At 37.0% G+C, this 72089-nt stretch overlaps 2 protein-coding genes across 2 annotated transcripts; both read left to right on the forward strand.

Annotated features, from left to right (window-relative positions):
* The first annotated feature begins 25620 nt into the window (after positions 1–25620).
* On the forward strand, positions 25621–39159 carry LOC121135373 (vomeronasal type-2 receptor 116-like). Its single transcript, XM_040734071.1, has 6 exons — positions 25621–25817; positions 27829–28120; positions 28414–29226; positions 30533–30760; positions 34868–34991; positions 38270–39159. The coding sequence occupies exons 1-6, from the start codon at positions 25621–25623 to the stop codon at positions 39157–39159; spliced, it is 2544 nt and encodes an 847-aa protein (XP_040590005.1).
* Positions 39160–56745: 17586 nt separating this feature from the next.
* LOC121135374 (vomeronasal type-2 receptor 116-like) lies at positions 56746–70295 on the forward strand. The gene is made up of 6 exons (XM_040734073.1): positions 56746–56942; positions 58954–59245; positions 59540–60352; positions 61669–61896; positions 66004–66127; positions 69406–70295. The coding sequence occupies exons 1-6, from the start codon at positions 56746–56748 to the stop codon at positions 70293–70295; spliced, it is 2544 nt and encodes an 847-aa protein (XP_040590007.1).
* Positions 70296–72089: the final 1794 nt, after the last annotated feature.

A 72089-nucleotide genomic window follows, 5' to 3' on the forward strand; every position in this document is an offset into this window, starting at 1 on the left:
GCAAATTTTCTGTTGAAGTGAGAGGTGTGGATCCGAGAGGGTCCAGTAAATTGTTTCTGGTCATTGGGACATGACATTTAGGAATGGGGTACAGGATAAGATGTCTGAAGTGGTTCACAAGATGAGGAGAGTAGAGAGTTGCACCAGGATCTGCTCATTTTGTCTCCTTGGAATGAGGGCACAAACTGGCAAGGTCATCCCAGAAATTCTGTTATAGTATTAGGGATGAAACTTGGGGTTTGAATGTGGAGGAATAGAGGGGAAAGTAAACATCTTTGTTTAGCTTATCTTTCTCCCTGGCTTGAGTGCCCTGTTTCATAACAAGGAATGCCTGCTGAGACTGATGGAATGTGATAAAAATAAAGAGGAGGAGAGAAAAGTAAGGAGGGAAATATCTTTTGGATCCAAATGAGACACAAGAGGGGACAGGAGGCTACAGGAGTTTCACAGAGCTGGAGGTGAGTCCATGGAATTGGGTCTCTAGAAACTAGAGAGTTAGGGAATTTCAGTCAGCTTACATCGCATCCTGGCAAGAATGGCTAGGTTCATTTTAGCACATGCATTTCAAGTAGGAAATTGTACTGATGAGTGTGGGCATAAGAATCTCCTTAGATGATATGGACTACCTAGAATATGGAACAAATAAAAGGTAATACTTTTGTGTGGAGGTTAATAGACATTATTATTAACTGAAATGAGGCACACAGTGTTGGTGATCTTCTCTAGATTTTGTTGAACATTTAATAGTCAACATGTAACATGTGCATAAACTCTGATTCTGCGATGAACTGTCCTTGTTGGGTAAACACATGATTATATAATGACAAGGCAGGATAAATCACTCAGGTAAAATAGGAAAATTGTCTTTAGAGATTGCATTCAAGATTTCCAGTGTTTTAGCTTGTGCATGGAACACAGTATTAACGGTTTCTTTCTCACAATTATGTATTTCTTCAAATGTATACCAAATAATGGATTAAGTATTGCATTTTCATTCATATATAATACTATCTTTTTGTGGCTTCTACTACCCCATCGTGCTCATTTGTGGGTCAGAATGTTATTGATTACTTTCCAAGGAGCCACTCATTATGTCAAATTGTGTAATCTATGTGAGAGAAAATGAGGTATTCGTCTAATATACATTTTTACCATTGGTCACATAATTCCCATGTTCAAACATGTTAGAATTGTTCAACCCACATAACATCCTCTCTTGCTGTCTCCATGCACACACACACATGCACACACACACACCATTTATATTTGCAACACAACAAGGATTTTCTGTGTCTGACGTGATGTTTTATTTTGTCTCTGTTTTTGCCTATGAGAATTAAATATAAAACCAGTGGAGTACAATTCTTCCATGTGTGTATAAATCCCATGTGCCTTATTTTAAATTTCAAATATGTCTACAAGATGATTGGAATCAAAGATATTATTTGTTTAACTTTACTACTAACTTCTGTCATTTATGCTTCTTAAAGGACTCAATTGTTTGGATTTTGGTAAAACTGCAGTTAATTACTCAGTTAGGAATTTTTATGATCATTAGCTGTCCTTCTAGAATACCAGAGTTTTATTTTCAGAACTCAAAGTGCTACTTACATCCTATGGTATTTCCATTCCCAGAGTATCTGACAACTACTTGTGGTGTCCAAGTGTACTGTATGCATGTGATATACATACACCACCACGCAGAAAGACATATAAACACAATAAATACCAAAACACCTCAGCATATTTTTAAGAAAAATAACAAATGAGAATTTAAAATTTTACTTTTTAATAATTTTTGTTTAAAAAATCTTATTTTTAACTATCTCTCCAAGTTCACTCTCCCTCCCACACTCTCATGACCCCCAACAATCCCCCCATCCTACCCACCATCCACTACCCAGGGATAGTGAGGCCCTCCATGTGGGATCACCAAAATCTATCACATTTGAGTCAGGGCCTAGGTCCTACCCCATGTATACAGGCTGAGATAGAATACCTCCATAGGGAATGAGCTCCCAAAGTCCATTCATGCAATAGGGGTAAATACTGGATCCACTACCAAAGGCCCAATACACTGTCCACTCCTCCCAAGTGACATCAACATTCAGGGGCCTGGCTCTGATTTATTATAGTTCCCCAACTGTCTGACTGGGTTCATGGGCTCCCACTTACCCAGGTCAGCTGTTTCTGTGGGTTTCCACAGTATATTCTTGACACATTTTCTCATCATTCATCCCTCTCTACAACTGTACGGCAGGAGTTCTACTCAGTATTTAACTGTGAATCTCTGCTTCTGCTTCCATCAGCTACTGGGTGAAGGCTCTAGGATTGCATTTAAGGTAGTCATCAATTTCATTATAGAGTAAGAGCATTTATGGTAGCCTCACCACTTTTGCTTAGATTGTTAGTTGGAGCCATTTTTTGGATCCCTGGGTATTTTTGTATAGCCAGATTTCTCTTTAAATCTGTAATGGCTTCCTCTATGAAGACATCACTTTTGCTCTTTTTTCTCTATTCTTCCCTAGACTAGAACCTTCAGATCCTTCATGTTCTCCTTCCCACATTGCTTCTCCCCTCCTCTTTCTCCTACCTTCCTCTCACTCCCCATGTGTTCCCAACTTGCTCTAGAGGTCTTGTCATTTTCCCCTTCTTCAGGTGTCCCTGTATGTATCTCTTAGGTTCCTCCTTGTTTCTTAGCTTCTCTGGGATTGTGGATTATAGGCTGGTAATCCTTTGCCCTGTGTATAATATCCACATATGACTGAGTGCATACCATGTTTGTATTTTAGTGACTGGGTTACTTCCCTCATGATGCTTTCTTCTAGTTCCATCCATTTGCCTATGAATTTCAAGATGTCATTTTTTTCCACTTAACAGTACTACATTGTGTAAATATACCACATTTTCTTTATCTATTCTTCAGTTGAGGGGCATCTAGGTTGCTGCCTGGTTCTGGCTATTGCAAACAACGATGCTATGACCACAGTTGAACATATGTTCTTGTGGTATGAATGTGCATCTTTTGGGTATATGCCTAAGAGTATAATTTTTGGGTCTGGAGATAGATTAATTCAGATTTTCCTGAGAAACTACCACACTGATTTCCAAAGTTTCTATATAAGTTTACATTCCCACCAGCAGTGGAGAAGTGTTTGACTTTCTCCACATCCTCTCTAGCATAAACTGTCATTGGTGTTTTTGACTATAGCCATTCTAAAAGGTGTAAGATCGTATCTCAGAGTTGTTGTGACTTACATTTCCATTTTAATTAAGGATGTTGAGCAATCTTAAATGTCTTTTAGCTATTTTAGAGTCCTCTATTGAAAATTCTCTATTTAATTCTATATCCCATTATTTAATAGGATTAGTGGGTGTTTGGGTGACTAGCTTCTTAAGATATTTGTGTATTTTGGAGATCATCCCTCTGGCAGATATGTGGTTGGTGAAGATATTTTCCCATTCTGTAGGTGCCATTTTGTCTTATTGTCTATGGTTTTTGCCTTACAGAAACTTACCAGTTTCAGAAGGATCCATTTATTATGCCAATCTCAGTGTCTGTGCTACTGGCATTATCTTGAGGAAGTGGTCTTCTGTACCAACACCTTCAAGGGTACCCCCACTTTCTCTTCTAAGTATGACAGAATATATAATGAGGTTTTTAATCAATTTTGACTTAAGTTTTGTGTGTAGAGATAGATATTGATCTATCTGCAGTCTTCTACATGTCAGCATCCAATTACACTAGCATGATTTGTCGAAGATGGTTTCTTTTTTCCATTGTAAAATTTTAGGTTCTTTGCCAGAATCAGGTGTTCATAGGTGTGTGGATTAATATCATGGTCTTATATTAGATTCTGTGGGTGTACCTGTCTGTTTTTGTGCCAATACCAAGATGTTTTCATTACTATATCTCTATAGTGGAGCTTGAAGACAGAGATGGTGATACCTCCAGAAATTCCTTTATTGTACAGGGTTGTTTGGGCTATCCTTCATTTTTTCTTTTTCCATAAATTGTTGATTATTGTTCTTTCAAGGTCTGTGAAGAACTGTGCAGGGATTTTGGTAGGGATTGTATTGTATCTGTAGATTACTTTTGGTAATATTGTCATTTTTACTATGATGATCCTATCTAAAAACATGGGAGATTTTTCCATTTTCTGATATCTTCTTTAATTTCTTCCTTAGAGACTTGAAGTTCTGGTCATGCAGGTCTTTCACTAGTATGGTCACAGTTATCCTAAATTATTTTATGTCATTTTTGTCTATTGTGAAGGGTGATGTTTCTCTGGTTTCTTTCTCAACACATTTATCATCTATATATTAAATGGCTACTGATATTTTTGAGTTACTCTTGTATCCTTCCACTTTTCTGAAGGTGTTTTTCAACTTTGGGCATTTTCTGGTAGAATTTTAGTCACTTATGTAAACTATCATATTATTTGCAAATAGGGAAAGATTGACTTCTTCCTTTCCAATTTGTATACTCTTGATCTTTTGTTTCTTATTGCTCTAGCTAGACCTTCAAGTACAATAATGAAGAGATAAGAAGAGAGTGGGAAACCTTGTCTTGTTCCTCATTTTAGATGAATCACAGTGACTTTCTTTCCATTTAATTTGATATTAGATGTTGGCATGCTATATATTGCCTTTTTTATGTTTAGGTATGTTCCTTTCATCCCTGACCTCTCCAAAACCTTTATTATGAAGGGGTGCTGGGTTTTGTCAGAAACTTTTTCAGCATCTTTTGAGATTATCATGCTTTTTCTTTTTCAGTTTCGTTAGATAGTGGATTACATTGATATATTTTCATATGTTGGGATGAAGCCTACTTGATCATGGTAGATGAATTTTCTGATATGTTCTAGGTTTCGATTTGCCAGTATTTTATTGAGTATTTTTGTGTCAATATTCATGAGGGAGATTGGTCTGTGGTTCTCTTTCTTAGTTGTGTCTTTGTATAATTTGGATACAAAGTAATTATAGCCATAAAAAGAGTTTGGCAATGACCCTTTGCTTCTATTGTGTGGAACATTTTGAGAATTATTGGTATTAGCCTGTCTTTGAATTTCGGGTAGAATTTTTTGGTTAGGAGACTTTTGACGAATGTTTCTATTTCATTGGGGTTTATAAATCTATTTGAATTGCTTATCTGTTCTGGGTTTAATTTTGATAAGTGATATCTATCGAGAAAATTGTCAATTTCCCTTAAGTTTTCCAGTTTTGTGGAGTACAAGTTTTCAAAGTATGACCTGATGTTTCTCTGGATTTCCTCAGTGTCCATTGTTATATCCCCCTCTTCATTTATAATTTTGTTAATTTGCAAGTTTTCTCTGACTTTGGTTAGTTTGTATAAACATTTGTCTATCTTGTTGATTTTCTTGATGAAACAACTCTTTGTTTCATTTATTCTTTTTATTATTCCCTTGATTATAATTTATTGATTTTTATCCCTCAATTTGATTATTTCCTGGCATCTACTCCTCAGGGGTTAGTTCACTTCCTTTTGTTCTATAGCTTTCAGGTGTGCTGTTAAATCTCTAGTATTGCTATTCTTCATTTTCTTAATGTGGGAACTTTGTGCTATGATTTTTCCTCTTAGCACTACTTTCAAAGTGTCCCATAAGTTTGAGTATGTTATATATTCATTTTCATTGAATTCTAGGATGTCTTTAATTTCTTTCTTTATTTCTTCCTTTACCCAGTAGCTATTCAATTTAGCATTGTTGAGAATTAAAAATGTTAAGACTCCATTATATGGAACATCCATACTTGAAGGGCACATAGAATAATATCATCAAATTTCAGTTGATATTTTCTCTAAATTTTTATCTACTTACAAAAATGAAGCCTGATCCCATATTTGAATATTCTGAATAATTCTTCGATGAACACTCATGAGCAAGTAACTCTTTTCTGTGTTCACATCAGAATTTTCCAGAAATGGTGTAGATGGATCATATGACACTTGCATTTTCTGTGATTGAGGCAGCTAATTATAGTTTCTTAGCAGTTTCTTTGTTTATACTCACAGTACAAATGTGTATGTCTCTATCTTCCCAATGTTCACCCTCACTATTTACCACTCACTTTTTTGATGAAAGCTCTTCTCACTGGGATGATGAATTCTCAATGTGATTATGATTTTTATTTTCAGAAAGCTAAGTATCTTGAATACATTTTCATTCTCATATACCTCAATATAATTTAAAATGTTAAAATTCATTACTAATTGTAAAATGCTACTTATTAATAATTTTTCATACACAGAAGAAATATGTATCTAAAAACATGCCTCACATATTTGCACTACTGCCTGCTCTACCATGGATCAAGGTGGATTCTAAAGCCATAGAAGGAGACTCAATCCCATTACAGGAAATAAAATGCCATCTTTTATTGAGAGCCTATGAATTCCAGCCTCAGGGTTCTCTCATGGTTCAGGATAGAAGCTAAGCAGCAAGTGAGCAGGGGTGATTAAAAGGACCTGAGTGTAAAGGAAATAAATTGGTTCACAAACATATTCTACTCCTGGATCTTTATTCTTCAAATAAGTAGTTCTCTTCAAAAGTTCTCCCAATGATTTCTCACAAGGTTTCCAGTTTGTATACACAGACAGAGACAGTTAGCAGTTCTCTAGAAATAGCAAGGATACCAGGCATGCATATCTCAGGGACATGATGCAGATAAGATCTGACAAAGCAGGCAACTCATATCTCAAAGGAGACATAATTTATAATACATGTTCACAGAAGTAATTAACCACTTTCTAGTTGGATTTAAGACCTATTCTATAAGTTGAAACCCATAAATGGCACCACTATTGGGGCTTGTACCTGGGCCACACAGAACATATGCCCTAACAGAAATCTGTGACTATTACTAGGTAGCATTAAAGAAACTCCTAATGGCTTATCCTTATACTCATAGATGGATGTAACCTCATCCTCTTGGTGCTTCATTTGGTACTATCATATCTGTTACTGTGTACAAATGATGTCATTGTGTTCTTCATTTTTGTTTTCAAACATTTTTCCTTAAAAGTATTTTCATGCAATAGGAATATACATTAGAATAAACAAAATGAATTAAAACCATGAACACCTAAAAAATGTGGGCACAGCTTAAGAGGCAGAAAGGCTTAATGGAGTTAGGGGCTCTAATTTCTAAAATAGAAGAAGGGGAGTTAGCACTTAAAACTACAGTTGTAAGGTTAGTCAAGCTAAAGGTTTAAAATTGATAAATATAGAAAAAGAGGAGGGGAAAACACTGTAGCTCTCTGCTTTCTATACATTGATATTTGCTGTTGTATTCAAGGCAGCTGAGAAAACAGTGTCATGGTAGACAGGGCAACTGGCATAAACAGCAGATGGAAAATGGGTGGAATTTGAGCCACATTAGCTTTTTTGCCAAATGTTACCTGATTAAAGAGGGGGATTCTCAGTGCTATAACAAAGGGAAAAGCTAACGCTATGCAGTGAAATATTCAGAGGCTGCTGCTCCTGGCTTCCACATAAGCAGTGGAGCACTCTCTGAGGCCTTTGAGAATACAGCACACCCATGCACAAAGACAAATGAAAAGTCATCCATCTGACTTCCCATAAATGTATATGCCCAGGTAGTGGAATATTTTCATAAGAAAATGTACCCACAAAGTGGAAATTACCCAAAGCTATTCCTAGGGAGGTGATGAAGTTACTTCATGGCCTTGCCAGGAGGAACTTCTTATTACTCACATGGTAGTTCAGCATGTTGAATATTGGTTATCCTGTTGTCATGTAGAGGTCCTGTGTATATGTTCATAAAGCACAGTTGGCCAATAGGGAAGCAACATAGGTAGGACTAGGAGTCAAGGAGGTTTCTGGGAAAGAGAAACACAGGGAGAGACAATGTAGCCCAAAAGAGAAATAAGATGTCCAGAACCTTTCTCCGGTAAGAGAAATACTTAGATTAACAATAATGGGGTAAATACTTAAGTCAGAGATAGCCAGTAAGAAACCAAGCAAATGGCCAACAGCTTCATAATTAATATAGCATCCTGTTTGTTATTTGGGGGCAACACAGCAGAGCCTCAGCCACTGGTGGGGAAAAACCACAGCAGCAGACAAGGAAAATACTAAAACCTACAAATGGTTCTCAGAAGTAGGATATGAATTTCCATGTAGAATAACAAAAGCTTAAAAGGAATTTTAGAAAGAAAAGAAAAGAGAGAAGCACAGCTTTTTGGTAGCAGCATTTTTCTCAGGTGGGCTCTCTCTTACTAGAGACAAACCAATTATTGATACAAATTTAAGGTCAATTTTGTGATATATATGTTTCTCTTCTTGATTAAGTATTATGCTTATACTGATCTTTTAAAAATAATGAATAATTAAATACAGATTATATAGATAGTTACTTATAATAGTCAGAATTTGTAGTTAGGTTGGTTAGGTTTTCTAGATATACAGAGATATATTTTAGATAGATAGTCTTCAAACCTTTGAAAGACCTCCAGAAAAATGGCATTTAAAGTGGTTCAGGGTTTTTCTTGTCCATGAGAAATGTCTGCTCCTGGCACCATCAATTATGTCTGAGAAGAAGATAGGCATCGAAGAAACTCATTATGGAGTTTGCTTTCAATATGGGAAGATTAGCCATTTGGGCAAGAAACTGCTCTTGCCTGGACTGCTTGACTGTTGCTGTATAAACTGGACATGCAGGACCCACAGGAAATTGACTGCTAAACTCAAACAGTCCTTCAGGGTTCCTGCTTCATGGAAGAATCTAGGAGACATTCTGCAGGACACAGAAAAATAACTGACAGACTGCCAATGCAGATGTACAGCTTGAAATTTCCTGATTTGCTGAGAAGTCTTCCAATCCCACTGTGGCTTATGGGCTGAAGATTGATGCCCCAACATTACAGCAGAAATTCGGGTGACTGTCCAGGTAGCAAGATATATCTGTCAATTCTAGTGTTTATATAGTATCCTTCTGCGGTCTTTGATGAAGTTGAAGACAGATAGCTGTAGTTAAAGTTTTACTTAGTTATGATAAAAGATATGTTACATATAAGACTTTAGACTCACAAAGATAGGATAGATTATATATCCTTTAAATCTTACTAAATGTTAACAGAAAAAATATTGCAGCTATGTTCTTACTTGATAACTATTCAGTTATGTATAATTTGACTATGTTAAAGTTAAACCTTTCTTTTTATTTAGACAAAAACGAGGAGATGATGGGGAAGTCCTGTGTATATGTCAATAAAGCACAGTTGGCCAATAGGAAAGCAAGATAGGTGGGACTAGGAGTCAAGGAGGATTCTGGGAAAGAGAAACACAAGGAGAGGACAATGTAGCCTGCCAGAGAAGTAAGATGTCTGGACTCTTTCTTCAGTAAGATAAATACTTAGATGAACAATTATGGGATAAATACTTAAGTCAGAGCTAGCTGGTAAGAAACGAAGCAAACGGCCAACAGCTTCATAATTAAAATAGTATCCTGTGTGCTATTTGGGGACTGCAGAGCCTAGGCAGCTGGTGGGGAAAAAACAAATTGGCAGGCAAGGAAAAAACTAAACCCTACACTGTTGTATTTCTTATGGTCCTTGACAGTCTTTGTTCCACACTGCCACCAGTCATGCAAGTGAAGCAAAAATATATATGTAGACAAACACTCATAAATGCAAAGCAATAAAATGTACAAATAAACACTGACCAAAATGCACCACAATATCTCTTTCAATTTTTCATGTTTAGAGACCTGTACTCTATTCTTTTATATATATAAGCAAAATATTTTAATAAAGACCTAGTTACCCTGAGTGTAGTATCTTCATAAACTACCTAAGAAGCCATATTTAAATATTTTATTTACTTTTCTAATGGTATTGAAGATTGACGTCACTGTACCAGTGTTGTCAACATAGAAAGCATGTGTTCTACTACTTAGTTTCATGTCTAGCTACCATTATTGATGTTAGCTCTCTTCATTCAAAATTATACATTCTAGAAGTTGTTTCTGCCTAAATAATTGTTGACATGCCTTTTCAACAAAACAGAGCATATTCTTGAGAGAAGAACAAAGCCACTAAAATTAGAATACAATGAATAGATAGATGTGATCATTTTACTTTCAGAAATTAAAATATTAGCATGGGGACTGCCACAGAGCCTCCCCTTCTGACGGGAGACATGCACACCAGATTCCTGGTTTTCTCTTCCACCAATGGGACCAGTGGACCAGTGCCTGGGGACTGCCACAGAGCCCCCCTCCTGGCAGGAGTCACACACCCCAGATTCCTGGTCTTCTCCTCCACCAACTGGACCAGTAGACCAAGGGAACAGGGGACCAGGGGACCAGTGCCTGCAGACCGCGAGTGGGAAACTATGCACTCCAGATTCCCTCCCTTCTTCTCTACCCACAGGACAAGGATTAGGACCAGGAAGAGAACTACCAGACTATTGGACTTGCTTGCACCTACTGGAAGGGAACTCTGGTCCCATAACCACCAGACTATTAAGGGGCTCTTTTTGCATACACTAGAAGGAGGGATGGGAAAGAGACGATAAAAAAACATACTCAGCAAAAGAAAAACAAATATAACACTGCCACATTCTAGAGACTCCACACCAGCAAGACTCCAACATTCCAATGCAAATGAAGCAGAAGGGAATGACCTTAAAAATAACTCCCGAAAAATGATAGAGGCCCTCAAAGAGGATATAGGAAAATCCTCAAAGAAATGGAAGAAAAAACAAACCAAAAAATGCAAGAAATGGAAAAAAACAAATAATTTTAAAAAATGAAACAAATGGAAGAAAAGACAAAGCAAAACTTGCAAGAAACAATCCAAACAGTGCACAGATTGAAAACCAAAATAGAGACAATAAAGAAAACAATCTGAAGGAAGGCTGGAAATATAAAAGCTGGGCAAACAGTCAGGTACTACAAATACAAGCATAACCAACAGAATACAAGAGATGGAAGAGAGAATCTCAGGTGTTGAAGATACACTAGGAGTATTTGATTCACCAACCAAAGAAAATCTTCAGTCCAACAAATCCCTAACACAAAACATGCACGAAATTTGGGACACCAGGAAAAGAGCAAACCTAAGAATAATAGGTATGGAAGAAGGTAAAGAAACCCAACTCAAAGGGGCAGAAAACATATTCAACAAAATCATAGAAGAAAACTTTCCCTATGTATGCAGTCTTATTAAAGTATATTCCAAAGTAATATACTTTAAATATCATTGACTTGTTTTAAATGTTAATACAATAGGAATAATGAATATTTATGAAAAATATTAAAATATTTTTGTTAATACTTTGATTATGTGTATGTATGTAAAGTTGGTGGTTATATGCACATAAGGGGACTGTGCTGGTGAGAGGCACCCATGCCTCTGTAGTTAGGTGCAGACAGTTGGGAGACACTTGTTATTAAGATGAGAACTGAATTCAGGTCTTCTGTGAGAACAGTACATTCTCTCACATTTGAACAAATTTATTTATTTATTAACTAAATAAAAAAGTACATAAAAGAATTGTTCTAGATAAAACCCTTAAAATATTCTAAGCACACTATTACTGTCTACAATTATCCAGTGATTCAGAGCAATCACAATATGATTTCTTACACTTAATATCATGGTTTTCACAACTTATAAATAGGGCACTATTAATCAACACAACATTCTGTGCTAACACTCTCTCTTAAGGGCTCTTGTGTTATCTGTCTCATGTTGTTTACCAGTATCTACTTCACTACTGAGTACATTTGCAGTCTGTACTCACAGAGTTTAAAAGTAGGGAATGAGGAAGGTGTTGTCTGTCTCAAATGGAGCTGAATAAAGATTTAGAGGCATTTCAGTGCTAATAATTTACAGAGGGTTCTACTTTCAGGAGTAGGCCACACCTTCTTCCTAACAAAACTGGGAAGTTTGCTGTTGTTACTACTAAAAGAAGACAGAACTAAGGCTGTATTTAGAACTAAGACTGTATTTATGATATTTTTCATTTGTACAGTTATCAAACATTATGCAGCTCTCATTTTCATGCTCCTACTTATCCCATATAATCCCAATCACTTCCAAGTTCATCAGATCTTTTGATATTTTGACATTCAGCATGCTGTTTTTCTGCTTTGTCTAGATCACTTTCCTCCCTGTGTACCATGGTACCAAGTGAAGGGTAATGAGAGCTGTGGAAATTTTTGGGCTTCCAGTTCTGGGATGTATCTTTGTTCCCAAGTGCTACATGATTTTTTTTAAGACCAGCAAGAAAAATCTCTTTGAAATATCAGGGAAAAATTACATTCCAGTATTGATATTTCATTTATTTTAGATGACAAATATATACTTAGGTCATACCCACCAAATTTTGAATTGTAATGTATGGCATATCTCTTTTAGAATGACTCTCACTGTTTGCTCTCATGATGTTGCCAAGCAGTATCATATCTACTACTGTTATCTACATTGTCTCCCATAATCTTTCACTCACTTACTGATTTTATTAGACCTAGGCATTGGTCTATAGTGACAAGTGGAAATATTCTTTTCTGCTCTAAAATACAAAACATTTCAAATTATATGAAATGTTCTTTTTTGAAATATCTTAGTTAATACAAGATTTTTTTGAGACAGTGAGGTTTAGTTTGCAGACAGAATTAAAACAATATTTCCTCTTTATGGAGTAAGTGAAGAGGATTCTGATGAATATTAGGCATTAGAAATGTAGAACATAGAGGAGAGAGGGAAAATTTGGTAAAAAGGAAGAATAATACAGAAGCTAGGTTGATGGATCAGCAGTTAGTATCATGTGCTGTTCTTGCAGAGCACCTTAATCAATATGCATGATCAAAATTCTCCTCAAAACCATTTAGGACAATATATTCACAGGATCAGATGGTCTCTTCTGTGCTTCATGGTTACTTGGACTCACATGTTCAGGTAAACACATACACACACACACACACACACACAAGCACATACTTAAATTTTTTAAATAGAAAAAATGCTAAAGGCACTGCAATGGTTTTGGTTTTTCAATATGCTTGTAAGATATCAGAATTAGGAATAATGTACAGATGAAGGATGGTATATGAGAAAAGATGACTGGGTCTCCGTTCATGCATTTGACACAGTAACCTTCAACTTTTAATGTATCATAAAAGGCAAAGATAAGGAAATGATAAGGGAGTACAGCTTATTAAATTGTCCTATAATATGGATGAATTTTATATGATACAAACCATGAAAATTCTCTGCATCTGTCACTTTTCTATTGAAGAAAACATGGGTCTTAATTTAGCTGTGTTATAGTAGGAACTGCCACAGAAAAGTTTTTGTAGCATAAATATTCCTGGTTCCAGGTAATAAGGGTTAGATTTCTTTTATAAAAAATTTTCATTTCCTGTAAAGGTTTTTTCTAATATACAATCATTACCCACAGAGACCAGTGTACTGCTTACAATCCTAAGAACATGTATTTTGAATATTATTACCTGCTGGGATGTGAATCCTGGTACACCAGAAGAATATGCACTGCTATTAAGTGCTTCTGATTAGATGTGACTTGTCTCACAAATTTTGAGTTAGAGGATTACTTCTTTTCTTGAGTTTTGAAGTGGTGAACTCATTAAAGATACCCATAGTAAGATAGACTGAGTCCTTTCCACAAATATTCTACACAAATATAAGTTCACATCATTAAGAAGCGATGCACCATGCAATGTGTCATGAAAATTTATTAAATACTCTTTTCATTACCAGCCATTTCAATAGTTATGTTGACAACAGAGAGATGTCTTAGCATTTAAGATAAAGGACCGGTTTGCACAGGAACTATCTTTGATTTCCAGAACCCATATCATGGTTCACAAGTGAGTGTATCTCAAGTTGTAGAAGATTTGAAGTGCATAGGCACAAAGATTGTAAGTAGTGCAAACATATATATGTAGGCAAATCATTCATACATAAAAACAAATATAGAGGCAGAACATATTTGATCATTGAAGTACCTGCTTGAAAAGCTTAATAATTAGTAACAAAATTCTGATATGTGTAGTATCAAAATATCTGCTTGTATTTTATTCTATCATAGTAATTTTTCTATTGAACCTCTTTTCAAACATCAAAATCTAACTATAAAACAATTGGCTAATCATGATTTTTTTTCGAGACAGGGTTTTTCTGCATGGTTTTGGAGGCTGTCCTGGAACTCATTCTATACACCAGGCTGGCCTCGAACTCACAGAGATTCGCCTGCCTCTGCCACCCGAGTGTTGGGATTAAAGGCTTGCGCCACCAACGCCCAGCCAGCTAATCATGATTTTGAGAGAAAGACAGAACACTGAAATGTGGGTGGACCACTGGAGCTATTCAAGGGATTAAGTGGAAGTAAAAAAATTACCTAGTCAGATTTTAATTTTAAAAACACCAAAATTAAAATAGGAAAAAATGTTCCATAAATTTAAAAAGTGTTTAATAATTGAACCTTACCTGCAAAGCATCTGTTGTGTAGTGTGTTTTTTGTATGAATGAGAATGTTGTTCAGGTATCTACTCTAGAACAGGATGAAGTTGATTTAATTGCCTTGGGTAGAGAGACTATTGAAGGACAAAGCTGGACAGCTACTGAAGAACTGTGGAAATTTTGAGTGTACGTTATGGTATAATTGAAAATATTATTCGACATCTGAGGAGAACCCAGCCTCTATGTTCAGTTTTGTGAGCAAGTATGCTGCTCTCTCCGTAGATGGTGAAGATGAGGATGTGGGAGATGACCAGGCTGAGTAGACCTCCTCATGCTGTGCTTTCTTCTAGTCTCCACCCTGGAGGATTTGAGAGCAAATCAAACCTCTATCCAGAAAAGGAAAAACAAAACTCACCATCTCCTGAAGACATTTCTTAACATTTTTTAATGAAATGAAATTGTTTTGCATGCTGCTGCAGCCTTTTAAAGTACTGAAGTAACTGGAGAATCACCATTGTAGCCAGAGAGATGTGGCTACTGTTTTTGGATGGGTAAGCTGTGATGTGTTCTGATGATACCAAGTGGCTACCTTTGTTACTAGTGCCTGGGGCTCCATTCAGCAGAATTGTAGTGAGAGTGAGACTCAATCACATCAGTTAGGCAGTAGCGACAGGAACAGGGAAGAGTGAGAGTTGAACCTTATCCTGTGGAAAATATCCAGAGATATACTAGGAGCCCAAATGAAAATCTATGCATTAGGGGAAAGGCTACCTTAAAAGTCCTTCACCTACAATGAGATTGATGACTACCTTAAATTTCATCACAGGGCCTTCATCCAGTAGCTGATGGAAACAGAAGCAGAAATCCACAGCTAAGCACTGAGACCAATTCCTGGAATCCAGTTGTAGATAGGGAGGAGTTATGAGTAAGGGGGTCAAGACCATGCTGGGGTAATGCACAGAAAGTGTTGGCAAGAACAAGGGAGAGCTCATGGAATGGATCACACATTGAAATGCAGCATAGGACAGAATCAGAGAACCTGCATTTGGGTGTCAGTTAGCAGGCCTGGACTATCTATAGGGTGTCTGATAATGGAACAGCATTCATACACAGTTTACAAATGGAACTTGGGAGCCCATTACCCATAGAGGGGTACTCTCTCAGCCTAGACACACAGGGGAGGACAAAGGCCCTGCACCAAATAATGGGACAGAATTTGAAAATCCACCATAGAAATTTTCACCATTTCTATGAAGCAGAAGCAGGATAGGATGGAGTTGGTTGGGGGTATGGGAGAATGGGAAGGAAAGGGAACAGGGATTCATATATAAAATAAGATTGTTTTAAATTAAAATTAAGAAAAATCACTCTTAATATGTCCCAAGCCTTTCAGGTATGCTGACTGCCACACACCGCTTTGATTTAGGCTAGTCCCACTGACTGTTAACAGCTTTCCTATTCAGGTGTCTCAATTCTCTGGCTTCTCCAACATCTACAGATTCCAAGGTAATCTAGGCATGTTATCATTACACACACCAGGATCTTCAATGAGAATTAAACAAAAAGATCCATCTACTGTGAGGTTATATGATTTGGTTTGCCTGTCTCTTACGTGAAAATACACATGCATAGACCTTTAAGGAAAACAAAGCAAGAGGATTTGTTTTTGGTCAAGTCTATTTAGTATTGTGTATGCTTCTTGTATCTTCATACATAATTCCTTCTTTAGGTTGTGAAATATTACTTACCTAATTTGGGTGATTATATTTTCTATGCTTTGTGACTTGTATTCTCCTTATATCCCTATAATTCTTAAGTTTGATCTTTTCATGATGTCCCACATTCCGTGATATTTTGCATTATGACACTTTAATGTTTTCTTTCAATGATGAAACTATTTCCCTATCTTATACCTTCAACACCTAAATTTCTTCCATCTCTTACATTGTGTTGGATATGCTTACATCTGTAGTTTCTGTTCACTTACTTAGATTTTACATATCCAGATTTCTTTCATTTATATTTTCCTTATTGCCTCTTTTTCAGTTGTCAAATCTTAACCTTATTTGATTGGTTTTTCTTGGTTTTCATGGATTTCTTTAACAGATTTATTGATTTCATTCAATTATTTCTTTGACTGTCCTTCAATTTTTAAGGGAAATCTTCAATTCTTCTTTAAGAGCTTCCATCATCTTAACCAAGTTAATTTTGTTTTCCTCTGCTTCTTCTTCATTTTGATGTTAAGATCTTTGGGGGGTCATTTTTATTATAGTATGTTTTTTATTTAAATTAGAAACATGCATGCTTCCAATGTCAATCCAAGCTCCCCCCTTTGCCCTCCCTTGGGGGTATCTCCAGAGTCTGTCATTTCATCCAGAGCAGAACCTAGGCCTTCCCAATGTGTCCAGGCTGAGAGAGCATCTCTCCATGTGGAATGGGCTCCCAAAGTTCATTTGTATGCCATAGTGAACACTAGTCTACTACCCATGGGCTCAGAGATTTCTGAGGCCTCTTCACTGACACTACACTCATGGAGTCTGGATCAGTCCCCTGTTGGCCTCTTAGTCATCAGTCTGGGGGGTCAAGAGCTTCCCCTTGTCCAGTCAGCTGTCTTTGTGGGTTTCACCAGCATGGTCTTGACTACCTTGCTCATCACTCCTCCATCTCTATCACTGGGTTCCCAGGGGTCAGTTCAGTGTTTAGCTGTGAGTATCTGTTTCTGCTTCCATCAATCAGTGGATGAAGGTTCTAGGATGTCACATAAGTTAGTCATCAACTTTATCATCAGGTAGGGACTATTAATGTAGTCTCTCTGCTATTACTTAGTTTTCCAGTTATTGTTATCCTTGGACATCTCACTAGTGTCAGCTCTCTCCTCAAAGCTATAATGACTCCAACTATTATGGTATCTCACATCCTGGTCTCCTCTATTATTACCCCTACTCAACCTTCCTGCTCCCCCAAGTCTTCTTCTACCATCCTCTTATCTCTCTCTCTTTTTCTTGGATGTTCAGATCTTCCTGACATACTATCATTGTGTTCTGACATAGCACTTTAGTATAGCAATGCTTTATCAAGGAAGATGAAAATATTAATTGGGCATGACTTCTGTGTATAATTTTCTCTCATTAATTCATAAGTAAAAAGTTGGGTTTGGGAATAAGTAGTTACTGATCACAGTCACTCTCCTTCTAAAGAGAAAAAAGGAGAATGTGATATACAAATGAATACTTTGCGTTGGTTTGGATTTTGATTTATCAATACAAATATAAGGTCAATTTTGTTATAGGTATTTTTCTATTGTTTAGATATTTTATTTAGACAGCTCATTTAAAAGTGTAACCTATGATTTTGTTGAATATATTTCCCGACCCTTTGAGGTGGTTTTCTTCACCTTCTTCTATATCTATTATTCTTAGGTTTGGTCTATCCATAGTGTCCCATATTTCCTGGAAGTTTTGTGTTAGGGATTTGTTGGACTTATGATTTTCTTTGGTTGATGAATCAATTTCTCCTAGTGTATCTTCATCACCTGAGATTCTCTCTTCCACCTCTTGCATTCTGTTGATTATGCTTGTATCTGTAGTACCTGACCATTTGCCCAGCTTTTCTATTTCCAGCCTTCATTCAGATTGTGTTTTTTTAATTGTCTCTATTTCAGATTTATACCCTTGCACTGTTTGAATTGTTTCTTGCTAATTTTGCTTTGTCTTTTGGATAGGTATGATCAATGTAGTAAAAATGGCAATCCTGCAAAAAGCAATCTACAGATTCAATGCAATCCCCATAAAAATACCAGCACAATTCTTCACAGACATTGAATGAAAAACAATCAATTTTGTATGGAAAAACAAAAGACCCAGGATAGCCAAAAACAACCTTACTCGATAAAGCCACATCTGGAGGCATCACCATCCCTAACCTCAAGCTCTATTATAGAGACGTAGCCCTGAAAAAAGTTTGGTATTGGCACAAAAATAGACAGGTAGACCAATGGAATCGAATTGAAGACACTGATATTAACCCATACATGTGTGAACATCTGATCTTCGACAAAGAAAGTTAAAAATATACAATGGAAAAAAGAAAGTATCTTCAACAAATGGTGCTGGCATAACTGAATGCTGGCATGTAGAAGAATGTGGATATATCCATGTCTATTGCAATGTACAAAACTTAAGTCCAAATGGATCAAAGACCTCAACATAAATCCAGCCTCACTGACCCTCTTAGAAGAGAAAGTGTGTGGTACCCTAGAACGAATTAAAACAGGAGACATCTTCCTGAACATAACACCAGTAGCACAGACAGTGAGGTAAACAATTAATAAATGGGACCTCCTGAAACTGGGAAGATTCTGTAAGGCAAAGGACACAGTCAGCAAGACAAAAAGACAGATATTCACTAACCCCACATCTGAGAAAGGGCTGATCTCCCAAAATTACAAAAAACTCAGGAAGCAATTCTCCAAAATATCAAAGGATCCAATTAAAAAGTGGGCTACAGATCTAAATAGAGAATTCTCAAAAGAGGAGTCTAAAATTGCTGAGAGGCACTTGAGAAAGTGCTCAACACCTTAGCCATCCAGGAAAAGCAAATAAAAACAACTCTGAGATACCATCTTACACCTGTCAGAATGGCAAAAATCAAAAACATCAACAACAATTTATGCTGGAGAGGATGTGGTAAAAGGGGAACACCCCTCTACTGCTACTGGGAGTGCCAAATCATACAACCACTTTGGAAATCATTTCCTTCGAAAAATGGGAATAAACCTACCACAAGACCCAGCAACTCCACTCTTAGGCATATATCCAAAAGATTCACATTCATACAACAAGAATATCTGTTCCACTATGTTCATACCAGCATTATCTGTAATAGCCAGAACTGGGAGCTAGATGCCCCTCAACCAAAGAGTGGATAGAGAAAATGTGGTACATTTACACAATGAAGTACTATTCAGCAGAAAACAATGGAATCCTGAAATTTGCAGGCACATGGATGGCACTAGAAGAAACCATCCTGAGTGAGGTAACCCAGTCACAAAAAGAAACATGGAATGTACTCTCTCATATATGGATTTTAGACATAGATCCGGGGAGTGCCAAACTACAATCCCATGGCCAGAGAGTCTGGGAAACAGAACCTTCATTCAATGGCTGATGGAAGCAGAGGAAGAGTCCCACAACTAAACACTGAGCTGAACTCAAGAAATCCAGTGACAGAGAGGGAGGACTGATGAGCAAAGGGGTTAAGACTGGGCTGGTTTAACCCCCAGAAATAGCTGACCTAACAAGGGTTAGCTCTTGAATCCCAGACTGATGGCTCGGATTCCAGCATGGGACTAATCAAGACCCCCTGAATGTGGGTGTCAGTGAGGAGGCCTAGGTAATCTATTCGGCCGTGGGTATACAAATGAACTTTGGGCACCAATCCAACAATGAGAGATGCACCCTCACCCTGGACTCCCAGGGGAGTGCCTAGGCCCTGCCCTGGATGAAATGACAGACTATGGACACCCCCATGTAGGGCCATACCCTCCCTGGGGAAATGAGGGTATATTGGAGAGGTTGGTGGGAGGGCATGGGAGGAGGGCAGGGGAAATGAGAGGGACCTGGAATTGATATGTGAAGCAACCTTGCTTCTAATTTAAATTTAAACATAAAATATAAAAAATAATAAAAATTTAAAAATGTAACCTATAATTAAATATAGATGATGTATAGTCAACTAAAAATTAGTTATATCTGTTAGGTTTTCCAGATATACAGAGATATATTTCAAAAGGATATATATTCTTCAAACCCTATAAGACCTATAGAATATGGCATTTAAAAAGCTTTATAGGTTTTTTATTACAATGAGACAAAATTTCTCCTGGCAATACCAATTACTTCACAAAGGAAGATGGGCATCAAAGAAACTCATTATGGAGTTTGACATCAACATGGCAAGCATAGCCATTTGGGTGAAAATTTTCCTGCCTGGACTGTTTGACTGTATGCTGTTCAAACAGGACACATGGGACCCAGAGGAAAGTTGCTGCTGAATTTGAAACAAGATGGGACAATCCATCAGGATTCCTGCTTTACTGTAAGTCTGCTGTAGACTCTTGAGTGCAACAACATTACAGAAGAATGTTCTGTGATTGTGCAGGGAGCAAGCTATTCCAATCAATACTAGAGTTAATATGCCATCCTTCTGAGGTATTTGATGGAGTTGAAAACAGCTGGGTTATGGTTGGCCTTAGGTATGATAAAATATAAGTTACATACAAGAGTCATGAAATTAGGATAGATGACAGAATGTTTGCTTTAAAGTATGCCAAACGTTAATGGACTAAATATTGTTAACTATTGTATTTGATATATATATTTAACTATGTTAAAGTTAACACATTTCTTTTTATCTAGACAGGAGAGAGGAAATGATGGGATACGTCCTTATTTACCCATATTTCTGTTATTGGTTGATGAATAAAACAATATTTGGCAGTAACACTTACAGGAATTGCCTGACTTCCTAGTGTCAGGATATATTTCACTCCACCACTGTAGCGCTTTTTACTAATTGAGAAACAAAAATGGAAATATCATATTTTTTCTGTGGGTTTTAGCCATCAAATGAACGATAATCAATTTATTACCCATAGCATTGTAGAGGTTAGCTATGGAATGAGGGGCAAGGGGTTATATGGATGTGAAACTTGGTACTACTTATATTACAGTGCTGGCCTGTCCTTGAGGTTCTGACATGTTACACACTCATCCGCAGCCACTAAAAGCACCCATGTGTGCATATTCACTGTGTTTCCCTTTAAAGAGCCTTGACCCCTTCTCATCCTTTGAATTTCTCTCTCTCTCTCTCTCTCTCTCTCTCTCTCTCTCTCTCTCTCTCTCTCTCTCTCTGTCTCTCTCTCTCTCTCTCACTCTCTCTCTCTGTCTTTCTTTCTTTTTCTTCTTTCCTTTCTGTCTTTCACTTTTTATGGTCCCTTTCCCTAATAAAAATCCTCTGTACTTGAACCTTGCCAAATGGCTTCTTTCTCTCTCGAGCTGCTTTTCTTAAATTACAACACCTGGGGTTAGCCAACAGAATACATTTTATGAGTGGACACTGGGTGTTTGTAGTTTGAAATAGGAGTATCTTGTTGGTTATGGGAGGATAAAAAGGGTTGAGTGGAGAAATTTGAAGAATGACAGCTAAAATTGATGGGTATTTTGGTGTGTTAGGAATACATAGAGCAGTGGATACTTTGTGAAATATATGAAGGTGATATAAGTGAATTCTCAAATAGAGAGATATACAGTTCCAAGTGGTCATATGCAATCACCAAAATAAGGTTCCTGTAACAGGACTGCTTTCATTTCTTTTGAATTATAGTCAAAGTGTTCCTGAGAAAATCCTTAAACAATCCAGCCTGCTATGAAGACAATAGATTCCTCTCCACGAACTGACAGAAAGGCCCTATTGCTGAATACTATACCTACAGAATTCATTAACATATAAAGATCAAGCTGTTACCTGCTTAAGAACTTTACCTACATGTTCCAGTGTCATTAGTATGGGAAGATATTCTTCAATTTACCAAAAAAGAAACATTACCAACAGAGCTGCAAAACATTCAATGTACAATCATTCCTCATTACAAGAATTCTATGACACTGGCAGCACAAACTTGTGGGAGTAATCAACCAATGTGTAATTTGATATAAGTCTCACTGCAAAAGATAGAAGCCTTATTTGGCACTCCTAAGATGACATAGAGCCGAGTACCTAGCCAAGAGACATAGGGTAAAACCAAATACTCATGTTCCAAAAAAATGTTCTGATAAAATTACTCTTAAGGATATTATAATATACTCACGGATCAGAATGTTATTGTGCCATCACCAGAAAGTCTTCCTCTCCTTTAATCAATGGGAACAAACACAGAGATGCACAGTCAGATATTATGTGGAGAGATTAAGAGACCTGGAGACACACACCTCTAAGTGGGAGGTAACTATTATAGTCCTCTCCTCAGAGATCAAGGAACCATTCAGAAAAGGAGCCAGTAGAAATGAGGGAATCAAAGGGCATGTATGGCACTAGGAGAACATGATCTTCTAATGAACAAAATTCATGTGAACACAAATAGGCTGGAATAAATCACTGGATCTACATTGGTCTAAGTCAGATCCTTGGAATACACATTATAGCTTCCAGATTAATATTTTATGGCATGGCATTTCTGCATATGTGAATGAGTGGGCATATTTTTCTTGTGCTTCTCTTGGGATTCTTTTCCTCATGTTGCTTTGCCTTGTCCATCTTTGAGGTAGTAGGTTTTCTTTTATATTATTATATAGTTTTTTAGGAGTCTCTATGCTTAGAGAGCTTCCCTCCATGTGGAATGGGCTCCCAAATTTCATTCATAAGATGGTAAACACTGATCTACTCTTCAAGGCCCCAGAGATTGCTGAGGCCTCCTCACTGACCTAGACCCTGCTCCAGATGAAATGACAAACTTTGGAGATCCTACATGGTGGGTCTCACCCTCCCTGGGGAATGGTTTGAGGATTGGGTAGGAGGCTGGGGGAGCTGGTGGAGTGGCAAGGGTGGAGGGGAGGGAGAGGGAGTTGGGGTTGACATGTGAAGCACGCATGTTTCTAATTTAAATAAAAAATATATTGAAAAAGTCTCTATGAGAAATATACCTAAAAGATTTTCCTTTGTTTGAAAGTGAGTAATCAGTAATTCTTTCTTTTCATAGGTTTATTCATATTACATTTGAGTTCATAGAGGTAAGAGTAGGTAGTTGGATTCTCTAGAACTGAAATTACGAATAGTTATGGGCATCCATATGGGTTCTGGCAATAGAACCCAGGTCCTCAGGAAGAGCAGTCAAGGTCCTTGCCTACTGAGGCCATGACTCAATCCCCATTAATCCATATCTTTAAATGCAGTATTATATTTTAACTTTCCTATTTTCAAATTATACAAACCTTGTGAGTATGAAATTGCATCCAGGTGACTTAGATATGAAAAAATGGGAATCATCATTTTATGACAGTCCAACAAATGAATGAGAATGAATAACACCAAACCTTGAGAAAAATTAATGAGCATGTTGGAATTTTGGGGAATCCCTTAAACATGTCTAGTGTGAGTAGAAAATGAGGCAGCTAGTTTTGCAGGCAGCACACAGATGCTTTTGTAAATAAAACGACAGCTATGTTAGGGTCCATCCACATTTCTAAGGGATTTTCTGAAGTTACATAAGACAGGATAGCACATAGAAACTTGTCTGTCCAGGTTTGTTGCAGCTTCATTCAGAATAGTAATGATATGAAATCACCTTCGATGCTTGCCAACATATGAGCAAATGTAGAAAATATAACATTGAAATTTTTATTTCACTTCACATACAAATAGTGATTATTTCTATTTACAAACATTATTAGAATTTTCAGAGTTTTTTCAACAAATTGTCTCACTTAAATGTATACACAATGATTTTTCACTGTCATTATCCAGTTATATGGAAGATTAAGAGGATTAAGTAGAGTTGGTATGTAATTCATAATGTATTGATGCTAAAGAAGAAGCTAAATGACTAAACTACTAGGCCCATGGTTCAAATAAAATAAAATAAAAGTCAGATAAAAGGCTTGCCACATTTATATGTATACAACTTAGTGGCCCTCAGCCTGGAAGAATTAAATGATGTCATTAGAGGAATAGGGGATGGAACAGGACACAACCATGTTAAACTCAAGAGCCACCTTTGGGAAATTAAGACTTTTTACCAACTCAGAATGAAATAGTGTGTGTCTGTTGGTCTTTTAGTCGGTTTGCCCATTGCTCTTTCTGTCTGCCTTTATCATTCTCACTACCAATCTCCCTCTCATGGTGTGTGTATGTGTGTGTGTGTGTGTGTGTGTGTGTGTGTGTGTGTGTGTGTGTGTATTCTGTGTGTGCCTGTGTGGTGTATGTATGAGACATACAAATATTTTAGATAAAAAACAGGTATTTTTGAGCATTTGATATAATTGGGGAAGCAAAAATAATACATAATAAAATACCATCAGTATACTCTACTCCCAACGTTTAAGATTCTAAAAAGCAAAATAGAGTAGTTGACTGTGACAATGGGAATATGATTTTACACATTCGACATAGGGTCATTGCACAGTTAGTATTTATTACTAAGACCATTAGCACAAGTCTTTTTTAAGTAACTCCTGGAATGTAAATTAGCAAAACAATACAAGAAATTAAACATAAAGTATTAGAATTTTCTCATCACAAAGCGTCTATGAAAACTGAGGATGAGAAAGGCAGATTCTTGTTTGGAACTCAAATTCTAAGTTTATTCTCTCATAAATAATGGTGGCTTGGAAGGCAGAGTGATAGACCTGGTGCAGAATTAAATAAGGCATTTTCTCTCTGAATGTTTTTCAATTTTAAAAAATCAACATTGAACGTGGAAATGAATTGCAATTCTCTAATGAGATGGATATTTTTGGGATTCAAGGAGATTCAGGGAATTTGTGATTTTACCTGCTTCTAGGTTATTGAGATAATGGAAGCAAAGTTTTTGGTTGGATATTCGATACCTGCCACTGGTCTAACATAGTCCACACTGTCCATATACTGTGGATGACTGCTGCTCCACAAATTAGTCTCCCTAGTAATGACAGGGAGTTTTTAATGTAATGAGCCATGTGTAACCATGTATTCTGACTTGTGTGCCCTTCCCTGTAGATCATCTCAGAAAATACAGTCACCTCGTTTTTCATGGTGTTACCATAAAGTGAGATAGTCTTGGGACCAAATTTTCTAAAAATGTGTTCCTCCAAGGGACCTTATAACCACAAACATGAGTGATATCATGGAATGAGAGACTGAACTATCCCCTTATACGTGTATCAGCCCATGTTTTTCATATGCATTGTGCACCCAGATGCAGAGCCCCAGGGAAGACTGTGTCCAATATTTCTCCAGGGGTTAAGAAACACCTGGGAGAAAAAGGAAGCACAGATTCGAAAATAGCCTCTCATTTGCCCAAGAAATAAAGGCAAGTAGTCAAACTGGGTACGCGATTAATATGCTTCTCCACATGACACTTCACAATTCATGCTGCTCTGGTGTAGCACAGCACAGAGATGTTCATTGTCGTTTTCCTCTTGCTGCTTCTGAACATTCCAATCCGCATGGCCACTTTTATGCATCCCAGGTGCTTTTGGAAAACGAAGCAGAGTGAAGACAAGGATGGTGACTTGAAGAAAAGTTGTGCCTTCTCACCCAGAGAAGTTCAATGGCAAGTGGATAAAGAGTATTTAAACCAATTTTTGAATATACAGTAAGTGTTTTTGCATTTTTCCATGTAAATATCATCATCAATGTTTCAAGATGGGTTTTGAATCTTCTGTCCTCTTCTCTGAATTTACAGACTAACAACTCCAAGTTCTTTTAGAGACTCGTTGCTATTTTACAGGGTTTTTGCCATGTGTGTGTTCTGTTTTTCTTCCAGTTAGTTTCCCACTTCCTAGGCTCGAAATAGAAACAAGGAAGCAGTCTCTATCATGATACATCACAACGAGGCCTCCTGTTGACATTGTCCATAGAGGGTATTGTCTCATGGAAAGAAAACTAATACTATTTCAATGAATTTCATCCTACGAATATGAAAGTAAATAGCCTTAGAATCTGTTGATGATATTTCATTATTGTGTGCTTCTGTGAATACCACAAATGTTTGTACCTACATAGAGGAGTTTTATACTGGTTCACATTTGACATTATTTCAGAACCATGCCTCTTTTCTCTTTATGTATATTTTTATATTCTGAGACTTATAACACACTTGCCTTTTATGTTTACCTCTCAATATTTTTACTATTTGTAGCTGCATATTTTAACAATGTAGCCATTATACACATGTTGATTTTGTAGAATGAAGGTAGATGGTTTAAAATACAGAACTTTAGCTCAATAGGCAAATATGACAGCTAAAGTCACTGATGTTTCTTAGTTCCAGTGTACACAAGTTAGCATTTCAGCTGTATAAGGTTTATTCCAAAATTCATTGATTTTACTGAAAATTAAAATGATAATTTTTCTTCGGTGGTAAGGAACATTTATAAAGTGCCTCTTTATGTATAGGGAGACATGAGAAAATTCCAATTTTTAAATGGAAAACAGATTGGACTTAACTCTGCATAAATTCTTCAATGAAGGTAGCATTGAGATGTATAATAATTATATTAAAAAGCAAATAGGAAGAAACAGGAGTTATCATTATTCCCATAAACATAACATACTGATTTTGTCTTTTGCCTGACTTGTTCTTTTTCTTGCAAGACAATTAAACATCCCCATACATTTTACACTTTATATTCTTCTAGCTTTCAAATATGTAGTAATGGCAACACAAATATCTAGTGTTGTGTTACTGTAAATAAAAGGTAATCAAACTGAATTATCTAGTAGAAAAAAACATGAGGGTCAGATATTCCCACTTTGAATATGTGACATATCTGTGTAAAATGAAATAGTTGAAAAATACTGTAGTGAAGATACATAACTTTAATGTATGCAATCAGGACTTGGGCAGGTGTATTTTTGTGCATTTGGTACCAGACTAGATTATATCAAAGAGGAATTAAAAACCAAGTGATTTGTGCCCTTTTGTGTTCAAAGTTACCATTAATATTGTCAAAACACACAGGGATGCACATATATACATCTTTTACCAAAAAGGTTTTTCTGCTTTAAATTCATTTAAAAGTATTAGAAAAGAATTCTTACCTGCAACAGTAAATCTGAAAGAAAAACATGACTAGGATTTAAATGGACAGGAGACGATATGTTAACTATATTGTCCGCTAATTATCATGAACTGTAAGTCCATAGCCCATTGTTGCCCCAAAAGACTATTGTGGACTCTCCTATCATTTATTGACAAACTTAGTCATTGGGATAATTTTTAGAAGACACTCATATAAACTCTTCGGCTAGCACATCATATGTTTTTTATGTTATTCAATAATTTCAATGAAAATGGCTATGTTTACCATTTGGTCAAAAACTCTGCCAATCTACAGATTCTGAGGAAGTACTCACAAACCAGAGATGGATTATGCTTTCTGTGTAAGATGCCAATGGATCATCTCATTTATGGAAGGTCCTGCCTCATAGACTTCAAAGGTTTTGCTAGCGTCCAAATTCTTATGTCTTTACAACCACACAACAGAAGATATTCGTTTCAATATTTGGGCAAGGTTGCTCATACTGTTCAGTACAAGATAGCACTTATATTGAGTACAAATAATCATGTATTTGTCCATATTAAACACTGTGCACTTTTACAGAACACCAACTGAGAACTACAAGTTTGGACTGGCCTTGGCATTTACCCTGGATGAAGTAAACAGGAACCCTGATATATTACCAAATAAATCTTTATTATATGATTATAATGAAAAAGATTGTTTGAGTGTGTCTCAATTGTTCAGTCTCAGTCGAATTTTGGGACAAGACCCTGGTTTTTCCCCTAATTATTACTGTGGGGAAGATATCAAGTGCCATGTGATGCTTACAGGACCAAATTGGGAAGCAGCTGCAATACTTATGACATTCTTAGACCTCTGGAAATTCCAAAAGGTAAGAATTTTATAGATTGGGTTTGACTGCAAAGGTGTCCTCATGGATGTCATTCCCATACACTAGAGATGTGCTAAGAGAGGACAGATCATACATTTTTATCACTCTATGTAGCTCATTAGTACTATTCAGAGAATGATGGGCCATAAACATTTCCTGATTTGTCATACACATGAGAGAAGAAGGAATAGCTAAGGAATTAGGCAAGGGGGTTTCATAGAACTCTTTGCAGAAAAAAAGGTGTCTCAAAGGTTATGACTGAGTTGAACCTCATGCTTCTCCCTGAATCCTAGGTGATTCAATTTACCTACGGATCCTTCCATCCAATCCTAAGTGATCATGAAAAGTTTCCCTATCTGTATCAAATGGCCCCCAAGCACACATCTCTAGCCTTGGCCATGGTCTCTGTCATGCTTCACTTCAGCTGGAACTGGGTTGGACTGGTCATCTCTGACAGTGATCTTGGCATTCAATTTCTCTCATATTTGAGAAGAGAGTTTGGAAAAAATACAGTCTGCTTTGCCTTTGTAAATATAATTCCAATCAGTATGCAATTATACATGTCAAGAGCTGAATTGTATTATAACAAAATCAAGGCATCATCCACAAAAGTTGTTATCATTTATGGTGACACAGACAGTACTCTTGCTGTAAGCTTTCGAATGTGGGAATCTCGAGGTTTACAGAGAATATGGGTCATCACCTCACAGTGGGATGTGACTACCAGTAAAAGAGACTTCATGCTTGAATCACCACATATGACTATAGCTTTTGCACGCCAACATGGTGAGATTACTGGTTTTAAAAATTTTGTCCAGACAATAAACCCTCTCAGGTACACAGATAAATACCTTGCAAATCTGGAGTGGATGAAGTTTAACTGTGAAGTCTCCAGGTCCAACTGTAAGACACTGAAGAGATACTCATCAAATATCTCCATGGAATGGCTAGTGGTACAGACTTTTGACATGGCCTTTAGTGGTGGCAGTTATGACATATACAATGCTGTGTATGCTCTGGCTCATGCATTGCATGAGATGGATCTTCAACAAGTAGATAATCCAGCAATAGACAATGGGAAAGGACGTGGTTCTAATTGCTTGAAGGTAATACTTCTTCTATTGCATGATATTTGGTGTCAGCAATGTCATATCTTTAGGAGTCTTTCACATGCCTAAACTCAGTGAACTAGAAAGTATACCCAGCAAAAGGAAAATATCTGAGCATTTTGTTTTTCTGTTGAGGGAGTAAATCTAGAATTTAGTAGAAATCTCTAATGCAAAGGCAATGGAGCACAAGACAAAATGCATCAAGCACAATCAGTGATTTTGTTACTGAGCTTGTCAACATCACCACCCCTATTCTAATACTCTAAACATTGTCAGTCCTTTCTCATGAATACTTCCTGGGTCTTTTACATTAATCATCAAGAATACTGTAAATTGTGCAAGGGATGATAGTCATAAGTCTTCTCAAACGATTACTTCTCCACTATCAGCTCTGGGGATCACAGTTGGCATTCTGATAGTTATTACAAAGGCAACACTGCTGTGATTCAGTTCAGTACATACATGAGCATTCATATGTGTTACTGGATGATTCTCACTATATATGAATGTTTGTCTTTTTCTGTTTGTCGGAGTGTGTATATGTCTTCATACATAGTTTTCTATAGGTATTTGTCTGTCTTCAAGTGTCATTCATAATGAATTTGTATGTGACTTTTTGTATCGGTATTTTCCCTGTGTGTATCTAACAATGTGTACTTGGCAGTGAATGTGCGTGTATGAGACTACATTACCATCTTTGTGCCTACATAAATATATATTTCCATTGTTTTTGTGTGTCTGTGTGTGGTCTGTCTGTCTGTCTGTCTTCTGTCTGTTTGTCTTTCAATGTGTGGATAAATTTTCTCTTTGCCAATGCTTCTGGCTTTGGTGATTGTACCTGTATGCTTTTTCTTGTATGTATTTAGGTATGTGTGCATTCCTGTTTATGTGGTTTCAGTGTTTTTGTATGGCTTTTTGGTGTTGTTTTCTGTGTATAGGAATCCAGGGAATGTTTCTATGTATATGTTTTGAAAAATTGTATGGAAGTATTTTGTATGTATTTTTGAATAGATGTAGGTCTCCTCTCTCTATCTCTCTCTATCTCTCTCTCTTATGTGTTTCTGTGTGTGTGAGTGTGTTGCATAACTGTGTTTGGTGTCTGCATGTAAGTCTAAGTATATGTTTCGCAGGTTCCTCTGAGGAAAGTAAAATTTGAAGATAATTATTATAATTTTATTTATTCATTTACTTTTGGTGATATTGCTCCCCTGGCCTCCTGCGATAATATTGCCATTAAGATAAAATCAGAATTTTTTTCTTCAGTAAAGAGCAAACACAATATAGGATGCTGCCTGTCTTACAGCTGAATGCGTTTCTGAAGAAGACCCAATTCACAAACCCTGTTGGGGATAGAGTGAATATGAACCAAAAAGAAGACCTTCAGGAAGAGTATGACATTTTCCAGATTTGGAATTTCCCACATGGTCTGAGAGTTAAGGAGAAGATAGGAACATATAGCCCATATTTTCCACAAGGTCAGCAGTTCCATGTGTTTGAAGAAATGGTAGAATTTTCCAAGGGAAACACACAGGTGGGTCTGACCAAACTGAACTCACAGTAGTAACACTGTCAAGTTGGATCATTCATGCTTCTTTGATACTTAATGTAACAAATTGTCATATTTTGAACCAATATCAAGCCTCCTACTTTATGCTTCTTCTTTTCTCCTTTTTGATGTGACACATAATTAACCCCTTGAGGAATTCCAACATGCATATAGTGCATTTTATCTTGTCCAAACCTGATTTTGGTTATAAATTTGAATGCAAACCAGATGTCAAAGTGACATTATATAATTTCCAGTAAAGGGACCAACATTCTCTTGTTAGCATACTGATTATCATACGGTGATTTCTTCCCTTGTGTTGAATCGTGAGCACAGATGTTGAAAAGTTGGGCTCTCTTAAGGATTAAGTAAATTAAAAATACATAAATCATGCATTCTTATTATTAATTTTGTTTAATAGTTTTAACAATGAGTTACTGAATTGTCAAAACTCTAACAATAAATTAATATTTTTAGGATGCATATTACATATTCTGTGAATTGTAACCTTGTTTTTTCTTTCTGTTTGCTTTTGTGCATATGTGTGCTTTCTCCTCATTCATGCTTACAACTGTTGCGACTGTGGTTCATATAGATAACAGAAGGGTTATTGAATCCCTAGGAAATGGAGAAAGTGTATTTTCTACACAGTGACTACTAGAAATCAAGTTTAAGACTTATTCATGAGCAAGAATTGTTGCCTACCACTGAGTGATGTCTGCAGCTCTGAATCATACACTGCAAAGTATTTTACCACTAGAGATACCTTGCTTGTTAAGACTAATTATTTCATAGTTCGTGCAAACTAATAAGGGTGTGTCTAGTTCTTCTCTTATTTGAAGCATTGTTAGTAAAAAATAGATTTTCAAGAAATTTGTAAATGAAATATCCCATTTTTATTATGGGCATTTTATAGGTCTGATGTTGGTGGTTTTAATGTATCCATTTCAAACTGCCTAGTACAAAGTTGGTTGATTTTAAAGACTGCAACTTCAGCAAAATCTTCAAACATAATCTGAAGCGATATCTCTAGTTACCTAGATAGTATGAGACATAGAGATTCGTTCTTTCCCCATGTAAGACTCAGGAAAAAGAAGATATATGCTGAAGGTGTATCTACTTATCTACTTATCCAGACATTGGGCAACAACGAAAGTGCATGTCTTTTCTCCCCACACCCTGATTGAGCATTGCAAAAACATTCACTGGAAGAACACTGGGTATTAAAGACAATTCAATCAGGGTTCTGGTTTCAAAAATGCAAATTAAAAAGCAGAACCAAACAGCAAACGAATATACAAGAAGATATCAAAGCAACATGACTCCAAATCTTACAATCACAAACTAAAAGGAGTGTATGGTCAATGACATACTGAATGAGGAAACAGAAGAATGATTATAAGAGGGTTGCAGAAAAATTAAAGAGTACACAAATCACTTCCTGGGGAGAAAAATGATATCAGAAAAACTTCCATACAATTAAACACAAAATTATCTTCTGACAAAGGATTTCTATGAAGGTAAAAATAATAAAAATTGTTAAAATTAAAATTATAAAGGTAAAGCAAAATAAAAAATCTCAGTTAAAATACTCAACTACAAAATGTTTTACGTTGAAGACAGGAGGGAAGACTTGAAGAACTGGACTAGGAATAGAAAATTCAAACTATGAAGAAAATAATAGAAAATGAATAGAAACACCTAGGAAATTAAGTCAATATGATTAAAGGTCAAATTTACAAAAAATTGGCCCAAGAGAAGGAAACGATAAATTCATCAACATTACATCCAGAAAAATTACATTGAAATGTATAAAACAGAGTATTATATATAAACAGACAGTCATTTAAATACCAAAGACTCAACATCAGAAAGAAGGATCCCTTGGTCTATTTTATTTAAAACTTGGATTTTACAGGACAGAAGTACCAGATATAAAATGGTCCATCAGGATAACAGATGATTCTACAGAGAATAATCTTAAAAGTGGAGATTCATGACATATTTCTAATACATAGAGACATATGCTGCCAACCCTGGCTACTACAACAAACAAAATTACTCCTAATTATAGAAGGAGACAGAAAAACGTTCAATAATGGAAACTATTACAAAATACTTTAAAAAACTATAAAATCACTGGAAGAACTCCTACAGTCTAAAAAGCATGATAAACACAAGAGGTAAAAGAACATACAGCTATCTCGGCAAAAACAGTCAAACAATAACTATTGTAACAGTATAAACTTTAGCAGTAACCAATACAGACAATAAATGACAAATAGATTTCGATAATAATTGAATGTCAATTGTCAAATTTCTAAAACACAATGCACAGAAAATAAAATTGGTTCAAAAAAATCAAACAAGCATTCCTTTGTTCTCTTCATGGGGAAAATATGTGAGAACATTTCTAAAACACTAGTAAAAGCTTTGCTATGAAGGGAAGATGAAAGAAATAAATCCAGATAGCAATATCATGGATGGACATGAATCTAGTTATTTTTGACTAAACACCTCCCAAGAGATATCAACAACAAAACAGAAAGATCAGTCTGTGCAACCAAGATGACTTAATTTTAAGGATGGAAACTTGCTTCAAGATATGGCAGGGTTAAGAGTAAAAGAACACAAGTAAACTCAAGGATAGAATTCAATTATTATCCACAATTTTGCAGAATGTAGTCATAACAAAGTCCAACTTCACTGAGATTGAAAAATAAACATAAGAGAAACAAAGCCTGACAGAATACAACAAAAACACATTGACATATTAACTTTTTCTGTAGAAAATATATTGACCACATTGTAACACATGGAGACAAAAATCAATGATTATCCACTAAAGTCAGATGGCGTCAGGTGTGTATTGTCCTGCTTGTCTATAATGCAAACTCTTTGAAGAAACAATCAGGGAATTATTCCTTTTTGAAATAAGCCTCAACTTACATGCAGAGATCAAGCCAGACAGTGATCTATAAGTACCCCTAACTTACCTGAAATGAGCAGAAAATGGATAATGGTATTCATTGTCTCCTCTCGTATTCAAAATATTGCATAAAATATTATCAAATTAAACAATAAATGAAAAGAAGAGGCATACAGTAGTGAAGGAATAAAAATTGTCATGGTCAAGGAAGTTTACACAAACCGATAGCTTCACACTGAAACTTTGCTTCAGCAAAAACACAAGCAGAAAAGGAAGCATTGTAGTTCTCCACACTTGTGGAGAACATGAGGTGATTCTGTGATTAGGTGATGCTCTTATTTTGGCGTAGAAGTTAACGCAAAACAAAAGATGCAAAGTGAACAAGCAAAATACAGGAACCTTCCAATGCAGCACATGGATGTCCTTCTCCAGGTTCATGGTAATCAAATATAATATATACATTTTTCGATTAGATTTAAACAGGTAACTTTTATTCAGGTTACCCACACATTCATAGTCTTTATTGGACTTTCCACATTAGGAAAGACTTTACTTTTCATGTCACTACATGTCAAGTCAGCACTTCCTCACGACAAAATACACTGGGTCTGCCCATTCAGCTCTTTGCTCATCACACTCTGTATGTCATTCTGCGCAGTAATATTTTATTGGAGTTAATGTTGTTGTCTGAGATTTTAGGAGATAGTTCCCTTGTTTCAGATGCCCACTAATCTTATTTTGCTATTCAGTTGTTGTGAGCAAGCAATGACCATAAGTAAATGAAGAGGGAATGGTTGATTTAGCTCAAGGGTGACAGACAACGGAAGACCAAGCAGGAATCTGGAGATTGCAGCCAAAGTACAGGCCCTGAAGGAACAGGGTAAATTGGCTTGCTCTCCTTGCATTTATCATAAAGCCCTGCTTAGGGACAACAGCACCCATTAACAATTAATAAAATGCTATGCACATAAGGTGACAGATTAGCCTGAAAAACAGGATTTTTATTTAAGCTTCTCTATGTCTTTTAAAAACTGTACTTGTCATGTGGTCATTCAGTTGTTGTGTATGAAAAGACCTCATTAGTATCTAAACATAAAGCATAATAAAGTTATGAGAGGAGTAGGTAAAACGTTTGCTATCTCCATGTGTCTGATTTTCCTTAGATGCCACGCTCTGTGTGTAGTGCTGATTGTGCTCCTGGCTTCAGAAAATTCTGGCAGGATGGAATGGCAGTCTGCTGTTTTAAATGCAGGCCCTGCCCAGAAAATGAAATCTCCAATAAAACAAGTGAGTATTGAGGCAGTAATAAATCCTTTATTTTGAACATTCCTTGCACCCTGACACTGGGATGCTGAAGAGGTCTGGAAGTGATGTGCACAAACACAATATACTATTTACCTAATCTGAGTTTTCGAAGAATAATTATCTCTCTCCTTGTGTGAACCTTCTCATGACTTGACCCATATCTTGACTCATTGTAAATTCATGGCAGGTTGCATTTTCTCAAAGAGACAGATTCTATAGTCAATGTGTAGCATTAGAGAATTTTACACAAGGAATTTCCATTGATTAATCTCTGCTAAAATTAGATGTAAATTATATTTGGGTCTTCAATCTGTCCAAATATTGTAATCTTTTTGCATGTACGTGTAGTGACATGAGTTCATTCATACTATTTTTGCAGAGGGGCCCATAGAAAAGAGAATAGGGCAATGAATCCACTTTACTATGTAATGTGCTGGAAATCAAATAAACATCCTCTGTCAAAGTTAGTTAAGAGAGAATATTATTACTGTTGAATTTTCAGGAACAGTTGATAGAACAAAAAGACTACTTGCAATTTCCAGAGAACTCTTATCAAAATTTTAACTATATTGCAAACTGAAGAAAGTGGCAAATATTTTTTACACATAATATGAAAATATGTTCAATATTTAATATGCTTGATGCAGTAATAACATCATAATATTAGCCAAAATTATTCAAACAATATTATCACCTATACACCCCATATTAGTTAAATTATTGTTTATTCTGGATTGCCTAAATAAAATGGTAGGGTAATGGTTTTTCACTGTTTTTTCTATCATTCTCTATATTGAAATGAAAGTTCGTAATGGATGTTTATGGCCAGTTAGTTGACTCTGATATTAAATCATGGCCGCTAACACAGATAATTTGAAATCATCTTCAGGACCCATGTCACGGAAGAAACTCCATTCAGTCTCACATGAAACATATCCCAAAGTAAATAAACCAAGTATCTTGAGCTGTTTAGGTGTAAAAACACATAAGAATAAGGAATATTTATGAAAACTTATCGAAATATCTTTATTACTACTTTCATTATGTATATGTATGTGAGGTTGGCGTTTAAGTGCAGATAAGAGACAGTGCTGAAGAGAGCAATCCAATGCCTGTGTTGTTAGTTTCACAAATTTGTGTGATTCTGGAATTTATAAGGAAAAGTGAATTCAGGTCTTCTGCAAGAGCAGTACCTTCTCTCATAGGTGAGCAATATTCCCAGACCATTTAAAAATTGACAAATTAGGCCGGGCAGTGGTGGCGCACTCCTTTAATCCCAGCACTCGGGTGGCAGAGGCAGGCGGATCTCTGTGAGTTCGAGGCCGGGCTGGACAGACAGCCTCCAAAACAATACAGAGAAACCCTGTCTCGCAAAAAAAAATTGACAAACTAAAGTGCATAAAAACATTGTTCTAGATAATTTATTTTTGGTTTTTCAAGACAGGTTTGCTCAGTATTGTTTTGCAGGCTGACCTGGATCTTTCCCTGTAGGCCAGGCTGGTCTCAAATTCACAAGATCCACCTGCTCCTGCCTCCTGAGTGCTGGGATTAAAGCTGTGTGCTATCAATGACCGGCTCTAGATAAATTTCTTAAAATATTGAGTCCCACTATCACTGACTGAAATTATCCAGTGATTTAGAGCAACTACTATGTGGTTTTCTGCACTTACTACACTACTGACAACAACTTATAAATAGGGTGTTATTAATAAAAACAACACTCTGTATTAACACTCTGTCTTAAGGACTCGTGTTATCTGTCTAATGCTGTTTATCAGTATCTGCTTTAGCATGTAGTACATACACAGAGTCTGGGTCTAGCAGAGATGAAAATTGGGGAAGGAGGAAGGTGTTTTATATTCCTAAAAGCAGCAGAATCAAGAAGTAGCGGCATTTTAATGCTAGGTCGGTACAGAATATTCTAATTTCAGAGGTAGGCTACAGATCCTCCTGGACAAGACTTGGGAGATTGCTGTGGTTACTGTCAGAAGAATACTAAACTAAGACTATATTTATGAAGATTTTTCTATTTTCAGTTCCCCAACATTATTCATACCTCACTTTCATCCTCCTAATTACCCCACATAATCCCAAAACATTCAAACTCATCAGATATTTTGATACTGATATATGATTATACACCCATGAATATATACACACCCATACAAACTGCTGATCTCATTTAAAGATGCTTTTATTTAAGTGTGTTTTGGCAAGAAATTTTGAAATAGATGATGTATTAGAGAGGTGTTCCCAATAGAAGACACAGTCATCATATCTCATAGGAAAAGAATTCATAGAAATAACAAAGACAAGACCTCAGGAAGTACTGAATCCATGGGATCTGAGAAATTTTTAATTATGTTTTTTTAGGTAAGAAACATTCTTGTTTCACATGTCAGTCCCAGCTCACTCTGCCCCCCCCTGCCATCCCTACCAGGTCCGCCAGTCTCCCATCCAATCTCCACTGTGATCCCCAAGGAGTGTGAGACACTCCATGGTGGATCTCCAGTAACTGTCACTTAATCCAGGGCAGGGCCTAGGCCCTCCCACAAGAGTCCCGGCTGAGAGAGTCTATTGTATGCCAAGGATAAATACTACCCAAGGTCCCATAGGTTACCTAGGCCTCCTCACTGACACCCACATTCAGGGGGTCTGGGTCAGTCCCATGTTGTCTTCACATCCAGCAATCTGGAGTCTAAGAGCTCACCCTTGATCAGGTTAACTGTTTCTGTGGGTTATATCAGCCCAATCTTAACTCCTTTGTCCATCAGTTCTCTCTTTCTGACACTAGATTCCAGGAATTCAGTTCAGTGTTTGTCTGTGGGTATCTGCCTCTGCTTTCATCAATTGCTGGAGGAAGGTTCTGTTTCCTAGACTCTCTGGCAGTGGAATTGTATCCTGGCACTCCCCTTATTCATGTCTAAAATCCATTAATGAGTGAGTACAAGTTATTAATGAATTTAGCATTAGTGAATTCACCAATAGTCATTTCTTCATAGACCCCAGAATGTAGTAAAAAATCTGTGCTTCTTGATATCATGTAACATTATTGCATCAATACAGCTACATAGACAAAAAATAATTGTACAGCGATAATGAGCATTAGGAAATAGAAGCATTTCTATGATGCATGATCCTTCAATGACATCCTCAACAACAAATTCAGACATTTCAATGGTTCTTTTGTATATGTAATTTAAATGCCCTGTCAATAAAATGTTGAAGGTGAACTAATGATATATTGCTCTCCTCCTCAGATGTGGATCAGTGTGTGAAGTGCCCAGATGACCAGTATGCAAACACAGAGCAGAAAGAGTGTATGCACAAAGCAGTGATATTTCTGTCCTATGAAGACCCTTTGGGTATGGCTCTTGCCTTAATGGCCTTGTGCTTCTCTGCATTCACAGCTCTCATTCTTGGAGTCTTTGTCAAGCATCATGACACTCCTGTTGTAAAGGCCAATAACCGGAAACTAAGTTACATCTTGCTCATCTCACTCTTCTTTTGTTTCCTCTGCCCTCTGCTCTACTTTGGCCGTCCAAACTCAGCTACATGCATCTTGCAGCAAATCACATTTGGAATCATATTCACTGTGGCTATTTCCACTGTGTTGGCCAAAACAGTTACTGTGCTTCTGGCTTTCAAAGTCACCACTCCTGGAAGAAGAATGAGATACTTCCTGGTTTCAGGAGGCCCTAACTACATCATTCCCATCTGTACTCTCATCCAAGTTATTATCAGTTCAGTCTGGTTACGAGTTTCTCCTCCCTCTGTTAGTGTTGATGCTCACTCTGAGCATGGCCACATCATCATTGTGTGCAGCAAGGGCTCAGTCACTGCCTTCTACTGTGTCCTGGGATACCTGGCCTGCCTGTCCCAGGCAAGCTTCACTGTGGCTTTCTTGTCCAGGAATCTGCCTAACACATTCAATGAAGCCAAGTTCTTGACATTCAGCATGCTGTTGTTCTGCTGTGTATGGATTACCTTCCTCCCTGTGTACCATAGCACCAAGGGTAAGGTCATGGTAGCTGTGGAAATTCTCTCCATCTTGGCTTCCAGTGCTGGGATGCTGGGATGCATCTTTGTTCCCAAGTGCTACATAATATTGGTAAGACCATCAAGAAAAATCTCTTCTAAATATCAGTGAAAAATCACCTTCCAGAACTGATGCTTCATTGATTCTAACTCACAAATATATAGTTAGCTCGTGTCCACGAATATTCAATTACAATTCAAGATTTATCTCTTTTAGAAGGTCTCTTATTGTTTCCTCTAATGATGTAGCCTTTCAGTATCATGTCTACGACTAAATCATCTCCATATTCTTTCACTCAGTTACTGATTTCATAAGACATAATCATTGTAGTACTATGCTGCAGTGCGGAGATTGTCTTTTCTGCTTTAAAATACAAAACTGCTCAAAATATATGCTATGTTCTTTTTTAAATATCTGTGTAAATGTATATATTTTATGGCAGTGCAGTGGTAAAATCAAAATACAAGATGTTTTTGAGACATCTAGCTTAGTTAGCAGACACATTTAAAACAATATTCACACCTGTGGGGGGAGGAAAGAAGATCATGGTATTTCCAATGATTTAGAAAAGTATGCAATGGAAGAGAAGCGACGTTCTTGATAATAAGATAGAACTTTTACAGAAGGCAGATTGATGCTTTAGCAGTTAATAGCATGTGCTGTTCTTGTAGGAGATATTAATCAATAACCATCATCAAAATTTTCTTAAGGACTCCATGGAGCAATATACCCAAAGGATCCAATATACTCTTCAAATTTGCCTGAACTCATATGTGCACATAAACACACACACACACACACACACACACACCAAAAATTAACAAATATTAAAGACTCTGATTTGTGTTTGAACTTTTCAAATTTCTCTTAAGATATCAGAATTAGAAATAATCTACAGATTAAAATGGAATTTAGTAGGAATTCTGGAATTAGAAATATTATTTACACAATGGAGTACTATTCAGCAGAAAAACAATGGAATCCTGAAATTTGCAGGCAAATGGATGGCACTAGAAGAAACCATCCTGAGTGAGGTAACCCAGTCACAAAAAGAGAAACATGACATGTACTCTCTCATATATGGATTTTCCACATAGATCTGGGGAGTGCCATCCTACAATACCATGGCCAGAGAGTCTGGGAAACAGAACCTTCATTCAATGACTCATGGAAGCAAAGGCAGACTCCCACAGCTAAACAACGAGCTGAACTCTAGAAATCCAGCGACAGAGAGGGAGGTCTGATGAGCAAAGTGGCTAAGATGGTGCTGGTTTAACCCCCAGAAACAGCTGACCTGACAAGGGTTAGCTCTTGAATCCCAGACTTATCAAGACCGCCTGGATGCAGGTGTCAGTGAGCAGGCCTAGGTAATCTATTAGACCTTGGATAGTAGATCAGAATTTATCCCGGCTATACAAATGGACTTTGGGCACCCATCCAACAATGAGAGATGCACTCTCACCCTGGACTCTTGGGGGAGGGCCTAGGCTCTGCCCTGGATGAAATGACAGGCTATGGACACCTCTATGGAGGTCTTCTCCCTCCCTGGGGAAATGAGGGGATATTTTTTCATGGGGTTGGAGTGAGGGTATGCAAGGAGGGGAGGGAAAGGGAGAGGGACCTGGAATTGACATGTGAAGCAACCTTGTTTCTAATTTAAATTTAAATTTAAAAATAAAATATAAAAAATTGAATTTAGAAGGGATGCCTGGTCTCTCACTCATCAGTGAGGGGCAAAGCATTCCCCCTTGTTTAGGTCAGCTGTCTCTGTGGGTTTTGCCAGCCACGTCTTGAGTATGTCGATCATTTCTTCTCTTTGCAACTGGGTTCCAGGAGTTCAGTTCGGTTTTTAGCTGTGGGTGTCTGCCTCTGCTTCTGTCAGCCATTGGTTGAGGGTTAACTCGCCCCCCTGAACCTGGTTGTCAGAGAAGAGGGCTCAATAATCTGCAGGACCTTAGAGAGTAGATAAGCATTCATTCTTTGCATACAAGTGGACTCTGAGAGTCCCTTCCATATGGAGGGATGCTCTCTCAGCCTGGACGCATAGAGCAGGACCTAGGCCCTGCCCAGGATTATATGAAAGACTTCGAAAATCCATCAAGGAAGGCATTACCCTCCCTGGGGAGCAGAGGGGAGATGGAGAGGGGTGGAGGTTTAGGAGGAATGAAGGGCTGGGGGAGGAGTAGAAGGAGAGGGAACTAAGGTTAACGTGAAAATCTATTTAAATTAATAGTAAAAATGATTTAATAAGTCCAAAAAGAGAAGAGATGTCTGTGTCTTTTTTATACAGTTGACACAAGAAACTTCTAATCTTAGAGTTCCATAAGATGCACAGGTATAGAACTGATGAGGAAAGAACAGCTTGTTGTATTGCTGTCTTGTGGTAATTATCATTTTACATGAAACTAAACATCAAAATTCTTTTATAATTTGGGAACACATTAATTTTTAGTTTAGGTGTTGAGTTTTAATTTTTAATTATAATGAAGTACATGAGGCTGGAACAGTTTTAAAGAAACTAAGCTTTCTGGAATAACAAATCAAAACTACATTAACAATCAATTATTCTACTGAAAAGAGTTACCTTCTGTGGCTCCAAAGGACGCTGTAACGATAATCAACACAATTACTGAAAGTAAAACTAAGTATTTATTGTAGAAATTACTCACAAGATACCAAACAAGAAACCCAGATGAGCCAAGTAGTTTTCCGTTGCCGAACTGGAAGCCGAACTCCGGGAAAAGAGACCGAGACTTCCTGTGTGCTGTCTTTTATGCCTTCCCTCGTAATGCCCCCTAGGCATGCCCAAAAGTGGGCCTGTCTGGTGACGTAGTTCACCGCATACATACGTATACATCTTTACGTCCGGCCGTGTACGTCTTTAATCATGCCTAAAGTGGATGTGGTTAGCGGTGTGGTAAACCGCCCCTTTATTACCTCATCTGTATGTGCCTCTAGTAAGTCACATGGTTAATGGTGGCATACAGACTTCCTCCTACAATTCCCCTTTTAGTCTACAAAGGACAACTAACTTGTGTTCATGAACAAAATGTATCAAACATCTATTCTATCCAAACCTAAACTTATCTGAAAGAAACACCCAAATCTGAACACCTCCTTCCAATCCCAATCTAAAATAATTGAAAACTAACACTAGATGAGCTAAATATTGAACTTTGGACTCACAAGGATGGGATGGATGATATTTTCTTTAAATCTTGCTAAAATATTGTAACTATATTCTTACTTGATAACTGTTCTGTTATATATAATTTGACTATGTTAAAGTTAAGACCTTCCTTTTTGTTTAAACAGAAAAGAGGAGATGATGGGGGAAGTCCTGTACATTTGTTAATAAAGCACTGTTGGCCAATAGGAATCTAGATAGGTGGGACTAGGAGTCCAGGAGGATTCTGGGAAAGAGAAACACAGAAATTCAAGATGTAGCCGCCATGGGGTAGGAAGTCCAGAACGTCTCCGGTAAGAGAAATACATAGATTTACAATTATGGGGTAAATACTTAAGTCAGAGCTAGCCAGTAAGAAACAAGCAAGGCCAACAGCTTCATAATTAATCTAGCGTCTTGTGTGTTATTTGGGGACTACAATGCGGCAGAGCCCAGGCGACTGGCGGGTGATAAACCAAAGCGGCTAGCAAGGAAAAAGCTTCCCTTTACAACCTTCAAAAAGTGAGTGACAATTGATGGACAGGTACAGTGGGAAGACAGATGCCATATGAATTTATTGGGAGTCTAACCTAAAGTCACCCCATGGAAATTATACTGTGGTGCTTCAATCAGTAAAATAGAATTGACATATGCTCCATCTACAGTTCTTCTGCAGCATTTTGAAATCAACATAGCATAGAGACATCTGTTCATCAAAAGGTTACTCAGAACACCAAAGATATGGAAGCAGGCAACTTACTTGAAAATAGATGAGTAAATAAAGAAACAAATCAGCTAAATCAAGGTGATACAATTCCATGTATTTAGAATATAATTACCTCTTACAGTGCATTTTTAGAAATTTACTCATGTTTCCTTTCTGATTTGTATACACAGGTATTCATACTCGGGGTCATTTGGAATTTGGTACTTATCAGTGTGTGTGTGTGTGTGTGTGTGTACATGTGTAATAGTCACACTGTAACTTTGGAGGTCGCAAGAGACTTCCACATATCCTGGCAATGTGTTTTGTGTTTTACCCACTCTGACAGGAGTAAAGTGGTATCTCAGAGATATTCAATTTGCATTTTGCTGAATGCTAAGGATGCTGAGCACTACTTAAATGTCTGTCAGCCATCTTAGACTCCCCTATGAGAATTCTCTATTTAGTACTGTACCACACTTTATAATTGGTTCTTTTGGTGTTTTGGAAACATGCTCCTTGAGTTCATTGTAAATTTTGGAGATCAGCCCTCTGTAAGATGTATGGTTGCTGAATATCTTTTCCCGTTCCGTGGGCTTCCTGTTTGTCTTATTGACTCTGTCCTTTGCCTTACAGAAGCTTCTCAGTTTCAGGAGGTCCCATTCATTAATTGTCAATCTTAGTGTCTGTGCTACTGGTGTTATGTTCAGGAAGTTGTCCCCTGTACCAATACATTCTGCTTTCTCTTCTAAGAGGTTCACTGTGGTTGGATTAATGTTGGCGTCTTTGATCCATTTGGACTTATGTTTTGTGCATGACTATAGACATGGCTCTATGTGCAGTCTTCCACATGCAAGCCTCCAGTTTTGTCAGTACCATTTGTTGAAGATGCTTTCTTTTTTGCATTGTATAATTTTCATTTCTGGATGAAAAAAAAAGTTGTTCATAGGTGTGTGAGTTAATATCATGGTTTTCAATTTGATTACATTGGTCTACCTGTCTACTTTTGGCCAATAACAAACTATTTTCAGGACTATAGCTCTACGAGTCCAAAGCTAAGTGTAATAGGTATAGAAGAAGGTGAAGAAGCCCATTTCAAAGGAGCAGAAAGTGTAATTAATAAAATAATACAAGAAAAATTTTCCTAACCCAATGTAGGGTACACCTATGAAAGTAACATAAGCTTATAGTACATCAAATAGATTGGACCTAAAACAAGATCATTTGTTAAATAATAAATAAAACTACAAACATACAGAATAAAGAAAGAATATTAAAAGCAGCAAGGAAAAAGCCCAAGTAACATATAAATGCATATCTATCAGAATTACACTTGACTTCTCAATCGAAATTCTAAAAGCCAAAAGGTCCTGGATAGATATTCTACAAACACTAAAGCACCATGTATACCACCCCCAGACTACTATACACAGTAAATCATTCAATCACTGTAAATGGAGAAAACAAGATATTTGATAACATACCAGATTATACAACACATATCCAAAAATCCAGATGTACACAAAATACTGGAAGGAAAACTTCAACTCAAGGAAGTTAAATACACTGACAAAAACATAGGCAATAGATAATCCCACATTACCAAAAGGCAAAATGGAATATGGGAGCCAAAACACAATACCACTACCAAAACAACTTTAAAATAAACAAAAATTAACAATCAATGATCAGTAATACCAGACGGGCATTAATGGCACACGCCTTTAATCCCAGCATTCAGGAGGCAGAGGAAAGTGAATCGCTGTGAGTTTTGAGAGCAGCCTCTTCTAGAGAGAGAGTTCCAGGATAGCCTCCAAAACAATTCAGGGAAACAATTCTCTCAAAATAACAAAAAATAATAATAATCATTAATATACCTGAACACCGATGGTCTTAATGCAGCTACAAAAATCCCAGGATGACAGAATGGATACAAAGACAGAAGTCGCTCTTCTGCTACATACAAGAGTCATACCTTAAGTTCAAATACAGACAGTTACCTAAGAATAAAGGGTTGGGAAAAGATTTTCCAATCAAATGCAACGAAAAACAAATGGTTGCACATATCCTAATATCTAACAAATTACACATGAAACTAAAATTAATCAAAAGAGATGAAGAAGAGCATGTCTTAGAAATTTCAGGAAAAAAACCCATCAAGATGAAATATCAATTCTTAACATCTTTACCCCAAACAAAAAGGCACCAGCATTCATAAAAGAAACATTACTAAAATTGATATGACACATGAACACACACATGCTTACAATGGGAGACATCACCACTCTACTTGCACCACTAGACAGAAATACCAGCCAGAAAATTAACAAAGAAACAGAGGAAATAACCAAAGTTATGAACCACTTGGCGTTAACAGACATCTATAGAATATTCCATCCAAACCATAAAGAATACAATTTCTTCTCAGAACCACATGGAACCTTCTCTAAAATTGGCCATATACACAGCAACAAAGCAAACCTCGACAGATGCAAAAATTTGAAAGAACCCCCTGTATCTTATTGGATCACCATGGTTTAACTTTAGAATTCAACAACAAAAATTGCAGAAAGATTGCAAGCTCTTGGAAATTGAAAAATACACAATCGAATCAATCCTATGTCAAGGAAGAAATAAAGAAATTAAAGACTTCCTACAATATAACGAAAATGAAGGCACAAATAGCCAAACCTGTGGGAAACTTTGAAAGCAGCGAAGTGGAATTTTCAAAGCAATGAATGCCCACATGAGGATACTAAAGAAAGTTCACAAGAGAGAATTAACAACATACGGGAAAGCTCAAGAACAAAAAGGACCAAACACATCCAGGAGGAGTAGATACCAGGAAATATTCAAATTGAGAATGAAATCAATACAGTAGAAACAAAGAAAACAAAACAAAGAGTCAATAAAGAAAAGAGTTCATTGTATGTGAACATCGACAGGATAGACAAAACTTCATCCAAACTAACCAAAAGGCAGAGAGCAATTATGCAAATTAACAAAAATAGAAATAAAAAGTTGGGCATAACAAGGGACACTGAAAAAATCCCCAAAATCATCAGGTCCTACTTTGAAAACCTGTACCCTTGGAATGCAGCATAGAACAGAATCAGGGAACCTGCATGTGGGTGTCAGGTAGCAGGCCTGGACTATCTATAGGGTGTCTGATAAAGGAACAGCATTCATACGCAGTTTACAAACGGTACTTGGGAGCCCATTACCCATAGAGTGGTACTCTCTCAGCCTAGACACAGAGGGGAGCGCATAGGCCCTGCACCAGACTTTGAAGATTCACCATAAAAATCCTCAACATTTATATGAAGCAGAAGCAGGATAGGATGGAGTTGGTTGGGGGTATGGGAGAATGGGAATGAAAGGGAACATGGATTCATATATAAAATCAGATTGTTTTAAATTAAAATTAAGAAAAATTACTCCTTTCAGCTATGCTGACAGCCACACACTGTTTTAATTTAGGCTAGTCCTACTGACTGTTAACAGCTATCCTATTCAGGTGTCTTAATTCTCTGGCTTCTCCGACATTTACAGTTTCCAAGGCAATGTAGGCATGTTATCATTACACACCCGAGGCACGTCAATGGGAATAAAAAAAGAATTATCTACTGTGAGATTATGTGATTTTGCTTGCCTGACCCTTACATGGACATGTACGTGAATAGACCTTTAAGAATGACAAAGCAAGAGGCTTTTGTTTACTGTCAAGTTTGCTTAGTGTTGTGTATGCCTATTGTATCTTCATAAGTATATCCTTCTTTTAGGTTGGGAAACATTACTTATCTATTTTGCTTGAATGTATTTTCTATGATTTGCATCTGGTATTCTCCTTTTTCTATCCCTATTATTCTTAGATTTGGTCTTTTCATGCTGTCCCATATGACATGACATTTTGGATTATGATTCTTTAATGTTTTCTTTCATTGAGGAAGCTATTTGCCTATCTTATATAACTTCAACGCCTGAATTTCTTCCATCTCTTACATTGTATTGAATATGCTTACATCTGTACTTCCTGTTCACTTACTTAGATTTTACATTTCCAGATGTCTTCCATTTACATATTTTCTCTTGCCTCTTTTTCAGTTGTCAAATCGTAAACTTATTTGATTGGTTTTTCTTGGTTTTCATGGATTTCTTGAAGAGATTTATTGATTTCATTCCGTTATTTCTTTGACTACCCTTCAGTTTTTAAGGGAAATCTTCATTTCTTTTTTAAGGGCCTCCATCATCTTGACCAAGTTAATTTTGTTTTCCTCTGCCTCTTCTTCAATTGGATGTTCAGATCATCCTGAAATACTATTATTGTGCTCTGGCATTAGCACTTTAGGAAAACAACTTCTTATCAGGGAAGATGAAAATATTAACTGGGGTTAACTTGTGTTTATAATATTCACTCATTAATTCATAAATTAAAAGCTGAGGTTGGGTGTAAATGGATACTGATCACAGTCACTCTCCTTCTAAATAGAAAAACGGAGAATGTGATACAGAAATGAATACTTTGTGTTGGTATGGATTATGATTTATCAATACAAATTTAAGGTCAATAATGTTATAGGTATTTTATATTGTTTAGATATTACATTTAGACAGATCATTTAAGAATGCAACCTATAATTAATATAGATGATGTATAGTCAAATAAAACTTATAGTTATGACTATTAGCTTTTCCAGATATACAGAGATATATTTCAAAAGGATATATATATTCTTCAAACCTTCCAAGACCTACTGAATATGGCATTTAAAAAGGTTTATAGATTTTTTTACAATGAGAACAAAAACTGTTTGTGGCAACATCAATTACTTCACAAAGGAAAATGGGCATCAAAGAAACTCGTTATGAAGTTTGCCATCAACATGACAAGACTAGCCGTTTGGGTGAAAAAATGTCCTACCTGGAATGTTTGACTGTATGCTGTCCAAACAGGACACATGGAATGCACAAAAAAGTTGCTGCTGAATTTGAAAAATCAAGATGGGACAGTCCATCATGGTTCCTGCTTCAATGTAAGTCTGCTGTAGACTCTTGGCCTAAAGGCTGTAGTTGGATGCCCCAACATTACAGAAGTACTTTGTGTGACTGTGCAGGCAGCGAACTGTCCCAATCAATACTAGCGTTAATATGTCATCCTTCAAAGGTATTTGATGGAGTTGACGACAGATAGAGTTATGGTTTACCTTAGGTATGATAAAATATAAGTTACATACAAGAGTCACAAAATTAGGATAGATGACAGAATATTTGCTTTAAAAGTTGCCAAACGTTAATAGAGTAAATATTGTTAACTATTGTATACGATAAATTTTTGAGATATATGGATATAATTAACCATATTAAAGTTAAAACATTTCCTTTTATTTAGAAAGAAGAGAAAAACTGCAAGGGTATGTGCTTATTTACATATGTTTCTCTCACTGTTTGATGAATAAAACAATATTTAGCAGTACCACTTGCAGATATTGTCTGGCTTCCTTCTTCCAGAATACATTTTACTCTACCATAGTAGCACTTATAAATAATTGAGGACGACAAAGAGAAACATCATATTTTTTCTGTGGTTATTAGCCATCAAATAAATGATAACGAATTTATTACCCATAGCCTTGTAGAGTTTAGCTATAGTATGAGGGGCTAGGGGTTATATGGATGTGAAAATTGGTAGTACTTATAATTCAGTGCTGGCCTGTCCTTGAGGTTCTGACATGTTACACATTCATCCACAGCCACTAAAAGCGCCCACGTATGCATATTCACTGTCACTTTAAAAGGGCCTTGACCCCTTCTCATCGTTTGAATCTCTCTCTCTCTCTCTCTCTCTCTCTCTCTCTCTCTCTCTCTCTCTCTCTCTCTCTCTCTCTCTCTCTCTCTGTCTCTCTCTGTCTCTCTCTGTCTGTCTTTCTTTCTTTTTTCTTCTTTTCTTTCTGTCTCTCACTGTTTATAAGAATCCCTTTTCCTAATAAAAATCTGCTCTACTTGAACCCTGCCAAATAGCATCTTCTCTTTCGAGCTGGTTTTCTTAAGTTATAACACCTGGGGTTGGGCAATAGAATAAATTTTATAAGTGGACACTGAGTGTTTGTAGTTTGAAATAGGAGTATCTTGTTGGCTATGGGAGGAGAAAAAGGGTTGAATGGAGAAATGTGAAGAATTACAACTAAAACTGATGGGTATTTTGGTGTGGTAGGAATACTTAGAGCAGGGGATACTACCTGAAATATATGAAGGTGATATAACTGAATTCTCAAGTAGAGAGATATATAGTTCCAAGTGGTCATATGCAATTACCAAATTAAAGTTCCTGTAACAGGACTGCTTTCATTTCTTTTGAATTATAGTCAAAGTGTTCCTGAGAAAATCCTTAAACAATCCAGCCTGCTGTGAAGATAATAGATTCCTCTCCACAAACTGACAGAAAGGCCCTATTGCTGAATACTATACCTACAGAATTCATTAACATATAAAGATCAAGTTGTTACCTACTTAAGAACTTTACCTACATGTTCCAGTGTCATTAGCATAGAAAGATATTCTTCAGTTTACCAAAAAACAAACATTACCAACAGAGCCGCAAAACATTCAATGTACAATCATTCCTCATTATAAGAATTCTATGACACTGGTAGCACAAACTTATGGGAGTAATCAACCAATGTGTAATTTGAAATAAGTCTGACTCCAAAAGATAGAAACCTTATTTGGCACTCCTAAGAGGACACATTGCTGAGTACCTAGCCAAGAGACATAGGGTAAAACCAAATACTCATGTTCCAAAAAAAAGTTCACAAACTTATGGGACACTTTGAAAGCAGTGCTGAGAGGAAAGTTTATAGCACTAAGTGCCCACATGAAAAAACTGGAGAACAGTCATTCTAGAGAATTAATAGCACAGCTGAATGTTCTAGAACAAAAAGAAGCAAACTCCCCCAGGAAGAGCAGACGCCAGGAAATAATCAAATTGAGGGCTGAAATCAATCAAGTAGAAACCAGAAAAACACTGAGAAGAATCAATGAAACAAAGAGTTGGTTCTTTGAGAAAATCAACAAAATAGATAAACCTCTGTCCAAACTAACCAAAAGACAGAGGGAGAGCATGCTAATTAACAAAATCAGGGATGAAAAAGGCGACATAACAACAGACTCTGAGGAAATCCAGAGAATCATCAGGGCATACTTTGAAAATCTGTACTCCACAAAATTTGAAAATTTAAAGGAAATGGACAATTTCCTGGATAGATATCACTTGCCAAAACTAAATCAAGAACAGATAAACAATCTAAACAGACCTATAACCCCTAATGAAATAGAAGCAGTCATCAAAAGTCTCCCAAATAAAAAAAGCCCAGGACTAGATGGCTTCAGTGCAGAATTCTACCAGAAATTCAAAGAAGAGCTAATTCCAATACTCCTCAAAGTATTCCACACAATAGAAGCAGGAGTCTCACTGCCAAACTCTTTCTACGAGGCTACAATTACCTTGATACCCAAGCCACACAAAGACACAACTAAGAAAGAGAACTATAGACCAATTTCCCTCATGAACATTGATGCAAAAATACCCAATAAAATACTAGCAAACCGGATTCAAGAACACATCAGAAAAATCATCCACCATGATCAAGTAGGCTTCATCCCAGGAATGCAGGGATGGTTCAACATTAGAAAATCTATCAATGTAATCCACCATATTAACAATCTGTGAAAGAAAAATCACATGATCATCTCACTAGATGCTGAAAAAGTCTTTGACAAAATCCAGCACCCCTTCATGATAAAGGTCCTAGAGAGATCAGGGATAACAGGAACGTACCTGAATATAATAAAAGCAATATACAGTAAACCAACAGCTAATATCAAACTAAATGGAGAGAAACTCAAAGCAATTCCTCTAAAATCAGGAACAAGACAAGGCTGTCCACTCTCTCCATATCTCTTCAATATTGTACTTGAAGTTCTAGCTACAGCAATAACACAACAAAAGGAGATAAAGGGGATACAAATAGGAAAAGGAGAAGTCAAACTTTCACTATTTGCAGATGATATGATAGTTTACATAAGTGACCCAAAAAACTCTGCAAGGTTACTCCTAGAGCTGATAAACACCTTCAGAAATGTGGCAGGATACAAGGTAAACTCAAAAAAATCAGTGGCCCTATTATATACAGATGATGAAGTGACTGAGAAAGAAACCAGAGAAACATCACCTTTTACAATAGCCAAAAACAGCATCAAATATCTGGGGATAATGTTAACCAAGGAAGTGAAAGACCTGTATATCAAGAACTTTGTGTCTTTAAAGAAAGAAATCAAAGAAGATACCAGAAAATGGAAAGATCCCCCATGCTCTTGGATTGGTAGGATCAACATAATAAAAATGGCGTTCTTGCCAAAAGCAGTGTATAGATTCAATGCACTCCCTATCAAAATTCCATCACAATTCTTCAAGGACCTAGAAAGAACATTCATCAACTTTATATGGAAAAACAAAAGGCCCAGGATAGCCAAAACATCCCTATACAATAAAGGAACTTAAGGAGGCATCACCATACCTGACTTCAAGCTCTATTATAGAGCTATAGTCTTGAAAACAGCTTGGTATTGGCACAAAAATAGGCAGGTAGACCAATGGAACCGAATCGAAAGCCCTAATTTTAACCCACACACCTATGAACACTTGATTTATGACAAAGAAGCTAAAACTGTACAATGGAAAAAAGAAAGCATCTTCAACAAATGGTGCTGGCATAACTGGGTACTGGTATGCAAAAGACTGCAGATAGATCCAGGTTTATCGCCTTGTACAAAACTTAAGTCCAAATGGATCAAAGATCTCAACATAAATCCAGCCACACTGAAACTTCTAGAAGAGAAATTGGGAGATACTCTTCAACGAGTTGGCACAGGAGAACACTTCCTAAACATAACACCATTGGCACAGGCACTGAGATCGACAATTAACAAATGGGACCTTCTGAAACTAAAAAGCTTCTGTAAGGCAAAGGACACAGTCAAAAGACAAAAAGAAAGGCCACAGAATGGGAAAAGACATTCACTAACCCTACATCTGACAGAGAGCTAATCTCCAAAATTTACAAAGAACTCAAGAAACAAGTCTCTAAAACACCAAAGGATCCACTTGAAAGGTGGGGTACAGAGCTAAATAGAGAATTCTCAGTAGAGGAGGCTAAAATGGCCAAGAGACACTTAAGAAAGTGCTCAACATCCTTAGCCATCAGGGAAATGCAAATCAAAACAACTCTGAGATACCATCTTACTCCTGTCAGAATGGCTAGAATCAAAAACACCGAAGACAATTTATGCTGGAGAGGATGTGGAGAGAGAGGAACACTCCTCCACTGCTGGTGGGAGTGCCGACTCATACAGCCTCTTTGGAAATCACTATGGAGATTCCTCAGGAAAATGGGAATTAATCTACCACTAGACCCAGAAATTCCACTCTTAGGCATTTATCCAAATGAGGAAGGTTCATACAACAAGGGCATCTGCTCCACTATGTTCAAAGCAGCATTGTTTGTAATAGCCAGAACCTGTAAGCAACCTAGATGCCCCTCAACTGAAGAGTGGATAGAGAAAATGTGGTACATTTACACAATGGAGTATTACTCAGCAGAAAAAAACAATGGAATCTTGAAATTTGCAGGGAAATGGATAGCACTGGAAGAAACCATCCTGAGTGAGGTAACCCAGTCGCAAAAAGACAAACATGGTATGTACTCACTCATATATGGATTTTAGACATGGAACAGGATAGTGCCAGTCTACACTTTCACAGATAGAGAGTCTGGGAAACAGGAAAGAGCCTAACAGATATGCATATATGCATAGAACCCAAGAGAAGAGGATGGAGACAAGATCCTCTGAATGGATGGGGAACACGGCGAGGGGTATGGGGGAGTGGGACCTGGGAAGAAGAGAGGGGGTAAAGAGGAAGGGAGCCTTCATCCTGTGACTGATGGAAGCAGAGGCAAACACACAATTAATCACTGAACTGAACCCAAGGAACCCAGTGACAGAGAGAGAGGAGTGATGAGCAAATTGGCAAAGAATGGGCTGGCAAAACCAGCAGAGACAGCTGATCTGAACAGGGGAGAGCTCTTGGACCCCAGACCGACAGTGGGGAGGCCAGCATGGGACTGATCTGGACCCCCCAAATGTGAGTGTCAGTGAGAAGGCCTGGGCAACCTATGGTTCCCTGAGCTGTGGATCAGTGTCTATCCCTGGTATACAAACTGTCTTCGTGTGCCTATAACACAAAGAGAGATGCTCTCTCAGCCTGGACTCTTAGGGAAGTGCCTGGACCCTACCAAGAGTAAAATGACAGACTCTAGATATCCCCTATGTGGAAGGATTTGGCAATAGGGTGGGAAGGAGGGGGGGAAGGGGAATGCGAGAGGAGGGGAGGGAGAGGGAACTGGTATTGACATGTAAAACAAGCTATTTAAAATTAAAATAAAAAATGTTCTGATAAAATTACTCTAAAGGATATTATAATATACTCACGGATCAGAATTTATTGTGCCATCACCAGAAAGTCTTCCTCTCCTTTAGCCAATGGGAACAAACACAGAGACACACAGTCAGATATTATGTGGAGAGATTAAGAGACCTGGAGACACACACCTCTAAGTGGGAGGTAACTATAATAGTCCTCCCCTCAGAGATCAAGGAACCATTCAGAAGTGGAGCCAGTAGAAATGAGGAAACCAAAGGGCATGTATGACACCAGGAGAAAAAGACCTTCTAATGAACAAAACTCATGTGAACACAAATAGGCTGGAATAAATCACTGGATCTACATTGGTCTAAATCACATCCTTGGAATATTGATTATAGCTTACAAATTAATGTTTTATGGCATTTCTTCATCTGTGAATGAGTGTACATATTTTTCTTGTGCTTCTCTTGGGATTCTTTTCCTCATGTTGCTTTGCCTTGTCCATCTTTGAGGTAGTAGGTTTTCTTTTATATTATTATATAGTTTTTTAGGAGTCTCTATGCTTAGAGAGCTTCCCTCCATGTGGAATGGGCTCCCAAATTTCATTCATAAGATGGTAAACACTGATCTACTCTTCAAGGCCCCAGAGATTGCTGAGGCCTCCTCACTGACCTAGACCCTGCTCCAGATGAAATGACAAACTTTGGAGATCCTACATGGTGGGTCTCACCCTCCCTGGGGAATGGTTTGAGGATTGGGTAGGAGGCTGGGGGAGCTGGTGGAGTGGCAAGGGTGGAGGGGAGGGAGAGGGAGTTGGGGTTGACATGTGAAGCACGCATGTTTCTAATTTAAATAAAAAATATATTGAAAAAGTCTCTATGAGAAATATACCTAAAAGATTTTCCTTTGTTTGAAAGTGAGTAATCAGTAATTCTTTCTTTTCATAGGTTTATTCATATTACATTTGAGTTCATAGAGGTAAGAGTAGGTAGTTGGATTCTCTAGAACTGAAATTACGAATAGTTATGGGCATCCATATGGGTTCTGGCAATAGAACCCAGGTCCTCAGGAAGAGCAGTCAAGGTCCTTGCCTACTGAGGCCATGACTCAATCCCCATTAATCCATATCTTTAAATGCAGTATTATATTTTAACTTTCCTATTTTCAAATTATACAAACCTTGTGAGTATGAAATTGCATCCAGGTGACTTAGATATGAAAAAATGGGAATCATCATTTTATGACAGTCCAACAAATGAATGAGAATGAATAACACCAAACCTTGAGAAAAATTAATGAGCATGTTGGAATTTTGGGGAATCCCTTAAACATGTCTAGTGTGAGTAGAAAATGAGGCAGCTAGTTTTGCAGGCAGCACACAGATGCTTTTGTAAATAAAACGACAGCTATGTTAGGGTCCATCCACATTTCTAAGGGATTTTCTGAAGTTACATAAGACAGGATAGCACATAGAAACTTGTCTGTCCAGGTTTGTTGCAGCTTCATTCAGAATAGTAATGATATGAAATCACCTTCGATGCTTGCCAACATATGAGCAAATGTAGAAAATATAACATTGAAATTTTTATTTCACTTCACATACAAATAGTGATTATTTCTATTTACAAACATTATTAGAATTTTCAGAGTTTTTTCAACAAATTGTCTCACTTAAATGTATACACAATGATTTTTCACTGTCAATATCAAGTTATATAGAATATTAAGAGGATTAAGTAGAGTTGGTATGTAATTCATAATGTATTGATGCTAAAGATGAAGCTAAATGACTAATGCTACTAGGCCCATGGTTCAATTACATAAAATAAAAGTCAGATGAAAGGCATGCCAAATTTATATGTATATGTTAAGTGGCCCTCAGCCTGGAAGAATTAAATGATATCTTTAGAGGAATAGGGGATGAAACAGGACATAATCATGTTAAACTCAAGAGCCCGCTTTGGGAAATTAAGACTTTTTACCAACTCAGAATGAAATAGTGTGTGTCTGTTGGTCTTTTAGTCGGTTTGCCCATTGCTCTTTCTGTCTGCCTTTATCATTCTCACTACCAATCTCCCTCTCATGGTGTGTGTATGTGTGTGTGTGTGTGTGTGTGTGTGTGTGTGTGTGTGTGTGTGTGTATCCTGCGTGTGCCTGTGTGGTGTATGTATGAGACATACAAATATTTTAGATCAAAAACAGGTATTTTTGAGCATTTGACATAATTGGGGGAAGCAAATCGTGGGAAAATACATAACAAAATATCATCAGTACACTCTACTCCCAACGTTTAAGATTCTAAAAAGCAAAATAGAGTAGTTGACTGTGACAATGGGAATATGATTTTACACATTCGACATAGGGTCATTGCACAGTTAGTATTTATTACTAAGACCATTAGCACAAGTCTTTTTTAAGTAACTCCTGGAATGTAAATTAGCAAAACAATACAAGAAATTAAACATAAAGTATTAGAATTTTCTCATCACAAAGCGTCTATGAAAACTGAGGATGAGAAAGGCAGATTCTTGTTTGGAACTCAAATTCTAAGTTTATTCTCTCATAAATAATGGTGGCTTGGAAGGCAGAGTGATAGACCTGGTGCAGAATTAAATAAGGCATTTTCTCTCTGAATGTTTTTCAATTTTAAAAAATCAACATTGAACGTGGAAATGAATTGCAATTCTCTAATGAGATGGATATTTTTGGGATTCAAGGAGATTCAGGGAATTTGTGATTTTACCTGCTTCTAGGTTATTGAGATAATGGAAGCAAAGTTTTTGGTTGGATATTCGATACCTGCCACTGGTCTAACATAGTCCACACTGTCCATATACTGTGGATGACTGCTGCTCCACAAATTAGTCTCCCTAGTAATGACAGGGAGTTTTTAATGTAATGAGCCATGTGTAACCATGTATTCTGACTTGTGTGCCCTTCCCTGTAGATCATCTCAGAAAATACAGTCACCTCGTTTTTCATGGTGTTACCATAAAGTGAGATAGTCTTGGGACCAAATTTTCTAAAAATGTGTTCCTCCAAGGGACCTTATAACCACAAACATGAGTGATATCATGGAATGAGAGACTGAACTATCCCCTTATACGTGTATCAGCCCATGTTTTTCATATGCATTGTGCACCCAGATGCAGAGCCCCAGGGAAGACTGTGTCCAATATTTCTCCAGGGGTTAAGAAACACCTGGGAGAAAAAGGAAGCACAGATTCGAAAATAGCCTCTCATTTGCCCAAGAAATAAAGGCAAGTAGTCAAACTGGGTACGCGATTAATATGCTTCTCCACATGACACTTCACAATTCATGCTGCTCTGGTGTAGCACAGCACAGAGATGTTCATTGTCGTTTTCCTCTTGCTGCTTCTGAACATTCCAATCCGCATGGCCACTTTTATGCATCCCAGGTGCTTTTGGAAAACGAAGCAGAGTGAAGACAAGGATGGTGACTTGAAGAAAAGTTGTGCCTTCTCACCCAGAGAAGTTCAATGGCAAGTGGATAAAGAGTATTTAAACCAATTTTTGAATATACAGTAAGTGTTTTTGCATTTTTCCATGTAAATATCATCATCAATGTTTCAAGATGGGTTTTGAATCTTCTGTCCTCTTCTCTGAATTTACAGACTAACAACTCCAAGTTCTTTTAGAGACTCGTTGCTATTTTACAGGGTTTTTGCCATGTGTGTGTTCTGTTTTTCTTCCAGTTAGTTTCCCACTTCCTAGGCTCGAAATAGAAACAAGGAAGCAGTCTCTATCATGATACATCACAACGAGGCCTCCTGTTGACATTGTCCATAGAGGGTATTGTCTCATGGAAAGAAAACTAATACTATTTCAATGAATTTCATCCTACGAATATGAAAGTAAATAGCCTTAGAATCTGTTGATGATATTTCATTATTGTGTGCTTCTGTGAATACCACAAATGTTTGTACCTACATAGAGGAGTTTTATACTGGTTCACATTTGACATTATTTCAGAACCATGCCTCTTTTCTCTTTATGTATATTTTTATATTCTGAGACTTATAACACACTTGCCTTTTATGCTTACCTCTCAATATTTTTACTATTTGTAGCTGCATATTTTAACAATGTAGCCATTATACACATGTTGATTTTGTAGAATGAAGGTAGATGGTTTAAAATACAGAACTTTAGCTCAATAGGCAAATATGACAGCTAAAGTCACTGATGTTTCTTAGTTCCAGTGTACACAAGTTAGCATTTCAGCTGTATAAGGTTTATTCCAAAATTCATTGATTTTACTGAAAATTAAAATGATAATTTTTCTTCGGTGGTAAGGAACATTTATAAAGTGCCTCTTTATGTATAGGGAGACATGAGAAAATTCCAATTTTTAAATGGAAAACAGATTGGACTTAACTCTGCATAAATTCTTCAATGAAGGTAGCATTGAGATGTATAATAATTATATTAAAAAGCAAATAGGAAGAAACAGGAGTTATCATTATTCCCATAAACATAACATACTGATTTTGTCTTTTGCCTGACTTGTTCTTTTTCTTGCAAGACAATTAAACATCCCCATACATTTTACACTTTATATTCTTCTAGCTTTCAAATATGTAGTAATGGCAACACAAATATCTAGTGTTGTGTTACTGTAAATAAAAGGTAATCAAACTGAATTATCTAGTAGAAAAAAACATGAGGGTCAGATATTCCCACTTTGAATATGTGACATATCTGTGTAAAATGAAATAGTTGAAAAATACTGTAGTGAAGATACATAACTTTAATGTATGCAATCAGGACTTGGGCAGGTGTATTTTTGTGCATTTGGTACCAGACTAGATTATATCAAAGAGGAATTAAAAACCAAGTGATTTGTGCCCTTTTGTGTTCAAAGTTACCATTAATATTGTCAAAACACACAGGGATGCACATATATACATCTTTTACCAAAAAGGTTTTTCTGCTTTAAATTCATTTAAAAGTATTAGAAAAGAATTCTTACCTGCAACAGTAAATCTGAAAGAAAAACATGACTAGGATTTAAATGGACAGGAGACGATATGTTAACTATATTGTCCGCTAATTATCATGAACTGTAAGTCCATAGCCCATTGTTGCCCCAAAAGACTATTGTGGACTCTCCTATCATTTATTGACAAACTTAGTCATTGGGATAATTTTTAGAAGACACTCATATAAACTCTTCGGCTAGCACATCATATGTTTTTTATGTTATTCAATAATTTCAATGAAAATGGCTATGTTTACCATTTGGTCAAAAACTCTGCCAATCTACAGATTCTGAGGAAGTACTCACAAACCAGAGATGGATTATGCTTTCTGTGTAAGATGCCAATGGATCATCTCATTTATGGAAGGTCCTGCCTCATAGACTTCAAAGGTTTTGCTAGCGTCCAAATTCTTATGTCTTTACAACCACACAACAGAAGATATTCGTTTCAATATTTGGGCAAGGTTGCTCATACTGTTCAGTACAAGATAGCACTTATATTGAGTACAAATAATCATGTATTTGTCCATATTAAACACTGTGCACTTTTACAGAACACCAACTGAGAACTACAAGTTTGGACTGGCCTTGGCATTTACCCTGGATGAAGTAAACAGGAACCCTGATATATTACCAAATAAATCTTTATTATATGATTATAATGAAAAAGATTGTTTGAGTGTGTCTCAATTGTTCAGTCTCAGTCGAATTTTGGGACAAGACCCTGGTTTTTCCCCTAATTATTACTGTGGGGAAGATATCAAGTGCCATGTGATGCTTACAGGACCAAATTGGGAAGCAGCTGCAATACTTATGACATTCTTAGACCTCTGGAAATTCCAAAAGGTAAGAATTTTATAGATTGGGTTTGACTGCAAAGGTGTCCTCATGGATGTCATTCCCATACACTAGAGATGTGCTAAGAGAGGACAGATCATACATTTTTATCACTCTATGTAGCTCATTAGTACTATTCAGAGAATGATGGGCCATAAACATTTCCTGATTTGTCATACACATGAGAGAAGAAGGAATAGCTAAGGAATTAGGCAAGGGGGTTTCATAGAACTCTTTGCAGAAAAAAAAGGTGTCTCAAAGGTTATGACTGAGTTGAACCTCATGCTTCTCCCTGAATCCTAGGTGATTCAATTTACCTACGGATCCTTCCATCCAATCCTAAGTGATCATGAAAAGTTTCCCTATCTGTATCAAATAGCCCCCAAGCACACATCTCTAGCCTTGGCCATGGTCTCTGTCATGCTTCACTTCAGCTGGAACTGGGTTGGACTGGTCATCTCTGACAGTGATCTTGGCATTCAATTTCTCTCATATTTGAGAAGAGAGTTTGGAAAAAATACAGTCTGCTTTGCCTTTGTAAATATAATTCCAATCAGTATGCAATTATACATGTCAAGAGCTGAATTGTATTATAACAAAATCAAGGCATCATCCACAAAAGTTGTTATCATTTATGGTGACACAGACAGTACTCTTGCTGTAAGCTTTCGAATGTGGGAATCTCGAGGTTTACAGAGAATATGGGTCATCACCTCACAGTGGGATGTGACTACCAGTAAAAGAGACTTCATGCTTGAATCACCACATATGACTATAGCTTTTGCACGCCAACATGGTGAGATTACTGGTTTTAAAAATTTTGTCCAGACAATAAACCCTCTCAGGTACACAGATAAATACCTTGCAAATCTGGAGTGGATGAAGTTTAACTGTGAAGTCTCCAGGTCCAACTGTAAGACACTGAAGAGATACTCATCAAATATCTCCATGGAATGGCTAGTGGTACAGACTTTTGACATGGCCTTTAGTGGTGGCAGTTATGACATATACAATGCTGTGTATGCTCTGGCTCATGCATTGCATGAGATGGATCTTCAACAAGTAGATAATCCAGCAATAGACAATGGGAAAGGACGTGGTTCTAATTGCTTGAAGGTAATACTTCTTCTATTGCATGATATTTGGTGTCAGCAATGTCATATCTTTAGGAGTCTTTCACATGCCTAAACTCAGTGAACTAGAAAGTATACCCAGCAAAAGGAAAATATCTGAGCATTTTGTTTTTCTGTTGAGGAGTAAACCTAGAATTTAGTAGCAATCTCTAATGCAAAGGCAATGGAGCACAAGACAAAATGCATCAAGCACAATCAGTGATTTTCTTACTGAGCTTGTCAACATCATCATCCCTATGCTAATACTGTAAACATTGTCAGTCCTTACTCATGAATACTTCCTGTCTTTATATTAGGTCTTTTACATTAATCATCAAGAATACTGTAAATTGTGCAGGGGATGATAGTCATAAGTCTTCTCTAACGATTACTTCTCCACTATCAGCTCTGGGGATCACAGTTGGCATTCTGATAGTTATTACAAAGGCAACACTGCTGTGATTCAGTTCAGTACATACATGAGCATTCATATGTGTTACTGGATGATTCTCACTATATATGAATGTTTGTCTTTTTCTGTTTGTCGGAGTGTGTATATGTCTTCATACATAGTTTTCTATAGGTATTTGTCTGTCTTCAAGTGTCATTCATAATGAATTTGTATGTGACTTTTTGTATCGGTATTTTCCCTGTGTGTATCTAACAATGTGTACTTGGCAGTGAATGTGCGTGTATGAGACTACATTACCATCTTTGTGCCTACATAAATATATATTTCCATTGTTTTTGTGTGTCTGTGTGTGGTCTGTCTGTCTGTCTGTCTTCTGTCTGTTTGTCTTTCAATGTGTGGATAAATTTTCTCTTTGCCAATGCTTCTGGCTTTGGTGATTGTACCTGTATGCTTTTTCTTGTATGTATTTAGGTATGTGTGCATTCCTGTTTATGTGGTTTCAGTGTTTTTGTATGGCTTTTTGGTGTTGTTTTCTGTGTATAGGAATCCAGGGAATGTTTCTATGTATATGTTTTGAAAAATTGTATGGAAGTATTTTGTATGTATTTTTGAATAGATGTAGGTCTCCTCTCTCTATCTCTCTCTATCTCTCTCTCTTATGTGTTTCTGTGTGTGTGAGTGTGTTGCATAACTGTGTTTGGTGTCTGCATGTAAGTCTAAGTATATGTTTCGCAGGTTCCTCTGAGGAAAGTAAAATTTGAAGATAATTATTATAATTTTATTTATTCATTTACTTTTGGTGATATTGCTCCCCTGGCCTCCTGCGATAATATTGCCATTAAGATAAAATCAGAATTTTTTTCTTCAGTAAAGAGCAAACACAATATAGGATGCTGCCTGTCTTACAGCTGAATGCGTTTCTGAAGAAGACCCAATTCACAAACCCTGTTGGGGATAGAGTGAATATGAACCAAAAAGAAGACCTTCAGGAAGAGTATGACATTTTCCAGATTTGGAATTTCCCACATGGTCTGAGAGTTAAGGAGAAGATAGGAACATATAGCCCATATTTTCCACAAGGTCAGCAGTTCCATGTGTTTGAAGAAATGGTAGAATTTTCCAAGGGAAACACACAGGTGGGTCTGACCAAACTGAACTCACAGTAGTAACACTGTCAAGTTGGATCATTCATGCTTCTTTGATACTTAATGTAACAAATTGTCATATTTTGAACCAATATCAAGCCTCCTACTTTATGCTTCTTCTTTTCTCCTTTTTGATGTGACACATAATTAACCCCTTGAGGAATTCCAACATGCATATAGTGCATTTTATCTTGTCCAAACCTGATTTTGGTTATAAATTTGAATGCAAACCAGATGTCAAAGTGACATTATATAATTTCCAGTAAAGGGACCAACATTCTCTTGTTAGCATACTGATTATCATACGGTGATTTCTTCCCTTGTGTTGAATCGTGAGCACAGATGTTGAAAAGTTGGGCTCTCTTAAGGATTAAGTAAATTAAAAATACATAAATCATGCATTCTTATTATTAATTTTGTTTAATAGTTTTAACAATGAGTTACTGAATTGTCAAAACTCTAACAATAAATTAATATTTTTAGGATGCATATTACATATTCTGTGAATTGTAACCTTGTTTTTTCTTTCTGTTTGCTTTTGTGCATATGTGTGCTTTCTCCTCATTCATGCTTACAACTGTTGCGACTGTGGTTCATATAGATAACAGAAGGGTTATTGAATCCCTAGGAAATGGAGAAAGTGTATTTTCTACACAGTGACTACTAGAAATCAAGTTTAAGACTTATTCATGAGCAAGAATTGTTGCCTACCACTGAGTGATGTCTGCAGCTCTGAATCATACACTGCAAAGTATTTTACCACTAGAGATACCTTGCTTGTTAAGACTAATTATTTCATAGTTCGTGCAAACTAATAAGGGTGTGTCTAGTTCTTCTCTTATTTGAAGCATTGTTAGTAAAAAATAGATTTTCAAGAAATTTGTAAATGAAATATCCCATTTTTATTATGGGCATTTTATAGGTCTGATGTTGGTGGTTTTAATGTATCCATTTCAAACTGCCTAGTACAAAGTTGGTTGATTTTAAAGACTGCAACTTCAGCAAAATCTTCAAACATAATCTGAAGCGATATCTCTAGTTACCTAGATAGTATGAGACATAGAGATTCGTTCTTTCCCCATGTAAGACTCAGGAAAAAGAAGATATATGCTGAAGGTGTATCTACTTATCTACTTATCCAGACATTGGGCAACAACGAAAGTGCATGTCTTTTCTCCCCACACCCTGATTGAGCATTGCAAAAACATTCACTGGAAGAACACTGGGTATTAAAGACAATTCAATCAGGGTTCTGGTTTCAAAAATGCAAATTAAAAAGCAGAACCAAACAGCAAACGAATATACAAGAAGATATCAAAGCAACATGACTCCAAATCTTACAATCACAAACTAAAAGGAGTGTATGGTCAATGACATACTGAATGAGGAAACAGAAGAATGATTATAAGAGGGTTGCAGAAAAATTAAAGAGTACACAAATCACTTCCTGGGGAGAAAAATGATATCAGAAAAACTTCCATACAATTAAACACAAAATTATCTTCTGACAAAGGATTTCTATGAAGGTAAAAATAATAAAAATTGTTAAAATTAAAATTATAAAGGTAAAGCAAAATAAAAAATCTCAGTTAAAATACTCAACTACAAAATGTTTTACGTTGAAGACAGGAGGGAAGACTTGAAGAACTGGACTAGGAATAGAAAATTCAAACTATGAAGAAAATAATAGAAAATGAATAGAAACACCTAGGAAATTAAGTCAATATGATTAAAGGTCAAATTTACAAAAAATTGGCCCAAGAGAAGGAAACGATAAATTCATCAACATTACATCCAGAAAAATTACATTGAAATGTATAAAACAGAGTATTATATATAAACAGACAGTCATTTAAATACCAAAGACTCAACATCAGAAAGAAGGATCCCTTGGTCTATTTTATTTAAAACTTGGATTTTACAGGACAGAAGTACCAGATATAAAATGGTCCATCAGGATAACAGATGATTCTACAGAGAATAATCTTAAAAGTGGAGATTCATGACATATTTCTAATACATAGAGACATATGCTGCCAACCCTGGCTACTACAACAAACAAAATTACTCCTAATTATAGAAGGAGACAGAAAAACGTTCAATAATGGAAACTATTACAAAATACTTTAAAAAACTATAAAATCACTGGAAGAACTCCTACAGTCTAAAAAGCATGATAAACACAAGAGGTAAAAGAACATACAGCTATCTCGGCAAAAACAGTCAAACAATAACTATTGTAACAGTATAAACTTTAGCAGTAACCAATACAGACAATAAATGACAAATAGATTTCGATAATAATTGAATGTCAATTGTCAAATTTCTAAAACACAATGCACAGAAAATAAAATTGGTTCAAAAAAATCAAACAAGCATTCCTTTGTTCTCTTCATGGGGAAAATATGTGAGAACATTTCTAAAACACTAGTAAAAGCTTTGCTATGAAGGGAAGATGAAAGAAATAAATCCAGATAGCAATATCATGGATGGACATGAATCTAGTTATTTTTGACTAAACACCTCCCAAGAGATATCAACAACAAAACAGAAAGATCAGTCTGTGCAACCAAGATGACTTAATTTTAAGGATGGAAACTTGCTTCAAGATATGGCAGGGTTAAGAGTAAAAGAACACAAGTAAACTCAAGGATAGAATTCAATTATTATCCACAATTTTGCAGAATGTAGTCATAACAAAGTCCAACTTCACTGAGATTGAAAAATAAACATAAGAGAAACAAAGCCTGACAGAATACAACAAAAACACATTGACATATTAACTTTTTCTGTAGAAAATATATTGACCACATTGTAACACATGGAGACAAAAATCAATGATTATCCACTAAAGTCAGATGGCGTCAGGTGTGTATTGTCCTGCTTGTCTATAATGCAAACTCTTTGAAGAAACAATCAGGGAATTATTCCTTTTTGAAATAAGCCTCAACTTACATGCAGAGATCAAGCCAGACAGTGATCTATAAGTACCCCTAACTTACCTGAAATGAGCAGAAAATGGATAATGGTATTCATTGTCTCCTCTCGTATTCAAAATATTGCATAAAATATTATCAAATTAAACAATAAATGAAAAGAAGAGGCATACAGTAGTGAAGGAATAAAAATTGTCATGGTCAAGGAAGTTTACACAAACCGATAGCTTCACACTGAAACTTTGCTTCAGCAAAAACACAAGCAGAAAAGGAAGCATTGTAGTTCTCCACACTTGTGGAGAACATGAGGTGATTCTGTGATTAGGTGATGCTCTTATTTTGGCGTAGAAGTTAACGCAAAACAAAAGATGCAAAGTGAACAAGCAAAATACAGGAACCTTCCAATGCAGCACATGGATGTCCTTCTCCAGGTTCATGGTAATCAAATATAATATATACATTTTTCGATTAGATTTAAACAGGTAACTTTTATTCAGGTTACCCACACATTCATAGTCTTTATTGGACTTTCCACATTAGGAAAGACTTTACTTTTCATGTCACTACATGTCAAGTCAGCACTTCCTCACGACAAAATACACTGGGTCTGCCCATTCAGCTCTTTGCTCATCACACTCTGTATGTCATTCTGCGCAGTAATATTTTATTGGAGTTAATGTTGTTGTCTGAGATTTTAGGAGATAGTTCCCTTGTTTCAGATGCCCACTAATCTTATTTTGCTATTCAGTTGTTGTGAGCAAGCAATGACCATAAGTAAATGAAGAGGGAATGGTTGATTTAGCTCAAGGGTGACAGACAACGGAAGACCAAGCAGGAATCTGGAGATTGCAGCCAAAGTACAGGCCCTGAAGGAACAGGGTAAATTGGCTTGCTCTCCTTGCATTTATCATAAAGCCCTGCTTAGGGACAACAGCACCCATTAACAATTAATAAAATGCTATGCACATAAGGTGACAGATTAGCCTGAAAAACAGGATTTTTATTTAAGCTTCTCTATGTCTTTTAAAAACTGTACTTGTCATGTGGTCATTCAGTTGTTGTGTATGAAAAGACCTCATTAGTATCTAAACATAAAGCATAATAAAGTTATGAGAGGAGTAGGTAAAACGTTTGCTATCTCCATGTGTCTGATTTTCCTTAGATGCCACGCTCTGTGTGTAGTGCTGATTGTGCTCCTGGCTTCAGAAAATTCTGGCAGGATGGAATGGCAGTCTGCTGTTTTAAATGCAGGCCCTGCCCAGAAAATGAAATCTCCAATAAAACAAGTGAGTATTGAGGCAGTAATAAATCCTTTATTTTGAACATTCCTTGCACCCTGACACTGGGATGCTGAAGAGGTCTGGAAGTGATGTGCACAAACACAATATACTATTTACCTAATCTGAGTTTTCGAAGAATAATTATCTCTCTCCTTGTGTGAACCTTCTCATGACTTGACCCATATCTTGACTCATTGTAAATTCATGGCAGGTTGCATTTTCTCAAAGAGACAGATTCTATAGTCAATGTGTAGCATTAGAGAATTTTACACAAGGAATTTCCATTGATTAATCTCTGCTAAAATTAGATGTAAATTATATTTGGGTCTTCAATCTGTCCAAATATTGTAATCTTTTTGCATGTACGTGTAGTGACATGAGTTCATTCATACTATTTTTGCAGAGGGGCCCATAGAAAAGAGAATAGGGCAATGAATCCACTTTACTATGTAATGTGCTGGAAATCAAATAAACATCCTCTGTCAAAGTTAGTTAAGAGAGAATATTATTACTGTTGAATTTTCAGGAACAGTTGATAGAACAAAAAGACTACTTGCAATTTCCAGAGAACTCTTATCAAAATTTTAACTATATTGCAAACTGAAGAAAGTGGCAAATATTTTTTACACATAATATGAAAATATGTTCAATATTTAATATGCTTGATGCAGTAATAACATCATAATATTAGCCAAAATTATTCAAACAATATTATCACCTATACACCCCATATTAGTTAAATTATTGTTTATTCTGGATTGCCTAAATAAAATGGTAGGGTAATGGTTTTTCACTGTTTTTTCTATCATTCTCTATATTGAAATGAAAGTTCGTAATGGATGTTTATGGCCAGTTAGTTGACTCTGATATTAAATCATGGCCGCTAACACAGATAATTTGAAATCATCTTCAGGACCCATGTCACGGAAGAAACTCCATTCAGTCTCACATGAAACATATCCCAAAGTAAATAAACCAAGTATCTTGAGCTGTTTAGGTGTAAAAACACATAAGAATAAGGAATATTTATGAAAACTTATCGAAATATCTTTATTACTACTTTCATTATGTATATGTATGTGAGGTTGGCGTTTAAGTGCAGATAAGAGACAGTGCTGAAGAGAGCAATCCAATGCCTGTGTTGTTAGTTTCACAAATTTGTGTGACTCTGGAATTTATAAGGAGAAGTGAATTCAGGTCTTCTGCAAGAGCAGTACCTTCTCTCATAGGTGAGCAATATTCCCAGACCATTTAAAAATTGACAAATTAGGCCGGGCAGTGGTGGCGCACTCTTTAATCCCAGCACTCGGATGGCAGAGGCAGGCAGATCTCTGTGAGTTAGAGGCCGAGCTGGACAGACGGCCTCCAAAACAATACAGAGAAGCCCTGTCTCACAAAAAAAATTGACAAACTAAAGTGCATAAAAACATTGTTCTAGATAATTTATTTTTGGTTTTTCAAGACAGGTTTGCTCAGTATTGTTTTGCAGGCTGACCTGGATCTTTCCCTGTAGGCCAGGCTGGTCTCAAATTCACAAGATCCACCTGCTCCTGCCTCCTGAGTGCTGGGATTAAAGCTGTGTGCTATCAATGACCGGCTCTAGATAAATTTCTTAAAATATTGAGTCCCACTATCACTGACTGAAATTATCCAGTGATTTAGAGCAACTACTATGTGGTTTTCTGCACTTACTACACTACTGACAACAACTTATAAATAGGGTGTTATTAATAAAAACAACACTCTGTATTAACACTCTGTCTTAAGGACTCGTGTTATCTGTCTAATGCTGTTTATCAGTATCTGCTTTACCATGGAGAACATACACAGAGTCTGGGTCTAGCAGAGATGAAAATTGGAGAAGGAGGAAGGTGTTGTATATTCCTAAAAGCAGCAGAATCAAGAAGTAGCGGCATTTTAATGCTAGGTCGGTACAGAATATTCTAATTTCAGAGGTAGGCTACAGATCCTCCTGGACAAGACTTGGGAGATTGCTGTGGTTACTGTCAGAAGAATACTAAACTAAGACTATATTTATGAAGATTTTTCTATTTTCAGTTCCCCAACATTATTCATACCTCACTTTCATCCTCCTAATTACCCCACATAATCCCAAAACATTCAAACTCATCAGATATTTTGATACTGATATATGATTATACACCCATGAATATATACACACCCATACAAACTGCTGATCTCATTTAAAGATGCTTTTATTTAAGTGTGTTTTGGCAAGAAATTTTGAAATAGATGATGTATTAGAGAGGTGTTCCCAATAGAAGACACAGTCATCATATCTCATAGGAAAAGAATTCATAGAAATAACAAAGACAAGACCTCAGGAAGTACTGAATCCATGGGATCTGAGAAATTTTTAATTATGTTTTTTTAGGTAAGAAACATTCTTGTTTCACATGTCAGTCCCAGCTCACTCTGCCCCCCCCCTGCCATCCCTACCAGGTCCGCCAGTCTCCCATCCAATCTCCACTGTGATCCCCAAGGAGTGTGAGACACTCCATGGTGGATCTCCAGTAACTGTCACTTAATCCAGGGCAGGGCCTAGGCCCTCCCACAAGAGTCCCGGCTGAGAGAGTCTATTGTATGCCAAGGATAAATACTACCCAAGGTCCCATAGGTTACCTAGGCCTCCTCACTGACACCCACATTCAGGGGGTCTGGGTCAGTCCCATGTTGTCTTCACATCCAGCAATCTGGAGTCTAAGAGCTCACCCTTGATCAGGTTAACTGTTTCTGTGGGTTATATCAGCCCAATCTTAACTCCTTTGTCCATCAGTTCTCTCTTTCTGACACTAGATTCCAGGAATTCAGTTCAGTGTTTGTCTGTGGGTATCTGCCTCTGCTTTCATCAATTGCTGGAGGAAGGTTCTGTTTCCTAGACTCTCTGGCAGTGGAATTGTATCCTGGCACTCCCCTTATTCATGTCTAAAATCCATTAATGAGTGAGTACAAGTTATTAATGAATTTAGCATTAGTGAATTCACCAATAGTCATTTCTTCATAGACCCCAGAATGTAGTAAAAAAATCTGTGCTTCTTGATATCATGTAACATTATTGCATCAATACAGCTACATAGACAAAAAATAATTGTACAGCGATAATGAACATTAGGAAATAGAAGCATTTCTATGATGCATGGTCCTTCAATGACATACTCAGCAACAAATTCAGACATTTCAATGGTTCTTTTGTACATGTAATTTAAATGCCCTGTCAATAAAATGTTGAAGGTGAACTAATGATATATTGCTCTCCTCCTCAGATGTGGATCAGTGTGTGAAGTGCCCAGATGACCAGTATGCGAACACAGAGCAGAAAGAGTGTATGCACAAAGCAGTGATATTTCTGTCCTATGAAGACCCTTTGGGGATGGCTCTTGCCTTAATGGCCTTGTGCTTCTCTGCATTCACAGCTCTCATTCTTGGAGTCTTTGTCAAGCATCATGACACTCCTGTTGTAAAGGCCAATAACCGGAAACTAAGTTACATCTTGCTCATCTCACTCTTCTTTTGTTTCCTCTGCCCTCTGCTCTACTTTGGCCGTCCAAACTCAGCTACATGCATCTTGCAGCAAATCACATTTGGAATCATATTCACTGTGGCTATTTCCACTGTGTTGGCCAAAACAGTTACTGTGCTTCTGGCTTTCAAAGTCACCACTCCTGGAAGAAGAATGAGATACTTCCTGGTTTCAGGAGGCCCTAACTACATCATTCCCATCTGTACTCTCATCCAAGTTATTATCAGTTCAGTCTGGTTACGAGTTTCTCCTCCCTCTGTTAGTGTTGATGCTCACTCTGAGCATGGCCACATCATCATTGTGTGCAGCAAGGGTTCAGTCACTGCCTTCTACTGTGTCCTGGGATACCTGGCCAGCCTGGCTCAGGCGAGCTTCACTGTGGCTTTCTTGTCCAGGAATCTTCCTAACACATTCAATGAAGCCAAGTTCATGACATTCAGCATGCTGTTGTTCTGCTGTGTCTGGATCACTTTCCTCCCTGTGTACCATAGTACAAAGGGTAAGGTCATGGTAGCTGTGGAAATTCTCTCCATCTTGGCTTCCAGTGCTGGGATGCTGGGATGCATCTTTGTTCCCAAGTGCTACATAATATTGGTAAGACCATCAAGAAAAATCTCTTCTAAATATCAGTGAAAAATCACCTTCCAGAACTGATGCTTCATTGATTCTAACTCACAAATATATAGTTAGCTCGTGTCCACGAATATTCAATTACAATTCAAGATTTATCTCTTTTAGAAGGTCTCTTATTGTTTCCTCTAATGATGTAGCCTTTCAGTATCATGTCTACGACTAAATCATCTCCATATTCTTTCACTCAGTTACTGATTTCATAAGACATAATCATTGTAGTACTATGCTGCAGTGCGGAGATTGTCTTTTCTGCTTTAAAATACAAAACTGCTCAAAATATATGCTATGTTCTTTTTTAAATATCTGTGTAAATGTATATATTTTATGGCAGTGCAGTGGTAAAATCAAAATACAAGATGTTTTTGAGACATCTAGCTTAGTTAGCAGACACATTTAAAACAATATTCACACCTGTGGGGGGAGGAAAGAAGATCATGGTATTTCCAATGATTTAGAAAAGTATGCAATGGAAGAGAAGCGACGTTCTTGATAATAAGATAGAACTTTTACAGAAGGCAGATTGATGCTTTAGCAGTTAATAGCATGTGCTGTTCTTGTAGGAGATATTAATCAATAACCATCATCAAAATTTTCTTAAGGACTCCATGGAGCAATATACCCAAAGGATCCAATATACTCTTCAAATTTGCCTGAACTCATATGTGCATGTAAACACACACACACACACACACACACACACACCAAAAATTAACAAATATTAAAGACTCTGATTTGTGTTTGAACTTTTCAAATTTCTCTTAAGATATCAGAATTAGAAATAATCTACAGATTAAAATGGAATTTAGTAGGAATTCTGGAATTAGAAATATTATTTACACAATGGAGTACTATTCAGCAGAAAAACAATGGAATCCTGAAATTTGCAGGCAAATGGATGGCACTAGAAGAAACCATCCTGAGTGAGGTAACCCAGTCACAAAAAGAGAAACATGACATGTACTCTCTCATATATGGATTTTCCACATAGATCTGGGGAGTGCCATCCTACAATACCATGGCCAGAGAGTCTGGGAAACAGAACCTTCATTCAATGACTCATGGAAGCAAAGGCAGACTCCCACAGCTAAACAATGAGCTGAACTCTAGAAATCCAGCGACAGAGAGGGAGGTCTGATGAGCAAAGTGGCTAAGACGGTGCTGGTTTAACCCCCAGAAACAGCTGACCTGACAAGGGTTAGCTCTTGAATCCCAGACTTATCAAGACCGCCTGGATGCAGGTGTCAGTGAGCAGGCCTAGGTAATCTATTAGACCTTGGATAGTAGATCAGAATTTATCCCGGCTATACAAATGGACTTTGGGCACCCATCCAACAATGAGAGATGCACTCTCACCCTGGACTCTTGGGGGAGGGCCTAGGCTCTGCCCTGGATGAAATGACAGGCTATGGACACCTCTATGGAGGTCTTCTCCCTCCCTGGGGAAATGAGGGGATATTTTTTCATGGGGTTGGAGTGAGGGTATGCAAGGAGGGGAGGGAAAGGGAGAGGGACCTGGAATTGACATGTGAAGCAACCTTGTTTCTAATTTAAATTTAAATTTAAAAATAAAATATAAAAAATTGAATTTAGAAGGGATGCCTGGTCTCTCACTCATCAGTGAGGGGCAAAGCATTCCCCCTTGTTTAGGTCAGCTGTCTCTGTGGGTTTTGCCAGCCACGTCTTGAGTATGTCGATCATTTCTTCTCTTTGCAACTGGGTTCCAGGAGTTCAGTTCGGTTTTTAGCTGTGGGTGTCTGCCTCTGCTTCTGTCAGCCATTGGTTGAGGGTTAACTC

Source organism: Mesocricetus auratus, unplaced genomic scaffold, assembly GCF_017639785.1.
Source record: "Mesocricetus auratus isolate SY011 unplaced genomic scaffold, BCM_Maur_2.0 Super-Scaffold_100037, whole genome shotgun sequence".
Lineage (NCBI taxonomy): Eukaryota > Metazoa > Chordata > Mammalia > Rodentia > Cricetidae > Mesocricetus > Mesocricetus auratus.

Coding starts and splice junctions, on each gene's coding strand:
- LOC121135373 (XM_040734071.1), top strand. CDS start 25,621: ATGTTCATTGTCGTTTTCCTCTTGCTGCTTCTGAACATTCCAATCCGC. Junction 25,818..27,828: donor AACCAATTTTTGAATATACA/GTAAGTGTTTTT, acceptor GCACTTTTACAG/AACACCAACTGAGAACTACA. Junction 29,227..30,532: donor GTGGTTCTAATTGCTTGAAG/GTAATACTTCTT, acceptor CCTGTCTTACAG/CTGAATGCGTTTCTGAAGAA.
- LOC121135374 (XM_040734073.1), top strand. CDS start 56,746: ATGTTCATTGTCGTTTTCCTCTTGCTGCTTCTGAACATTCCAATCCGC. Junction 56,943..58,953: donor AACCAATTTTTGAATATACA/GTAAGTGTTTTT, acceptor GCACTTTTACAG/AACACCAACTGAGAACTACA. Junction 61,897..66,003: donor TTTCCAAGGGAAACACACAG/GTGGGTCTGACC, acceptor GATTTTCCTTAG/ATGCCACGCTCTGTGTGTAG.